Source organism: Gobio gobio (genome assembly GCF_949357685.1).
Source record: "Gobio gobio genome assembly, chromosome: 14".
Lineage (NCBI taxonomy): Eukaryota > Metazoa > Chordata > Actinopteri > Cypriniformes > Gobionidae > Gobio > Gobio gobio.
This window is the reverse complement of record NC_137107.1, coordinates 7,078,278-7,150,366: the sequence shown is the minus strand read 5'-3', so window position 1 is coordinate 7,150,366 and position 72,089 is coordinate 7,078,278.

Genomic DNA, 72,089 nt, shown 5'->3' with positions numbered 1-72,089 from the left:
TCTCCAAGCAGAGGATGGCCCACTGGATTGTGGATGCCATCGTCTTGGCGTATGAAACCCAAGACGTGCCCTGCCCGCTCGGGTTAAGAGCCCACTCCACTAGGGGTGTAGCTTCTTCCTGGGCGTTGGCTCGTGGCGCCTCGCTGACAGATATCTGTAGAGCTGTGGGCTGGGCGACACCCAACACGTTCACTTGGTTTTATAGCCTACGTGTAGAGCCGGTAGCTTCCCGTGTGCTCGCTTCCCATAGTCAGTAACACCGGAGTGCCCGTTCTAGCGTCGGCCTGCTGCGCCATTCCCTTCCCATGGAACGGATACGTGCGCTTATTTTGCTCCAGTCGAGTTCCCCTAGGGATAGGCGAACCCTGTCGAGTCCTCCGCAACCCGCGGCAGTCAGATGTGGCGGAGCATCCGACGCCAGGTCTAACACTCGTTTGCATTGGTGGAACTTGTGTTAGACTGGGTTCCATATGTTGTGACCCCCTCGGCGGTCCATATGTGTATTCTTCCACGATACAGCTCCCTACGGCGAGCTTGTGTCTTTCCCTCGGCAGAGCTCCTCTGCCGTCCCAGTACGGTGTTGTTCCCCCGCCGTAAACTTGGCCGGGGCCACCCCTGGGACTTCCATATGTTGCACTGCCCAAGGCCAGTCCATACGTGTATTCTCCACATGGTAACTCCCTCTGGGCATGATGTGGCTTCCGCAGCGGCCCTCCGGGCACGCTTTCCCAGCGTTATCCAATAAAGGTCTGCCGAATGGGTCTTGCGGAACAGCGTGACTCTCCCTGCGTGAGTTTTCCCGCCCGATACAGACGGGGTCTGAGGGGCTCTTCGCTGGGCGCTGGAAGTGGTAGTAACTTTGGCGTTTTCCAAAGGGTCCCAATTCGTCGGTTATGTCCGACGTACGTCGAACGACTGAAAGGGAATGTCTCAGTAACCCTCGTTCCCTGAAGGAGGTCCCGTACGTACGTCCCGTCGCCACAGTTGCTGTACCATCACTGCAGACCTGAGCCACTAAGTTCGGCTCCTCAGTGAAAAACAATAGTGCGCTGCTCTCGCTTCCTGTTTATACCCGCGGTGCGGGCGGAGCGCGAGATGCAAATCTCGCACGCCAATGGCCATTGGCCCATTCTCTTTATCTCAAAGCTGATAGGGGCTTCCTGAAGTGATCCCAATTCGTCGGTTACGTCCAACGTACGTCTCCGTTCCCTCCTTCAGGGAATGAGGGTTACCATACGTAACCGAGACGTTCTCACCGTCACATCCCTAACGGGTAAAAAAGGCGAATACATTTTCCACGATGTCAAACCAACACAGCTTTACCCAGAATGCAAGCTCAGGCATTTAAGCTTGTGCAGTTGTGCTCTAGACAGAGAATACTCAGTTGCAGGAACACTTAGGCTAAGAAGAAGCAAGTATATTTATTAAGTATAATGAGGTTGGGTTCCTATTCAACTGTCTATCCTATTATAAAAATGGCTAGGCTATAATATAATTGTAAAAAACAAGAGTATTATATTTCGCCAGATTTTATTGAGTAAAGCGCAAATGAGAACCAATTCTAGGGGGATGCCGGGTTTGCGAGAAAAAAACAACAATGAATATTCAAATTCCAAAATTGAAAACCGAATACCAACCCACTGAATAAATATTTGAATATTCGGGTCCAGCCCTAATTGCCGCCCAGTATGGCTGCACTGCCTGCACCGTTTGTAGTTACGCCCCTGTGGAGTGACAAGACATGCTTATTTGGTGAGACATGCTTACTTCCACGATCATAACGTTACGTCATTTGAAAGTTTAACTAATGGAAACTGGATCTCGGGTGAGGGGGGTGGGTGGGTAAAGTGGGCAGGGACGATGTGTAGAGAGCAATCGGACACTCTCTTAACGCTGGACGCTCTTGGATTGGGCTGATCTCCCTGACAGGTCTTGATTTACCGTGCTCCGTAGAATAGGAGAACATGCTGAAAATGTGCTGAAGAATCATCACTCATCGACCAGGATCTTATCACTTGTTACTTATTTTATGTAAAAAAAATTGTATTGTGACATTTACACATGTAAGTGGTTCTTATGTTCAGTAAAACACTCAGATCTCGTTTATAGAGGTTTTTGGACTTTTGGAAAAAGGCTATCTTGGTTCCAAATGCAATAACTTTTGATTGCTGTGAGATATCAACCCAAAATTTGGCTCAGATGTAGTTAACATGATTTTGCAAAGTCCAAACTTGATAAAGACTTTATACTAGTCAGAATGTCAATCAATAATAACCAAACAAATCAATAAATTGCATCACTTTTTCTGAGGGTTTCTCAGCAGTGATGTAACATAAGAACTTCCAAACATGATCAAAATATATATTTTTTCAAAATTTGAAAGGTTTTCTATCAAATGAGACCATGCACTTGTATATTTCTTGTTTTGTTTTTTTGTAGAGTTACAAGCCTTTACTTTTAAGCATGTCACATAGATGTGAAATTTAAAAAATGCCTTCAGGGGTGTAAGTGGTTAAACACTGTCCAATAAGGATCTGTAAAGCTGGATTTTACTAAATTATCTTTTAAATACAGTATCCTGAAAAGGGGATGTTTCTTTTTTGCTGAGTTTATCAGACTCAGTAGTAAACTGGATTTGTGCTAAATTGAAATTGAACCATTTTTCTTTTTGTTTCTCATTTGTTCCTCTTTTATTGAATATGTTGATTTCAGACCCGGTGGAAGTGAATGAAGACAAACAGCAGAAACCTCATCATCTCACAAATGAAGATGGAAACACAGTCGCTTCAAAGACTGAAGAGAATTTCACACAGAAACAAGCTGGAAAATCTGGAGTCGAAGGATCTTTCACCTGCTCTCAGTGTGGAACGAGTTTCAGACGTAAAGAAAACCTAAATGTGCACATGAGGATTCACACTGGAGAGAAACCGTTCACATGCTCTCAGTGTGGAAAGAGTTTCACTCACAAAAGCAATCTCGATGATCATCTGCGCCGTCACTCTGGAGTGAGATCATTCAGCTGTGATCAGTGTGAGAAAGCATTTGTTGTGGCATCAGATTTAACACAACACCTTACAGTTCATACTGATGTGAAGCCATACTTTTGCTCTGTTTGTGGAAAGAGTTTTTCACAACTGACCACTTTAAAAGTGCATGAGAGTATTCATACTGGTGTGAAACCTTATATGTGCTTTGACTGTGAGAAGACCTTCAGTACATCAAGCAATTTAAAAAGACACCAGAGAATTCACACTGGAGAGAAACCGTACAAGTGCTCTTCATGTGGGAAAAGTTTCAGCTGCTCCTCTAATCTACTGAGACATGAGAAAAAGTGTTGCCCAAAGGCTTCTAAGTGACCAAAGTTCATGTTCGGATAATTTTCATGTAAATAGTTTGATAGTCTGATAAATAAAAAGATGGAATTTATTGCAACTTAGCGACATCAGAGAATAAGTGTTAAGATGTGTTTTTATTATTAATGTCATTCATTATATCTATACTTGCATTGCATAGAGTCATTTTTTTTAATTAACAAAGTCATAAAAAGGTTTCAATAAGCAATATCACATGAGAAACGAGAATCACACGAGTGCGGTTTTGTCCTGAATAGCAAGAGTGCAAATGTGATATTGATTTTATACAACAGTTCAATAAATAAGAAGTTAATATTGTGTTATATTTTAGACAGTACTGTCTGTTTTTGCTCAGTTTTGCAAATGAAAATATTACCTATAAAGTCACAGCAGAACTGTTGTGCGTCTCAGAGCAACACACAGCGGTGTTTCTAGTTTTCTCATAGCGTTTTTGGAGTTGTGAGATCCTTCTGACGTTTGCCGCTGGCTCTGATGTCTCTGCAGTGGTTTAACACGAGATATGATTCGTCTTGTTTATATCTAACGGCCGTTCTTTGGTCTCGTGAATCTATAATTAGTTTCCTGCCATAAAATTTTGTCTGGGGGCAAAATTAAATTTCATAACTTTATTTTTTAGGCTATTTGAGCTATTTTTAAGCCATTGTAGCCTAGACTACTAGCGCTGACTTTGTTTGACTGAATTGTTTGCTTTATTTATTGTATAGCTTCTTATACCTTTTACTTATACTTTTATAATGGCTATTATTGATCACACATAAACTGACATTTACCAAAAAGAGACTGGGTTCTGTTTTATGTCATATTTAATTTTATTACATTGATAATCATATATATGCACACTTATTGTCTGAACCACATATTAATGTTTAATAATGGTTTTAATGTAAACGACAATAGGCAGGGTTGTGTTTTATATCTCGTTTTGTTATAAATATCCATGCAGTGAAAATAATCATTTTAGGCTATGCGTTGCCTGAACCACATTTGTGTGGCTATAATATGTTTAATATATATTTTTAATGAAAATGAAAAGAGGCAGAGTGGCTAAAAAACACACCAGAGAATTCACACTGGAGAGAAACCGTACAAATGCTAAAAAGGTGAAGTTTGATCATTTAAGGTCAAAATAATAGTTCAGAAATGGCAACAATTTATGAAAGGATGTGTTTTGTTTATTTTGAGGAGTTAATCTCATTAATTGTGCATATATGATGCATTAAGAACATGTTGAAAAGCATGAAATAAATCAGTTGTGATGTGAAGCCATCTGTGGGCATCACTGCCTGCTGCTGTGCCAGCTACATTAAACATGTTTTGTGTGCCCATTTGCTTAAACAGCAAAAGAAAAAACGCCACAATAGTGATTTCACAACTTTCAAAAAGAGGGAAAAATAGAGTGAGATTGATAACGGCAGTGAAAAGAGATAAATATGTAAATTTTTACCCTCCCATAGACACTATTAGAAACACCCTCACAGCAGCGGTAACTTGTTTTTGTAATTTGATACAAAGTATTAGTGTTATAAATGTACATAACAATTTTTTTTAAATTAAAATACAAAATACGTTGCAGGGTTTAATATTGATGGTGTCATCACAGTCTGTGAAAAGAGAAACACCCTCACAGCAGTATTTAACTATTTTTATTTTAAGATCATACAAAGTCTATTGCTATAAATATGCATAATGGCATTATTTTCACACAAATGAAAAATATAAAAAAAACTTTGCAATGCTGATAACCGTTAAAATGCGTCATCACAGTCCAGACTCTATAAGCTCCGCCCCTCACTTCAGCGGCGGGAGTTCTGCAGCGCCACAGATGTTCCTCTAGATGCCGCCATCCGACTGTGAGTACATTTATTTCAGTTTTTATCAGGAGAAATCTAAATCTGACAACTTATATCCTACATGCATTGAACTAGCTCGACAAGAACTGGAGTTTTTCGTTAAATCTTCATCTCTGATTTGCGACCGTTGTCTGTAATTTGCACACATTCACGCGTTTAATCGATGTCTGATTACAGCGATCAACCCTCATCAATATTCTCTCAGCTTCTCTCTGAACTGCTCTGAGAACTGATAGTTTAAAAGCTAATATGTAGAAATATAGAGCTCATTTCTGATAATAATACCACTATTGAGAAAATAAACACTTAATACCATGAAGAAATAACAGCTATAGTAGACAAACACTCGTTTGATGTTTGGCATTATTTAATCATATCACATCAACATTAAAGTTAGTAAAATCATAGAACTGGTTCTAAACTATGGTAATATGGGGTAAGATGAACCCCCGTCCTGACACAATATCTCAGCACTTTTGATGAATGGCTACACTATTTTTTAATTTAGTAATTTCACCATTTATGAGATTTAGTTGAAACAGTTTTGAAGTCACGTGATCTAATTTTGTGTCTCTGGAAAATAGTGATTTATTATGTTGATTATCAAAGTTGAATGAGGGATTTGTGGACACATTAATGTTCTTTTTATTCGTAGAGTAAAAGTTATAGCTTTTATTTTGAAGTAAAAAGATAAAAGTAGACCCTTGGGGTAAGATGAGCAACCCAGAATTAGCTTAGTAGACTAGACGCCAAGTGGCCTGTTGTTACTAGTGTTATTATTTTTAAATGTAAACAATATAATTAATGTTATCAGAGTTATTATTCAGTATTCCATGAATTAGATGTATATTTCAGACATCGTCACTTTCATTAAAACCTTTAGTTTAGTTGAGTGAAATTAGGGCTGCACGATTATGACAAAAATCATAATTGTCGATTATTCCCTTGAAATTGTACAATTATTAATTACGATTATATAGCATTAAGCCTCAAAAGTCAAATATACATACAAGTAAAAATGCATGGTATTATGATGTTTTACTAAAGATAAAAACAATAGGGAAAAAACTTGTGTTTTTTTTCTTTCTGCAGGTTATTTTAAGTACACAGAATAATATACAGTAAGTGGACTTTTTTTGTAATTGCGATTACATTTTATTGAGCGATTACATAACTGTGGCACCCGTAATTGTAATCACGATTACAAATTCGATTAATTGTGAAATTAAGAATTAAGTATCATTACATTTGATTTCACTGTGTAAATATTATGACATATCTTAAATTAAAATATGGTTTAAATAAACATGCATTACATAATTTTACCTTTCAGATGAAACTCTTTTACTGGGATTCTGCTTTGTCTGTCATCAGTTATTCAATTATTCAACTAAATTGTTTAAATAATATGTTAAAGGTCCCGTTTTTCGTGTTTTTTTGAAGCTTTGATTGTGTTTACAGTGTGCAATATAACATGTGTTCATGTTTCGCGTGTAAAAAAACACAGTATTTTTCACACAATGTACTTATCTGTATACTGCTGTTTTCACTGTCCTAAAAACGGCTTGATGATTTCCCTGTTCTATGAAGTCCCTCCTTCAGAAACACGTAACGAGTTCTGATTGGGCCAGCGGTTCCCGTGTTGTGATTCGACAGCAGTTTAGCTCACGCAGAGCGCACGTTACCGGAAAGGTCGCGCCTCTCACCATAACGGGGATGCATGCGCTCAATGATCTCTAAGTACAGCATCCCTGGGAAAGCCAAACAAAGGTGACTTGACTCCGGGATGAAAATAACAGCGTCTCGACGACATGGCAACAAACAAACTATACAAACGCAACCGAACGCAACACTTCCTCTTCTCCACGCGGGAGCAGCAAGACCACGCCCCCTTTTCCGCGTGTTCTTGTGGGCAGAGGTTAGTCGACATACTGCTCTACTGACGTCATTAAAGCAGGAAATACCAGGATGTAGTCCTAACCAGCCGTTCACTGTAGGCTTTGAAAGGGAACTTCTGTTAAATAAAATATCTCGCTTGGCATTGAACTTTGAGCTTTATAATTTTACAGGTATTATAAATGCTCTAACAGCAACATTACACACTAACTAAAGTTTGAAAAATGGGATCACGAAGAACAGGACCTTTAAATAGAACAGTTGATTTAGTATTTTACATTAATGATACTTTTAAATATATATAAATATTAAAATAATAATATCAAAAGTAATTGATAAATTCTGTAAAGTTTATTTGTGTGCTTCTGACACCAGGGGCCATCTTACCCTTTAATAATTAGACATTTTGTGCTATAACACCTTTATTAACAAATGTTTCTTATTTCCTATAATAACACATTGGCTGATGCATCATCATCCTGCACATGATACACTTATATCTGAATATGTTACGGTTTAAAAGTAAATCCACATTGTTCATGAGGGGGCATCTTCCCCTATGTTACCCTACTATTAGAGTAAAACATCTGCACCTGAGTAATATTATATTAATAATAATAACAATATATTCCCATCTTCCCACAGGAGAAGAAGAATCAAGCAGGAGGAATTACTCCAGGAGAAACTACAGACAGTAAAGATGGAGTTTGAGGAAGAATCACAAGGTTGGTGTATCACAATACATCTAAAACTAGATCCTAAACTCAGCAAAAAAAGAAACGTCCTCAAACTTTCAACTGCTTTTTTTCCAGCAAATTTCTAATTATGTGTAAATATCTGTATGAACATAAAACGATTCAACAACTGAGAACAAATTTCACAGACATTCGAGGAACAGAAATGTAATAATGAGTCCCTGAACAGAGCGGGGCTCAATATCAAAAGCAGCCGTCAGTAAGTAGCAGTCATTATGCTTTAAATGCTACAGTGCATCTCTTCTTAAAGGGATAGTTCACCCAAAAATGAAAATGATCCCATGATTTACTCACCCTCAAGCCATCCTAGATGTATAGGACGTTCTTCATCCAGACAAATACAATCGTAGTTCTATTAAAAAATGTTCTGGCTAATCCAAGCATTATAATGGCAATGAATGACCACCTTCCGTATTCAACTTACGCAGAAAGTGTAACGCCTCCCGCAGTTCAAAACACTTGCGTTAGGGCTGGACGATTAATCGAAAAGTAATCGAAACCGAAATGTATAACCTCTAACCGAACTTAATTTCCCCATGTTGGTTATTTCGGTTTTAGTCACGTGACTCCGCCCCGTCAGTCACATCAAGTGCAGTTTGCAGGCACACGGAAAAATTCAGGAGTATTTATCTTTGTTTATACAATCTGGATGCTCAGAATTACTATGGTAATTGTATGCTTTACACAGTTTATACAGATAAGTTAATAGTTGTTCTTATATGCGCTGATACACACACAGACGGCTGAAGCTGTGACATAGAGCCGAGGTGTGTCGAGTCTCTGACAGCACACACCCTGAGGCCAGATCACTTTCACTTGCGTCCTCACAAAACTTTGTCAATTGTATTTGTTTTAATGTCTGCCCGTTTGAACATTGAAGCGATTTTAGGCCATCGGATGCGTGTCATTATATTGAGCTATACTGTGCTGATATATTGTGACACACTCGACACTTAATAGAGACGCTAATTCACACACACAATCACATTCAAATAAATGTAGGCTAATGTAGGCCTACTGTGCTAATTGATCTATATGATGTAACACTTATAACAAACAGAAATCTGTAAGAAATGTTACGACCCATGGACAATAACTGCTGAAAGTGAGCTGTTTCCTTCAAGTATTTTAACCCTCTGGAGTCTGAGCTCTTTTGGGGCCCTTTAGAAGTTTTGACATGCTCTGACATTTGTGTTTTTTTTCAGTTGCTTATAAACACATTAATGGCAAAAGTGTAATTACACTGTATTCAGCACAAACTGGGCTACCAGAATATGTGAGCAACATCTGTGTACATGCTTGTATTTTTGAGAGAAAAATGTTTATGCACGGATTTTGAAAAAACAAAAACATTTGTTTTAAAATTAAGGCCTCAAAACACACAATAGATAGTGACTAACGAATGGGGGGTTTCGCTTAGAAGCCAATCATCTTCGAGAATTTAACAACGCCCAATGGCAGTGCCAATGCCATGGGCATGCGGAATTTGCATGCGTAACTCCGCCCCACCGTGTGGGTATATAAGGAAGTACGCTGGCAACATCGCATTATGTTTCTGCTTTGGAGCCAAGAGCATCTCTTCACTCCTACAAGCCTGAATTCTGAAGTTCTCTCTTCAGTCTTCGAGACGAGCGGTTCTCCAGGGTGTTGGCGTGACAGTGCCATCTCATCTCCGTGAGGAGAGAGAGTTCCCTCTGCCACACCCCAAACTACCGTCTCCGAGAGAGGTGGTACTTTGGCTGGTGGCCAGGGTGACCTGAGGACGGTGCCGTGGTATTAAGAACCCCGACAGTCATTCCTCGGGCCACGCCCCCCTCTCGCACATCGCCTTCCGCGAGTGCTGGACTGAAGCAGAGGGACTGTCTCTGACGCCCCGTTCGTTTCGTTCACACTCCAGATAGCAACGAGATGTCGATCGCCGCATCTCAAGGTGGGCTAGAGTCCTTTGGGGATGACGATTAGGCTGTGCTCCACCTTCGGGTGTGTCAGCGCTGCCGGATCCAACCTAGAGTTGACAGCCATGTTATCTCGGGCAGCTGCGAGCTTCGGGCTGGTGTGGAACTCCGCCCTGTCACGAGTGCTCGTGGTTGCGCTCGTGGTTTTTGGGGGCGGCCCCTGACAGCTGTTGGGCCCCGCCCCCAATGCCTTTTACTCCCGAGATGCATGAGGAGATCACGCGGTCCTGGAAGTCCCCGCCTACGGTGTCCACGGAGGGCTTCGACATGGCCCTTTGCACATGCACGAGGGTGGGGCCGACCCAGGGCTCTTCAATGAGCTGCGTACCGCCACTGATCCCGCCCCCCGGGCGGTGAAGGTGGTCACACGCTCCCTGGGTCAGGCGATTGTCCACAGCTGTGGTCCAGGAGATACACCTGGCCTTACCTGGTGATGTGGAGGACGTTGAGCTGGCCTCTTCGGCGGTGCGGCTGAGAACTGCGCCCAACGGTTCTCGGCTGCCCGAAGGCAGACTGAGGCTGTAACATGTACTGCCCCGGCAGCCATGTCCCTGTCTCTGAGGACCCAGAGACCGGTGATGGCAGTGTGCGCCGCCTCCGGGCCGCGCCGCTCTCGTCCCTCTCTCTCGCCAGCCTCCTCTCAGAGCAGACCCCAGTGGAGCGTGCGTCCTTCCCTGGTCTCCTCTGTCATGACGCAGCTGCTGACTGTTCCCCCACACCGGGACGCTACGCCTCCCACAGCTTTAAATTCCAGTTATTGTGCGTGTGATGCTAATTAATAGCCCTTGTGTTGTCACCCGGTAGCGAGTACAACATAGTTCAGAAACCGCTAGATTAACTCATTTTATGCAAACAGCCCTTTATCTACAGATCAAGTATTATAATGAATATATCATCTTGGAGAGAGTTTTACCGTGCTGTTGCTGACTGTTGTAACCAAACGTGACGGGCAGTTTGAATGCTGAACGGAGAATGATTGACAGCTACAGCAGAGGGAAGATGAGTTTCTGTGAACTTTAACATAACGATGTAAATATTATTCTGTTCCTCACATTCAGCTATGGAATGGCTTTAGATGACCTTGTACCAGCAAATCATAATATAATAATGATTGCTGAAGGATCATGTGACGATATATATTTCTGATGATTATTTAATTATCACGACAGGCCTAATCTGAGCAAGTGATTGCCTGTCTGAATTTTGTCGACAAACGGAGGCGGCACGAAATTTGACGGAGGCGGCCGCCTCATAATTCTCTATGCAGGAAAAACCCTGGCTACAGACTCGGCCGCACGAATTGAGATAGGCAGGTCATTCCACCAGGTGGGAACGGTCCAGGAAAAGGTCTGTGAGAGCGATTTCATGCCTCTTTGGAATGGGCCACGAGGCGTCGTTCACTGGCAGAACGTAAGTTCCTGGAGGGTGTGTAAGTCTGAACGAGCGAGTTTATTGGTGCAGAGCCAGTGGTTGCTTTGAAGGCGAGCACCAGTGCCTTGAATTTGATGTGAGCGGCTATTGGTAGCCAGTGCAGACTGATGAAGAGGGGCGTGACGTGCGCTCTCTTCGGCTCATTAAAGACCACCATCGCCGCTACATTCTGGATCAGTTGCAAGGGTTTGATAGTGCATGCCGGAAGGCCCACTAGAAGAGCATTACAGTAGTCCAGTCTGGAGAGAACAAGAGCTTGGACCAGGAGTTGTGTGGCCTGCTCTGATAGGAAGGGTCTAATCTTCCTAATGTTGTAAAAAGCAAATCTGCAGGACCGGGTTGTTGCAGTGATGTGGTCAGTGAATTTTAGCTGATCATCAATCACAACTCCAAGGTTCCTGGCTGTCCTGGACGGAGTTATGGTTGATGATCCTAGCTGAATGGAGAGATTGTGGTGAAGTGCTGGGTTGGCAGAGACCACAAGCAGTTCTCTCTTTGCAAGGTTGAGTTGCAGGTGATGTTCCTTCATCCAGGCAGAAATGTCTGTTAGACAGGCAGCGATACGCACACCAACCGTGGGATCATCTGGTTGAAATGAGAAGTAGAGTTGAGTGTCGTTGGCATAGCAGTGATAGGAAAAGTCATGTTTCTGAATGACAGATCCCAGTGATGACATGTAGATGGAGAAGAGGAGTGGTCCAAGCACTGAGCCCTGGGGAACTCCAGTGGCTAGATGATGTGACTTAGACACTTCACCGCTCCATGACACCCTGAAGGACCTACCTGAGAGGTTAGACTTGAACCACTGGAGAGCAGTTCCTGAGATGCCCATCTTCATGAGAGTTGACAGGAGGATCTGGTGATTAACTGTGTCAAAAGCAGCAGACAAATCCAGTAATAAGTACTGTGGATTTGGAAGCTGCTCTTGCCTGTCTCAGTGTCTCCGTAACCGAGAGCAGGGCAGTCTCCGTTGAGTGGCTGCTTTTGAAGCCGGATTGGTTGATGTCCAGGAGGTTGTTCTGTTCAAGAGACGTGGAGAGCTGGTTAAACACCACTCGCTCAAGTGTCTTTGCAATGAAAGGCAGAAGGGATACGGCCTGTAGTTTTCTAAAAGTGCTGGGTTCAGAGAGGGTTTCTTAAGCAGTGGGGTTACCCGAGCCTACTTAAATGCTGTGGGGAAGGTCCCGGTGTGAAGAGAGGTGTTGACAATGTGAGTGAGTGCAGGAGTAACAGAAGAAGAAATGGCCTGAAGGAGGTGAGTAAGGAAAGGATCAAGCCTGTAGGAAAGGATCAAGACTGTACCACCTGCGCCAGCTGAGGAAATTCAGGGTTTCACCAGCCATCCTGAAAACTTTCTATCGAGGGGCGATAGAAAGTGTCCTGACTCAGTGCATCACAGCGTGGTACGGGAACAGCACCGGTCACGACTGCAAAGCCCTGCAAAGAGTGGTGCGCTTATCCGAGCGCATCTCAGGCTCAGCTCTCCCGTCTCTGCAGGACATCTACACCAAACGCTGCAGAGGTAGAGCTACTAAAATCATCAGAGACATTAATCACCCTGCAAACTCTCACTTCACCCTGCTGCCATCTGGTAAGCGCTTCCGTAGCCTGATGGCAAAGACTGAAAGACTCAGGAGGAGTTTCTTCCCCCAGGCCATCAGACTCCTGAACTCAGTCACGTGACTCACTTCACCCCCGCACACACATAAACATCCAGTCTTTTAACATTAACATCCACATACTGCAATTGCACTGCACTTTACGTCCCTATTGTTACTGCGTAACAACCTGTAATAAACCTTGCACATTATACTTCTTTATATATACATATTATATATTTTATGTTAACCACTTATTTTTAAGTCTACAGTTTATCTCACTTATCATATCCACATATTTTTTATATTTTTACTTTTATCTTATTTCCTATTTTTATCTTTTACTTGATTTATTTATAATTCTACTTATGTTAATACTTTTTATTCTAATTTTATTCTATTTCTATTTAATTTCTTGTAACTGTTATTTGCACTGTCCATGGAGCGGACCTGTTTACATTTCACTGCCAGTTGTATATTGTGTATATAACTGTGTATGTGACAAATAAAACTCTTGAATCTTGAATCTTGAAGCCATTACACATGGCTTCAATGCCTCCTTCACTCTCTGTGCGCTTCTCCTAACAACTAACTGACCGACCTGAGCTTATATATGTTCTGTCCACCTTTGTAATTCGCCCAAACAATCAAGGCAACAGCCTGTCAATGGCTTAGCTCAAAAGCGATACTATCACTCACTAGTGCGAATATCCCGCAATAATAATTGAGTGCGGCCGGCAAAAACAGCACTGGTTATAATTCAAATACAACTATCTTAACCAGTAAAATTATAAATCGAAAAATAACTACAGAATCGAAATGTATCCACTTGATAGCGTGTAATACGCTGAGCAAATCCAGCAAACTGAGTAATTAGAAAAAAAACGTACACACGGCTTCAATGCCTCCTTCACTCTCTGCGCGCTTCTCCTAGCAACTAACTGACCGACCTGAGCTTATATATGTTCTGTCCACCTTTGTAATTCACCCAGACAATCAAGGCAACAGCCTGTCAATGGCTCAGCTCAAAAGCGAAACTATCACTCACACAATCGCGACAATATATGGCTTATCTGTGTTATTTATACCATGTTGGGTGTTTTCATAATAGATTATATTTATAATGCTCATAATATTTATAATAATATTTATTTATGTTCATATATGTATTATCATTTCTGCCAGAAAGACTCGGGAGAATAAATACTGTGACAATTATCCATTTATTAACAACCCAGCAAGCAATAAAGTATATTGGCATAGGCCCCGTCCGTAGCTCGCAATCTGAGGGTCCGGACTCTGCATATCCTGCCTGAAGACGAAGGCAGAGGCGCAGCCGACCCCCACGTGAGGTATGGAAGGGACCATCCTGGTGGTGGTGGGGTGGATGTAGGGAAGGATTTGACTTGGAGGTGGTGGGGAGGATGGCGGTGAATGGGAGCGTCAGCATCTGCGAACTCAGACATGAGTAAGTACCGATCTTTTATACCCAGGTATTTAGCATGTGATTGGATAGATAAAATTAAAGTGACATGACAATTAAGTCTTCCTGGCAGAACTTACGCTAAAGCTTCCATTTCTGCCAGAAAGACTCGGGAGAATAAATACTGTGACAATTATCCATTTATTAACAACCCAGCAAGCAATAAAGTATATTGGCATAGGCCCCGTCCGTAGCTCACAATCTGAGGGTCCGGACTCTGCATATCCTGCCTGAAGACGAAGGCAGAGGCGCAGCCGACCCCCAAGAATAAGTGGAAGAATACTTCCACCTGGACGGAGCCTATCCTACCCCCAAAAATGGTGAAAAATAAAAATAGACCCACCGGTCTTGTATCCTGGGATTCCTACAAAGAAGAAGAATAAGAGTTAACATGTTAAGCGTGAACATGGAACGCCAACTGCTGATGGCTAAAGGCCGCTTCATGATTAAACAGAACTTGAATTTATAGTTGTAGATGAGTACTACACGTGAGCAATTCATATCTGCTGCTGCATAAATGTACATTTGGCCATTTTTGTTTTATATAATATATATTTATATATAAAACATGTATAACCACAGAGACAAGGCCGCAGGGCCACGAAGACAAGGCCGCAGGGCCACAAAGACGAGGCCGCAGGGCCACAGAGACGAGGCCGCAGGGCCACACGGCCTATTAGACCACAGAGACGAGGCCGCCGGGCCACACGGTCTGTTAGACCACAGAGACAAGGCCGCAGGGCCACAGAGACAAGGCCGCAGGGCCACAAAGACGAGGCCGCAGGGCCACAGAGACGAGGCCGCCGGGCCACACGGTCTGTTAGACCACAGAGACAAGGCCGCAGGGCCACAGAGACAAGGCCGCAGGGCCGCACGGTCTGCTAGACCACAGAGACAAGGCCGCAGGGCCGCACGGACTGCTAGACCACAGAGACAAGGCCGTAGGGCCGCACGGACTGCTAGACCACAGAGACAAGGCCGCAGGCCGCACGGACTGCTAGACACAGAGACAAGGCCGCAGGGCCGCACGGTCTGCTGGACCACAGAGACAAGGCCGCAGGGCCGCACGGACTGCTGAACCACAGAGACAAGGCCGCAGGGCCACAGAGACAAGGCTGCAGGGCCACAGAGACAAGGCCGCCGGGCCACACGGCCTGTTAGACCACAGAGACAAGGCCGCCGGGCCACACGGCCTGTTAGACCACAGAGACAAGGCCGCCGGGCCACAAGGACAAGGCCGCAGGGCCACAGAGACAAGGCCGCTGGGCCACAGAGACAAGGCCGCTGGGCCACAGAGACAAGGCCGCCGGGCCACACGGCCTGATAGACCACAGAGACAAGGCCGCCGGGCCACGCGGCCTGATAGACCACAGAGACAAGGCCGCCGGGCCACACGGTCTGGTAGACCACAGAGACAAGGCCGCCGGGCCACACGGCCTGTTAGACCACAGAGACAAGGCCGCCGGGCCACACGGCCTGTTAGACCACAGAGACAAGGCCGCCGGGCCACAAGGACAAGGCCGCAGGGCCACAGAGACAAGGCCGCTGGGCCACAGAGACAAGGCCGCCGGGCCACACGGCCTGATAGACCACAGAGACAAGGCCGCCGGGCCACACGGCCTGATAGACCACAGAGACAAGGCCGCCGGGCCACACGGTCTGGTAGACCACAGAGACAAGGCCGCAGGGCCGCGCGGTCTGCTAGACCACAGAGACAAGGCCGCAGGGCCGCGCGGTCTGTTAGACCACAGAGACAAGGCCGCAGGGCCACAAGGACAAGGCCGCAGGGCCACAGAGACAAGGCCGCCGGGCCACAGAGACAAGGCCGCCGGGCCACACGGCCTGCTAGACCACAGAGACAAGGCCGCCGGGCCACACGGCCTGATAGACCACAGAGACAAGGCCGCTGGGCCACACGGTCTGGTAGACCACAGAGACAAGGCCGCAGGGCCACAAGGACAAGGCCGCAGGGCCACAAGGACAAGGCCGCAGGGCCACAAGGACAAGGCCGCCGGCCACACGGCCTGATAGACCACAGAGACAAGGCCGCCGGGCCACACGGTCTGGTAGACCACAGAGACAAGGCCGCAGGGCCGCGCGGTCTGCTAGACCACAGAGACAAGGCCGCAGGGCCACACGAAAAAAGGTAAATAAAATAGACCCACCGGTCTTGTGTCCTGGAGTTCCTACAAAGAAGAAGAATAAGAGTTAACATGTTAAGCGTGAACATGGAACGCCGCCTGCTGATGGCTAAAGGCCACTTCATGATTAAACAGAACTTGAAGTTATAATTTGTAGAGGAGTACTACACATGAGCAATTCATATCTGTTTTTTTTTTTTTTTTCTTTTTTTTTTTTTTTTTTTTTCTTTTTTTTTCTTTCTTTCTTTCCAGAGACAAGGCCGCAGGGCCACACAGTCTGCTAGACCACAGAGACAAGGCCGCAGGGCCACACGCCATCTTTGATATAGTAGAAAGACCATGCTATCATAACGTACCGAGCCGAATTGGCCGGAACACCACCACCAGTAGTTGCATAGGGATTTACCAGAACCATTACTGGAGAGCTTGCTGAGCTTCAAGGATGATTTTAGAATCTGTCTTATATAAGACTTGAATGCAGAAGAACATCATCTTCACGGTAGCTTAAATGCTGGCCTAGAATTTCCGCTGTCGTAGCTGTAGAAAGTCTGATATGAAGAGAAGGAGGTAAACTGCAGCTTTTAAGTCAGTATAAAAGTGGGTCTGAACCAGGCCTTAGAGAGAGGTGCTCCATTAGATAAAAATAGGGGGGAGTGGTCAGAAGTCTTAGGATGAACGTGAAGATATTTAACCTTAGAAGTGAAGGGACAGTAATTATTCTTCATCTTAGAAATTGTTCATGTGATACCAGAACCTTTAAAGTCATTCTAGAATGCTTAAGTAAAAGAGTAAAGAAATTGGGTGAGAAGTGACGATCAGAACAGGAAAGACCGAGAGTAGAATCAAACTGATTAGTTTCTAAAGTGATTTTCCCTGGACACATGAAGCCGAAAGGCTTATAAAACATGGCTTCTATCGGAATATCGGTGTAAGTGGAAGATCAACCTTAAAAGCTTTGAACGTACCTGATGTTTGTTAAGACAAGTAGGTAATCCTAGTTTTACCTTTGGAATTATGGGAGAGTTTAATGAACATGCCTGATGGTTTAAGCATTGCTGAAGAAACCATCTTGACCATCATGGAATCCTGCATTCAAATGCTTCTTGATAGGAGAGACCTTAGTAGAGGATGCCAACTCTGCGCGTTGAGCTATGTTCGTAGCAACACCAATCTGAAAGAATGGCCCATGCACAGGCGAGTTAGAGATCACACATCTTTCCATCTGCAGTTAGGAGGATTCTAAACCCCTGGGCGTAGCTCCCGCTCACATCTTGATAGAACACCATCTAACCGTCAACCTGCTGAGAGAACACCCAAAAGAAAATAAACCAGAACAGCATGACAAATACATAACATGCGCATGTGATTGAGAACACCGGACGATGCCCTTGCAAAAGGAAAAATTATGTTTTATATGTTTAAGCTTTACTAGCTAATAAAACCATAACTAGCTATATAGGAACCGACACCGCTACCGAACCTATGGAAGAGATCGAAGCGAAATCTTCATTTGATACCTAAGCCAGGATAATACTGTGTGATTTTAGCCACGTTTGGCAGTATGAGACAATATCGCAATCCTAAAAATTCCTAGAATAAAATCTGATGTCTTTAATAATTAGTTTGACATGTTCCCCAACGCCATGATAATTTAGTGAATTAGTTGATGTAAAACTCCAGACACGTCTTCGTGCGTCTGATTAACATACAGCCTGCTGTAAATGCACTGAGATCCCCCAGGGTGGCATCAGGATCGCAGTCTGAAAGCAACAAATCACAATGTCTATAAGCGCACCGTGTGTGCCAGCTTTAGTGAAGAGAAACTTACTGCGAGAGAACTCGCTGTTTGCGGCGCAGCCAGAAATCAATACGCATATGCAGACTGTGCAACAGTCAATGCTATATTTACTCCCCTGTATATTGTTTTAGTCACGATAGAATTCAGTGTGAGTGTAACTGATCACAGGCATGTCTTTTCTGTAGCTCAAACAGTAGAGCATGGCACCAGCAACGCCGAGCCGCGGGCCCGATTCCCAGGAAAAGCAAGACCCGAAAACGCCAAATGTGCACCCTGAATGCAACTCAAGGTGCCCGGACAAAAGCGTCCGCCAAATGCATAAATGTAATGTCCGTTGGGCACTCGAATACAATGCCCAATTGGAGGCGCTACACAAAACACACAATCAGGATTGAATGGTTCAGAGCTTATTCTAACCGCTAATTCTGCCTTCCAGTGCATACGTTTGACCAACGAATAGTAGAACATCCAATAGATCATGATTCGGTGTAGTCAGATTGACCACAGCAGTTTCCACTGAGTTTATCTGAACTGAAGCATCTGGCAGTTTCATGCGTTTATAAAGGAGTGCACTCTGCTCACTATATTCATAAAAGATTTGAATAATTGTATTCCCGTGCTGCCATTTAGATGCAATCTTATGTTAACAGGTCGGATTGAGTAAGGAATTAAATTAGTACTGCTATCGAATATCAAGTCAACCTTGTTTTGTATGCAAACCTTACCCAACATATGATGCTGAGAGTACAAGCGAGATACACATATGTTTTATTCATGAATGTAGCCATGGCGTCCTAGCACGGAAGACCAAGGGAGACATAACACCAAATTCTAAGTTTCTAGAAATATAAGGGTGATTCTTCAATTGGGGGCTATTTTGCCATCTTACATTTTGATGAATGAAATTTAGTTGAATTTTGTTAAAATTATGTCAAGACAATGTTTACATGCTTGATGTAAAGATATAAAAATGGCCACGACTGAGCTTAAATGTAATTTGAGTATTTTATATCCATTTGCCAACTGGCACTGCAAAACGTCATTACCATCACAACATCAAAAAGTATCATAATGCAAAGAATGTATCAAGGAGATAATTTAAACTCATTTATCTTGCAAACATTGTTAACCTTCAACAATACGTATAAAAAACGAAATGTTTCCATTCAGCGAATTACATATATTTTCTTGTTCTCACCATCAAAATGTGTTTTTCTGTGTTCATCAAAGCACACTTTTGTTTAATTTCTAGAAAATTAATTTGAGATGTTTTTTCTTTGAATAGGTGGATGAGTATTTCATTAGGCTTTCCATGTAGCACCTGAAGATTGAACATAAAACAGCACCTTTATATGAGCACAGAACGCTACAGATCTTCCTCATAGGGAAGGAAGCCATATCGAATCACGAAAGGAAGCCGGTCCAACGCTTGGTGCCCCGTATGTTTGAGCAAAATATGTACTCTGCTGGATGACAGCCAACACTTCAAGCTTGAAACTTTGTTGTGACAGTTAAATTGCATATGTGACGAACTCACAACACTTGGAAGATGAATCTAACGCCATTGAATCAGACCGGATCAAAGCACTGATGTCGGTGCTGTACCTAAATATGCTTATTTGCTCAGCATAGTTTTTAAATTCAATTTTAATGATCTGATAACACTGAACCCAATCGCGATTTCAGCTTAACTTCAGTTCAACATGAAGCCCCGATTAATTGGGTGCATGTTGCTTTAAAACCCGTGTTAATTTTCCTTGCATTCGTAGGGAGAATGATAGAGTCAAAATATGCTGTGCATATCTGTTCTGTTTCAGTTTTATAACAAAATACTATCTATAGCGGTAACCGGTGTCATGCGAATCATTTACGAGCACTATGGGCACAAACGAGTCACAACGAGAGATCACGTTGCACGAGCAGACCGGCAAACACCTGTGCGCGTCTCACACGATGCATGTGTGTGCTCTATACAGACATGCTTGCGACAAAGTTGAAAAAAAATAATATACTACACCCAATCGGCATCGGAATGCATAACCATATGCATATCACTGTAATAAATGCTGATGTAGTGATGTCGCCAGAATGGTGATGAAAACCACCGCCGTGTCTTTGATAACATGCCCAGATAGTCCTCATGAAGCGATTGATCTGAGTCTGACGTGAGACTTGCTCTTGTTAGTGAAGCACTCGCGTCTGTTACTGCGGTAACCCATTGAACAGATGAAAGGCTGACATGGACTTAGAACGCCACTGTAAACACATTATTAGTTATCGTAGGACCAGCGATCGACCACTACGGAACGCCCGGATCGTCAAGTGAATGGGAGCGTCAGCATCTGCGAACTCAGACATGAGTAAGTACCGATCTTTTATACCCAGGTATTTAGCATGTGATTGGATAGATAAAATTAAAGTGACATGACAATTAAGTCTTCCTGGCAGAACTTACGCTAAAGCTTCCATTTATGTTCATATATTCCTAGCTTTGGCAATATTGTATGATTTACATTCATGCCAATAAAGCAATTTTGAATTATAATGCAATGCAGAATATTGTAAAATATATTTTCTGTCAGATTTTTTGATCCAAAGCCAAATGAGATCACATAAGGTTATTTAAAACAATTGGTGTAATAAATCATAAATTATAGTTTAATAAATCATAAATTGTTGTGGCAGAGAATATAGATTGTTTTAAGTTATCTGGTCCACCTTTATGAAGCAACTCTGCACTGTGCCTAAGCAGAATTTCCCCTTGGGACAATAAAGTTAACTAACTAAGCAAAAACATTTTGATTTCCCCCCCGGAAATGTGTACTTATCTAGTAAATTAATCTTGATTTAAGAATTTTAAATATTTGGACTGGAAACAAGAAAAAATACCAAATAAGAAGAGCATTTTTTGCCGTGTAGTCAAATCTTCTGATCATTTAAAATATAATAGGCCTTTGTTGATTACATTCCAAATAAAATAAACTACAAAAAATATATATTTCCTTTGCTCTGTTGCTCTCTGTCACATAGGCCTACCTGAAGCTCATTTATTATGCAGCTCATTAATGCGAGTCCTTTGTTATCTCAGGTGTTATCTCATCATTATTCATTAGATATTACGCCTCCTCGCATATTGGCTTTGTGAAGAGAAACTGTCTTACAAATTTTAAATCAGTGTATTGTCTTATATGAATGAGTAGGCTCAATGATTCTCACATCAGTATAAAGAAAAAACTATATGCAAATAAAGACAGGAGTCAAAAATCTTGGGAACAGATATCTATTGTGTTTTGAGGCCTTAATTTTAAAATAATTTTTTTAGTTTTTTCAAAATCGGTGCATAAACATTTTTCTATCAAAAATACAAGCATGTACATACAAGTTGCTCACATATTCTGGTAGCCCAGTTTGTGCTGAATACAGTGTAATTACACTTTTGCCATTAATGTGTTTATAAGCAATTAATAAAAACACAAATGTCAGAGCATGTCAAAACTTCTAAAGGGCATCAAAACAGCTCAGACTCCAAGGGGTTAACCCAGAATGCAAGCACAGGCATTTAAGCTCATGCAGTTGTGCTCTAGTCAAGTCAAGTCAACTTTATTTATATAGCGCTTTTTACAATGCAGATTGTTTCAAATCAGCGTCACAGTGTTAAACAGGAAAATAATGCAACAGAATTGTATTCGGCCATACAGCCTATTAGTTTACTAATTAGATTTATTTGGATATTTAGTTGAAAATGTAGTGTCCCCAACTGAGCAAGCCAAGCCAAAGGCGACAGTGGTAAGGAAACCAAAACTCCATCAGGGGCATAATCGAGAAAAATAAACCTTGGGAGAAACCAGGCTCAGTCGGGGGGGCAGTTCCCTTTCGTTCAGTCACTACGACGTAACGTTAGTGACTAACGAATGGGGGGTTTCGCTTAGAAGCCTATCATCTTCGAGCTTAGAGAAAACGCCCAATGGCGTGCCAATGCCATGGGCATGCGGAATTTGCATACGTGACTCCGCCTCACTGCGTGAGTATATAAGGAAGTACGTGGCAATATCGCATTATGTTCTGCTTTCGGAGCCAAGGGTACCTACCTCTTCACTCCTACAGCCTTCTGAGACTCTGTCAGCTTCTTCGAGACGAGCAGCTTTCCAGTCGGTGTTGGTGTTACGGCGCGTTCCAGTGATCGCATACTTCCTGCCTGCTGATCTGCGCAGTGGTCCGTTTGACAGCTGGTGTGCGTTTCCCTGGGCGCTTCGGCATCGACTGCGAAGTTTCCTCTCACAAAAGAGCTTGCACGTGGCACGTCCTTTTCAGGATGTCTCGCCCGTGCACTTCTGGGTGCGGTAGATTTCTTTCGCCTTCTGATGGGCACGAGCGCTGTGTGACGTGTTTGGGCTTTCAGCACGCTCAGGCAGCGCTCGTGGATGATTCATGTTCTCACTGCGGGAACATGATCATCTCAGTGTTACGGTCGAGACTCTGTGACCTCCGCGCTGATGCCGGAGCGAGAGTCCCCTCTGCCCACACCCCCCTCTCATACACTTGACCCGCCCCGTGTTCAAGCGTCTCCTGCTGTCCCGACTGTGGCGTTTGGCGCGGCGGAAGACGAGGAAATGTCTATCGCCGCATCACAAGGTGGGCTGGAGTCATCTGAGGATGATGACTCGGCTGTGCTGCCACCTTCGGGTGCGCCAGCATTGCCCGAGTCGGACCCAGAATTGACAGCCATGCTCTCTCGGGCCGCCACGACGCTTGGGTTGGAGTGGAACCCTCCGCCCCGATCTGAGCGCTCGCGGCTGGATGATTGGTTTTTGGGGGCGGCGCGTCCGGACACCCGTCCGGCCACCCCTCCAATACCTTTCTTTCCCGAGGTGCATGAAGAGATCGCGCGGTCCTGGAAGAACCCGTTGTCTTCCCGCGACCGTTTGGCGAGCTCTTCCGCCTTCTCTGCCCTTGATGGAGCCGCGGCTAAAGGGTACACTGGGGTTCCCCCAGTCCAACGCTCTGTTGCGATGCAACTGTGTCCTCAGAGTGTTTCGACCTGGCGTGGTGACCCAAAGCACCCCTCCAAGGCCTGTAGGTTTTCGTCGTCCCTGGCGGCGAAGACCTATAGAGCTGCGGGGCAGGCCGCCGCTTCGCTGCATGCCATGGCAACCCTCCAGGCTTACCAAGCCCAGTTGCTGTGCGACATGCACGAGGGTAGAGCTGATCCAGGACTCAGCAATGAGTTGCGTGCCGCCACCGACCTCGCTCTCCAGGCGACGAAGGTGACCGCACGCTCCCTGGGTCAGGTGATGTCCACTACTGTGGTCCAGGAGAGACACCTATGGCTCACCCTGGCCGATATGCGGGACGGCGAGTGAACCCGGTTCCTCGACGCACCCATATCCCAGGATGGGCTATTCGGCGGGGCGGTCGAGAGCTTCGCCCAACAGTTCTCGGCCGCTCAGAAGCAGACTGAGGCGATAAAACATATCCTGCCCCGGCGGTCAGCTGCTGCCTCCACACGACCGCCCGCACAGGTGCCTCAGTCTGCTCGCCGCCAAGGGCGCCCTCCCGCGGCTCCCTCAACCTCTGCGCCACCCAAGCAGCAGCCTCCACCCGGGCCACGCAGAGGTAGCCGCAGGAAGGCGTCCCCGTCCGCTCCAGCCCCGCAGCCCGCGAAGAAACGCCAGGCTAAGCGGCGCTCCTGATGCGGACAGCTCAGGGATGGGCAGTTCTTTCCAGGAGACGGCAGCAGGGCCGCTCCTTCCCCCGGTGGAGGGCCGGGGGAGAATCTTTTGTTCAGCTGCTGGCCCCCGGGTCAGCAGCACCCTAATGTGGTTAAAGAAAGAACTGACAATCCCATCCCTGAGCACCCAGAGATCTGTGATGACAGTGCGCGCCACCCCCGGGTCCCGCCACTCGCATCCCTCTCTGTCGCCAGCCTCCTTTCAGAGCAGACCCCAGTGGAACGTGCGTCCTTCCCTGGTCTCCTCTGTCAGGACGCAGCCGTTAGCCGTGCCCCCACACCGGTTCCGGGCCGGTAACGCTGCCTCGCTGCCCCACCCTGGGTACGTCGACCGTCCGTATGACCCCGTTGGTGCAGTTTCTGGAAGCCTGGCTTCAGCTTCCGGACCTGCAGGCCCATGCCCCCGTCATGCGTGCGGAGATTGCCACCCTGCTGGCGAAGGGTGCGATCGAGCCTGTCCCTCCAGCCAAGATGGAGTCGGGGTTCTACAGCCCCTACTTCATTGTACCCAAGAAAACCGGTGGGTTACGGCCAATCCTGGACCTTCGCATCTTGAACCGATCCCTTCACCGGCTTCCGTTCAAGATGTTGACTGCGAAATGCCTTTTTGAATGCGTCCGTCCTCACGATTGGTTTGCAGCGATCGACCTGAAGGACGCCTACTTTCATGTCTCCATCCTTCCTCGACACAGACCGTTCCTACGGTTTGCTTTCGAGGGGAGGGCATATCAGTACGCGGTCCTCCCATTCGGGCTATCTCTGTCCCCTCGCGTCTTTACGAAGATTGCCGAGACAGCCCTTGCGCCCCTTCGGCAGCGCGGGGTTCGCATCCTGAACTATCTCGACGACTGGCTCATACTGGGCCACTCTCGGGAGCAGGTTTGTGGACACAGAGATCGGGTGCTCCAACACCTAGCCCGTCTGGGCGTTCGGGTCAACTGGGAGAAGAGCAAACTCTGCCCAGCACAGAGGATCTCTTTTCTCGGTATGGACATCGACTCGGTCGCCATGTACGCGCAGCTTTCGAGCGAGCCCGCGCAGTCTCTGCTGACTTGCCTCCGTCAAATCGAGAGCAAGTGTGCGGTTCCACTGAAACTATTTCAGAGGCTCCTGGGGCATATGGCTTCTGCAGCCGCGGTAACGCCGCTCGGATTGCTACATATGAGACCGCTTCAGCATTGGCTTCGCGATCGAGTCCCGAGATGTGCATGGCAGTCTGGCACGCTCCGGGTCCAAGTGACTCGGTCCTGCCTACAGACGCTCACCCCGTGGTCGAACCTCAGTTTTCTACGGGCAGGTGTCCCCTTAGAACTAGTTTCCAGGCATGTTGTCGTATCGACGGATGCCTCTGCCACGGGGTGGGGTGCCATGTGCAATGGACAAGCAGCCGCGGGCTCCTGGACAGGACCCCAGCGCCTCCTGCATGTCAATTGCCTCGAGTTGCTGGCAGTACGGTTCACCCTGCACCGCTTCCGAGCGTTGCTGAAGGGTCAACATGTGCTTGTCCGGTCAGACAACACGGCCGTAGTAGTGTACATCAACCACCAGGGCGGGCTACGCTCCCGCCGTATGTCTCAACTCGCCCGCCATCTTGTCCTATGGAGTCAGAAGCGCCTGAGGTCCCTTCGTGCTGCCCATATTCCAGGAGTCCTGATCCACGCAGCCAACGAGCTCTCGCGGTTTCAGCCTCTCCCGGGAGAATGGAGACTCCATCCCCAGACGGTCCAGCTGATTTGGGAACAGTTCGGCGACGCACAGGTAGATCTGTTTGCCTCCCACGACTCTTCCCACTGCAGCCTGTTTTATTCCCTGACCGAGGGCACGCTTGGCTCGGATACACTGGCGCACAGCTGGCCGCGGGGCCTACGCAAATATGCGTTCCCCCCAGTGAGCCTACTCGCACAGCTCCTGTGCAAGATCAGGGAGGACAAGGAGCAGGTCCTCTTGGTCGCCCCGTACTGGCACGGCCGGACCTGGTTCCCCGAACTCTTACTCCTTGCGACAGCCCCTCCCTGGCCTATTCCTCTGAGACCGAACCTCCTTACTCAGAGATGGGGCACCCTATGGCACCCGCGTCCCGACCTCTGGAACCTCCACGTGTGGCTCCTAGACCGGAAGCGGCAGGTTTGAGTGGCCTACCACCTACGGTGGTCGCCACCATCACTTCCGCTAGGGCAGAGTCCACTCGGCATGCCTATGCGTTGAAGTGGAACCTCTTCGTCACCTGGTGCTCTTCCCGCCAAGAAGACCCCTGGAAATGCCAGATCGGGTCCGTGCTTGAGTTCCTCCAAGAGGGGTTGGAGCGAAGGCTGTCTCCCTCCACCCTTAAAGTTTATGTGGCCGCTATTTCTGCCCACCACGATATCTTGGAGGACAAAAAGGTAAGTCAGCACGACCTGATCATCAGGTTCCTGAGGGGAGCCAGGAGACTGAATCCTCCTCGCTCTCCTCTCGTACCCTCTTGGGACCTCTCAGTAGTTCTAAGTGCTCTGCAGAGGCCTCCCTTTGAGCCTTTGCGGTCGGTTGATATTAAGTTCCTGTCGATGAAGACGGCTCTGCTGACCGCATTGGCCTCTCTTTAGAGGGTCGGGGACCTGCAGGCATTTTCGGTTGACGAAGCGTGCCTGGAGTTCGGGCCGGCTAACTCTCACGTGATCCTGAGACCCCGGCCTGGATATGTGCCCAAGGTTCCTACCACTCCCTTCAGAGACCAGGTAGTGAACCTGCAAGCGCTGCCTTTGGAGGAGGCAGACCCAGCCTTGGCTCTGTCCAGTACGCGCTCTCCGCGCCTATGTAGACATGACGCAGTGTTTCAGGACCTCAGACCAGCTCTTTGTCTGTCATGGTGGAGAGCGGAAGGGAAGTGCTCTCTCAAAGCAAAGGTTGTCTCACTGGATAGTGGACACCATTGTTTTGGCTTACCAGCAGCAAGGTCGACCATGTCCCCTTGGTGTGATGGCACACTCCACTCGGAGTGTTGCCTCCTCTTGGGCTTTAGCGCATGGCGCCTCGCTAACAGACATCTGCAGAGCTGCAGGCTGGGCGACACCTAACACATTCGCCAGATTCTATAATCTCCGAGTGGAGCCAGTGTCCGACTATGTACTCGCCCCCCCGAGGGGCCGGTAATGGACCAGGCTCTGGTGTCTTCGCTTGCTCGCCACTCCACTCCTCGGACTGGATACGTGCGATTTTTTCCCTCAGGTGAGCTCCCAGAGAGCCCTGAGTTCCTCCAGCACTGCCTACGCCGATACCTGTGTGTCTGCCCTCTAAGTGAGCCCAGACCCTCGTCTCCGGCCAGGTGCCCAGTGTGCATGGTTCCCCTCCGGCGACCCCCACACGTGTATTTCACCGTAAGCCTCCGCAGTGAGCGGGTTTCTTCCCTTGGCGTGTCCCCCGCCAACCCTAGGGTTAAAAATCCACCTTCGGCTGGTACCCTAGAGATCTCCATATGCAGCCCCTAATCGGGTCATATGTGTCTCTTAAGTCCTCCAATGCTTCCCAGTGTACCTTGGTAATCCTGTGTTAAGTGGGAGTCCTTCGTCCGTACTAGTCTTACGACAGGGTTCTCGCACTTACGCAGGGCACTGGAAGACAGCTGAGTGGCGTGATTTTATTGGGACCCCCATTCGTTAGTCACTAACGTTACGTCGTAGTGACTGAACGAAAGGGAACGTCTCGGTTACGGATGTAACCCTCGTTCCCTGAGGAGGGAACGGAGACGTAACGTCCCTTTGCCACGTCAGCTGTGCTACCTGGAACGCAGGAGTTCAGTTTGGCTCCTCAAGCAGGTAACATAATGCGATATTGCCACATACTTCCTTATATACTCACGCAGTGAGGCGGAGTCACGTATGCAAATTCCGCTTGCCCATGGCATTGGCACGCCATTGGGCGTTTTCTCTAAGCTCGAAGATGATAGGCTTCTAAGCGAAACCCCCCATTCGTTAGTCACTAACGTTACGTCTCCGTTCTCCTCTGGCCAATTTACAAACAGCATATGATTATTGTTCTGGCAACTTTACAGGTCAGGGGTCATATTAGATTGGAATATTCGAAAGATCTGAGTCATCACGCCGGAGACGAGAATACTCAGTTGCAGGAACACTTAGGCTAAGAAGAAGCAAATATATTTAAGTATAACCAGGGCTTAAAAACGGAAAAAAATATCAATCGGTTCACTCCGAGCAGAATCGATATTTTAGCGTTTCCGTTTTTGCGTTCCTCAATAAACATTACTGTTCCGAAAACGGTTTGATTTGAAAAAATACCGGTTAATAACGTTATTTTAATTTAGCCTATACTTTAAACAAATATGTATAAGTAAAGACTTATTTTCACTCAATAATAATATAACGCATGATAATTAAACTTGAATATTTATTTCATAACATTTTTAAAACCACAACAGAAATACATGCATTAATTACAAAGCATAAACAGCGGGACAAATATTGACCTGTTTTAATGGAGCGGAAAGTGGCCCTCTATATGCCTATTCTTTTCAGAAGAGTGATAACATTCTTTGTACATAACTTTTTTTCCAACACGACTTGTTTTAAAAATTGCATGAATAAAGAATAAATAAACTGGATAACCATTGCTCTTTTAATGCACTGTCAACTGGTAATTTCAAAGCAAACACTGCGCAACATGTCCTTGCATCACATAATCAAATTCAGTCAGCTAATAAAGCTTGATCATTTAATGCAATATAACATACCATTTAATACGAAGCATCAACCGTCTAATATAGAAAACATTGACCTGTCCTGTATTGGCAATCTGAAAGACTTTAGGAAAAATGTTTGATAGATGCTAGTAGCCTACTTGGATAGGCTTAAACGGAATCCATAAACTAGCCTAAATCAGACTATTCGAGCTTAAAGTCCGTACTTATTTAAACATACGAAAAGAATGTCCTCCAATACCTGCGCTTTCATTGTAGACCTCAGAAAGAAAGAAATGTACTTGAGGCATGAAAATGTGCGCTCTGGCTGACTTGCGTTACCGGTAGATTCATAGATGATGGTGCATTTCACTCACGCTTGATCCGTCAACGTCACATGCTGTACTACTCTATTCATTATTGGTCACTGCCAAATTAAAATATTAAAGAGAACGATAAAATAACGTTATTAACCGGTTAATGGTCTTTTCAAATTAACGTTTCTGTTCAGAACGATTCAAATTGATTTTGATTTCGTTTTCGTTTTTGCTCCTCTTAAAATTTAGTTTGTTTCCGGTTTTCATTTTCGTTCCTTTAACCGGTTCAGAGCCCTGAGTATAACGAGGTTGGGTTCCTATTCAACTGTCTATCCTAATAAAATGGTCAAATGTAAAGTGGGCAGGGACGATGTGTAGAGAACAATCGGACACTCTCTTAATGCTGGACGCTCTTGGATTGGGCTGATCTCCCTGACAGGTCTTGATTTACCGTGCACCGTAGAATAGGAGAACACGCTGAAAATGTGCTGAAGAATCATCACTCATCGACCAGGATCTTATCACTTGTTACTTATTTTATGTAATTATAAAAATAAAAAAAATACTGTGGCGTTTACACATGTAAGTAGTTCTTCTGTCCAGTTAAACACTCAGATCTCGTTTATAGAGGTTTTTGGACTTTTGGAAAAAGGCTACCTTGGTTCCAAATGCCATAACTTTTGATTGATGTGAGATATCAACCCAAAATTTGGCTCAGATGTAGTTAACATGATTTTGCAAAGTCCAAACTTGATAAAGACTTTATACTAGTCAACATGTCAATCAATAATAACCAAACAAATCAATAAATTGCATCACTTTCTGAGGGTTTCTCAGCAGTGATGTAACATAAGAACTTCCAAACATGATCAACATATATATTTTTTCAAAATTTGAAAGGTTTTCTATCAAATGAGACCATGCACTTGTATATTTCTTGTTTTGTTTTTTGTAGAGCTACAAGCCTTTACTTTTAAGCATGTCACTTAGATGTGAAATTTAAAAAATGCCTTCAGGGGTGTAAGTGGTTAAACACTGTCCAATAAGGATCTGTAAAGCTGGATTTTACAAAATTATCTTTTAAATACAGTATCCTGAAAAGGGGATGTTTCTTTTTTGCTGAGTTTATCAGACTCAGAAGTAAACTGGATTTGTGCTAAATTGAGATTGAACCATATTTCTTTTTGTTTCTCATTTATTCCTCTTTTATTGAATATGTTGATTTTAGACCCGGTGGAAGTGAATGAAGACAAACAGCAGAAACCTCATCATCTCACAAATGAAGATGGAAACACAGTCGCTTCAAAGACTGAAGAGAATTTCTCACAGAAACAAGCTGGAAAATCTGGAGTCGAAGGATCTTTCACCTGCTCTCAGTGTGGAACGAGTTGCAGACGTAAAGATCACCTAAATGTGCACATGAGGATTCACACTGGAGAGAAACCGTTCACATGCTCTCAGTGTGGAAAGAGTTTCAGACGTAAAGATCACCTAAATGTGCACATGAGGATTCACACTGGAGAGAAACCGTTCACCTGCTCTCAGTGTGGAAAGAGTTTCAGTCTCAAAAGCAATCTCGATGATCATCTGCACCGTCACTCTGGAGTGAGATCATTCAGCTGTGATCAGTGTGAGAAAGCATTTGTTGTGGCATCAGACTTAAGTAAACACCTTAAAGTTCATACTGATGTGAAGCCATACTTTTGTTCTTTTTGTGGAAAGAGTTTTTCACAACTGAAGACTTTAAAAGTGCATGAGCGCATTCATACTGGTGCGAGACCTTATATGTGCTTTGACTGTGAGAAGACCTTCAGAACATCAGGCAATTTAAAATCACACCAGAGAGTTCACACTGGAGAGAAGCCGTACAAGTGCTCTTCTTGTGGGAAGAGTTTCAGCTGCTCCTCTAATCTACTGAGACATGAGAAAAAGTGTTGCCCAAAGGCTTCTAAGTGATCAAAGTTCATGTTCGGATCATTGTCATGTAAATAGTTTGATATTCTGATCAATCAAAAGATGTTATTTATTATAACTTAGCGACATCATCAGAGAATAAGTGTTAAGATGTGTTTTTATTATTAATGTCATTCATTATATTGCATTGCATAGAGTTTGTTACAAGAATAAAGAAACAAAACTTTGAGTGGCTTAAGTCATGAGTCATTTTTTTAAAAAATTAAGTAATATCACATGAGCAACGAGAATCACACGAGTGTGGTTTTGTCCTGAATAGCAAGACTGCAAACGTGATATTGATTTTATACAATAGTTCAATAAATAAGAAGTTAATATTGTGTTATATTTTAGACACAGAAGTGTCTTTTTGCTCAGTTTTGCCAATGAAAATATTACCTATAAAGTCACAGCAGAACTGTTGTGCGTCTCAGAGCAACACACAGCGGTGTTTCATTTCTGAATGAATCCGCATTTTGAGTGAATCTTTCAGGTGAACTAACCATTGAGCTCTGATGACGCGTGTATTCGCGCATATATGCGTGCAATCAGGGCAACAAATGAACTTCATGCGACGCACATACAGTAAACCCAAGAGTCGTTTACTCAGCTGCGCATAATAGCACCAAATTAATAAAAACACAATATATTTATGGCAGTGTGTTTTCTATCATCCGCAGTGCACATTTTTGATGACGTAAGATGAACAAGTGCACCAGGGTTCGATAGAATCAAGTTGAGTGTGAAACCAGACCAGAGCTGCGGGGGACGCCGGGAACAATCGCGTTTGGACATGACCACAGCAAACGTGCTCAGTGTTAAAGCCCCCTTAATGTGCATTAGAAAAAAGCAACAACCTCTTTCCAAACTTGTAATGAAAAGCGTTTACAAACCTGTTGTCCAACAAAAGAGAACATTTAATCGAGTGTTTGAAATAAGCTACTTTTGTAATCTGACAGGCTTCACATCACAGAATGAGATTATTTATATTATTTATATTGGATTATAAATTATATTGGGGGGGGGGGGTATTTTAACTGTTCAAGAGGGAAATGGCCTGTGGGAAGAAACTGTTCCTGTGCCTAGATGTTCTAGTGGCCAGTGATCGGAGTCGCCGTCCTGATGGTAAACAGGCGGTGTCCATGGTGAGCGGAGTCTGTGATGATTTTCCCTGCTCTCTTCCTCACTCTGGAAGAGTACAGGTCCTGGAGGGTTGGCAGGGAGGCACCAATAATCCTCTCCGCAGTCTGGATTGTGCGTTGTAGTCTCCTGATGTCAGATTTGGTAACTGAACCAAACCCGACAGTGATGGAAGTGCATAAAACAGACTCAATGACAGCCGAGTAGAACTGAATCAGAAGCTCCTGTGGGAGTTTGAACTTCCTCAGCTGACGAAGGAAGTACAGTCTCTGCTGGGCCTTTTTCACAATGGAGTCAATGCGATTGTCCCACTTCAGGTCCTGAGAGATGGTGGTGCCCAGGAACCTGAATGACTCCACTGCTTCCACAGTGCTGTTCATGATGGTGAGTGGGGGGAGAGCTGGTCTGTTCCTCCTGATGTCCACTATCATCTCCACCGTTTTGAGCGTGGGTCTTTAGAAGTGCAGTCATTGGTGTACAGGGAGAAGAGCAGTGGGGAGAGAACGCACCCCTGGGGGACGCCAGTGATGGTAGTGTGAGTTTCCCCAGTCTCACGAGCTGTTGTCGGTCTGTCAGGAAGCTGGAGATCCACTGACAGATTGAAGATGGCATGGAGAGCTGGGTCAGTTTAGCTGAGAGAAGATCAGGCATGATGGTATTGAAGGCCGAACTGAAGTCCACAAATAAGATCCTTGTCCCAGGTCTGTCGAGATGTTGCAGGATATAATGCAGTCCCATGTTGACTGCATCATCCACAGACCTGTTTGCTCTGTAGGCAAATTGAAGAGGATCCAGCAAGGGTCCAGTGATGTCCTTCAGGTGGGCCAGAACCAGTCTTTCAAACGACTTCATGAGTGACCACAGACGTGAGAGCGACAGGTCTGTAGTCATTAAGTCCAGTGATTTGGGTTTTTTGGGGACGGAAATGATAGTGGAGCGTTTGAAGCAACAGGGAACTTCACACTGCTCCAATGATCTGTTGAAGATCTGCGTAAAGACTGGGGCCAGTTGGTCAGCGCAGGCTTTCAAACAGGCAGATGAGATGCTGTCTGGGCCTGAAGCTTTCCTAGTTTCCACACAGACCTTATGCTCAGATTGGATGGCGGTTGCAGGAGGTGATGGGGGACGTGTGAAGTGCAGATCAGAGCGGGTGTGTGGTGTGAGACTGGGCTTTTCAAACCTGCAGTAGAATGCATTCAGATCCTCAGCCAGTTGTTGATTCTCTACAGATCGGGGGGATGGTGACTTGTGTTCCTCAGGCCTGTCCAGACTGAGGCAGGGTCGTTGGCTGAAAACTGGTTTCTGAGCTTTTCAGAGTAGCTGAAATCTCCTTTGTCAGTCTGTTTCTGGCCGGGTTATACAAGACTTTGTCCCTACTTCTGTAAGCATCCTCTTTGGCATGACGGAGCTGTTTGAGTTTCCCAGTAAACCATAGTTTATCATTAGTGAATGATAAGAATGTCCTGGTAGGAATGCATACAGAAACTGATGTATGATGTTACAGTATCTGTGAGCTCGTCCAGATCAGTGGTAGCAGCTTCAAAAACAGTCCAATCAGTGCAATCGAAGCAGGCTTGCAAGTCCAGCTCTGCTTCAATAGTCCATCTTTTTACAGTCCTTATTACCGGTTTAGCTGATTTCAGTTTCTGCCTGTAGGTCGGTATAAGATGAACCACACAGTGATCAGAGAGCCCCAAAGCTGCCTGTGGGATGGAGTGATATGCATTCTTTATTGTTGTGTAACAGTGGTCCAGTATATTACTGTCTCTGGTGGGACATGTTACGTGCTGTCTGTATTTCGTCAGTTCACAGGAGAGATTTGCTCTGTTAAAATCCCCAAGAATGATTAAAAGAGAGTCTGGATACCTTTGTTCAGTTTCAGCTATTTGTTCAGCCAGCTGTTGTAGCGCCACGTTCACACACGCTTCTGGAGGGATGTAAACATTCACGAGAATGAACGAGGAGAATGAACGAGGAAAACTCCCGCGGCGAGTTGAAAGATTTGCAGTTTATGAAGTGCGCCTCTAGATTAGGAGAGCACATCTTCTTCAGCGTTGTTACATCTGAACACCATCTTTCGTTAATGTAGAAACACAATCCACCACCTCTCGTTTTCCCTGTTAGTTCCGCGATGCGATCCACTTGGAACACCTGGAAGCCCAGCAGATATAGTGCGTTGTCCGGTATGGCTTCACTCAGCCAGGTTTCAGTGAAGCACAGTGCAGCAGAGTTTGAAAAAACTAAAAGACGTCCCATTTCACATTTATTTAGAGCCGCCAGATAACTGGTCCACTAACACAGTGTTTATAGATGCCATATCACAGTTTTTATTGATGAAAACACCTCTACTGTACTGGGCACACTCAACCGAACGTAGTCATCTAACTTTCAAGTGATTTGGCGCCTTCTGCTCCGAACGGCCGCTGGAAACACAAAGACGTCCCATTTCACATTTATTTAGACCCGCCAGATAACTGGTCCACGGACACAGTGCTTATAGATGATATTTCACATTTATTATACATTAAAACACCTCTACTGTACTGTACTGAACACATTCGTTTAACTTTCAAGTCCTTTGAGCAGATTTGCGGTGGATTACTGGTTCCGGGAGAGTGAGAGGGTCTGGGACTCAGCCCACCATCAGCTTCAACGGGCCCTCTGCAGACGCAGGATGACAGCCGACCTTCGCCGCTCAGAAGCACCTACTTTCCAGGTTGGGCAGAAGGTCTGGCTGTCTACCCGGGACATCAGACTGCGTCTGCAGTGCAAGAAGTTGAGTCTCAGATTCATTGGCCCCTTCACCATCCTGCAGCAGATCAATCCGGTCACGTATAAACTCCAGTTACCTCCTCAGTACCGGATTCACCCCACTTTCCACGTGTCTCTCCTGAAACCTCACTTCCCTTCTGTTTCTGTTTCCTCAGAGCCTGGCGTTACCCCTGAGCCTCCTCATCTCCTCGTTGACGACGGCGCATCATACCAGGTCCAGGACATCTTGGACTCCCGGCGTCGTGGTGGTCAACTCCAATACCTAGTGGATTGGGAGGGGTACGGCCCAGAGGAATGATCTTGGGTACCCAGGCATGACATCTTTGACCCGAACCTACTGGAGACATGGCCTCTGTTATCCGTGTCACCTCTGTTTGTAACATGCATAGAGTCATTTTTTTTAATTAACAAAGTCATAAAAAGGTTTCAATAAGCAATATCACATGAGAAACGAGAATCACACGAGTGCGGTTTTGTCCTGAATAGCAAGAGTGCAAATGTGATATTGATTTTATACAACAGTTCAATAAATAAGAAGTTAATATTGTGTTATATTTTAGACAGTACTGTCTGTTTTTGCTCAGTTTTGCAAATGAAAATATTACCTATAAAGTCACAGCAGAACTGTTGTGCGTCTCAGAGCAACACACAGCGGTGTTTCTAGTTTTCTCATAGCGTTTTTGGAGGTGTGAGATCCTTCTGACGTTTGCCGCTGGCTCTGATGTCTCTGCAGTGGTTAAACACGAGATATGATTCGTCTTGTTTATATCTAACGGCCGTTCTTTGGTCTCGTGAATCTATAATTTGTTTCCTGACAAAAAAATTTGTCTGGGGGCAAAATAAAATTTCATAACTTTATTTTTTAGGCTATTTGAGCTATTTTTAAGCCATTGTAGCCTAGCCTACTAGCGCTGACTTTTTTTGACTGAATTGTTTGCTTTATTTATTGTATGGCTTCTTATACCTTTTACTTATACTTTTATAATGGCTATTATTGATCACACATAAACTGACATTTACCAAAAAGAGACTGAGTTCTGTTTTATGTCATATTTAATTTTATTACATTGATAATCATATATATGCACACTTATTGTCTGAACCACATATTAATGTTTAATAATTGTTTTAATGTAAACGAAAATAGGCAGGGTTGTGTTTTATATCTCGTTTTGTTATAAATATCCATGCAGTGAAAATAATCATTGTAGGCTATGCGTTGCCTGAACCACATTTGTGTGGCTATAATATGTTTAATATATATTTTTAATGAAAATGAATAGCCAGAGTGGCTAAAAAACACACCAGAGAATTCTCACTGGAGAGAAACCGTACAAATGCTAAAAAGGTGAAGTCTGATAATTTAAGGTCAAAATAATAGTTCAGAAATGGCAACAATTTATGAAAGGATGTGTTTTGTTTATTTTGAGGAGTTAATCTCATTAATTGTGCATATATGATGCATCAAGAACATGTTGAAAAGCATGAAATCAATCAGTTGTGATGTGAAGCCATTTGTGGCCATCACTGCCTGCTGCTGTGCCAGCTACATTCAATATTTTTTGTATGCCCATTTGCTTAAATAGCAAAAGAAAAACGCCACAATAGTGATTTCACAACTTTCAAAAAGAGGGAAAAAATAGAGTGAGATTGATAACGGGAGTGAAAAGAGAGAAATATGTCAATTTTTACCCTCACTCCCATAGACACTATTAGAAACACCCTCACAGCAGTGGTAACTTGTTTTTGTAATTTGATACAAAGTATTAGTGTTATAAATGTACATAATTTTTTAAAAATGAAAATACAAAATACGTTGCAGAGTTTACAATATTGATGACCTTAAACGTGTCATCACAGTCTGTGAAAAGGGAAACACCCTCACAGCAGTATTTAACTATTCTATTTTTTTTATTTTAAGATCATACAAAGTCTATTGCTATAAATTTGCATAACGAAATTATTTTCACACAAATTAAAAATATAAAAAAAACTTTGCAATGCTGATAACCGTTAAAACGCGTCATCACAGTCCAGACTCTATAAGCTTTTACCTCGTGAAGTTTCATCGTGTCTCCATCACAACTGTAAATCTGGTTTATCCGTCTGTGAGTACATTTATTTCAGTTTTTATCAGGAGAAATCTAAATCTGACAACTTATATCCTACATGCATTGAACTAGCTCGACAAGAACTGGACTTTTTCGTTAAATCTTCATCTCTGATTTGCGACCGTTGTCTGTAATTTGCACACATTCACGCGTTTAATCGATGTCTGATTACAGCGATCAACCCTCATCAATATTCTCTCAGCTTCTCTCTGAACTGCTCTGAGAACTGATAGTTTAATAGCTAATATGTAGAAATATAGAGCTCATTTCTGATAATAACACCACTATTGAGAAAATAAACACTTAATACCATGAAGAAATAACAGCTATAGTAGACAAACTATAGTGGCCTGTTGTTACTTGTGTTATTATTTTTAAATGTAAACAATATAATTAATGTTATTAGAGTTATTATTCAGTATTCCATGAATTAGATGTATATTTCAGACATCGTCACTTTCATTAAAACCTTTAGGTTAGTTGAGTGAAATTAGGGCTGCACGATTATGACAAAAATCATAATTGTCGATTATTCCCATGAAATTGTACAATTATTAATTACGATTATATAGCATTAAGCCTCAAAAGTCAAATATACATACAAGTAAAAATGCATGGTATTATGATGTTTTACTAAAGATAAAAACAATAGGGAAAAAACTAGTGTTTTTTTTTCTTTCTACAGGTTATTTTAAGCACACAGAATAATATACAGTAAGTGGACTTTTTATGTAATTGCGATTACATTTTATTAAATGATTACATAACTGTGGCACCCGTAATTGTAATCACGTTTACAAATTCAATGAATTGTGAAATTAAGAATTAAGTATCATTACATTTGATTTCACTGTGTAAATATTATGACATATCTTAAATTAAAATATGGATTAAATAAACATGCATTACATAATTTTACCTTTCAGATGAAACTCTTTTACTGGGATTCTGCTTTGTCTGTCATCAGTTATTCAATTATTCAACTAAATTGTTTAAATAATATGTTAAATAGAACAGTTGATTTAGTATTTTACATTAATGATGCTTTTAAATATATATAAATATTACAATAATTATATCAAAAGTAATTGATAAATTCTGTAAAGTTTATTTGTGTGCTTCTGACACCAGGGGCCATCTTACCCTTTAATAATTAGACATTTTGTGCTATAACACCTTTATTAATTTTTTTTTCTTATTTCCTATAATAACACATTGGCTAATGCATCATCATCCTGCACATGATACACTTATATCTGAATACGTTACGGTTTAAAAGTAAATCCACATTGTTCATGAGGGGGCATCTTCCCCTATGTTCCCCTACCATTAGAGTAAAACATCTGCACCTGAGTAATATTATATTAATAATAATAACAATATATTCCCATCTTCCCACAGGAGAAGAAGAATCAAGCAGGAGGAATTACTCCAGGAGAAACTACAGACAGTAAAGATGGAGTTTGAGGAAGAATCACAAGTTTGGTGTACAACAATACATCTAAAACTAGATCCTAAACTCAGCAAAAAAAGAAATGTCCTCAAACTTTCAACTGCTTTTTTTCCAGCAAATTTCTAATTATGTGTAAATATCTGTATGAACATAAAACGATTCAACAACTGAGAACAAATTTCACAGACATTCGAGGAACAGAAATGTAATAATGAGTCCCTGAACAGAGCGGGGCTCAATATCAAAAGCAGCCGTCAGTAAGTAGCAGTCATTATGCTTTAAATGCTACAGTGCATCTCTTCTTAAAGGGATAGTTCACCCAAAAATGAAAATGATCCCATGATTTACTCACCCTCATATCCATCCTAGATGTATATGACGTTCTTCTTCCAGACAAATACAATCTGAGTTATATAAAAAATGTTCTGGCTAATCCAAGCATTATAATGGCAATGAATGACCACCTTCCGTATTCAACTTACGCAGAAAGTGTTACGCCTCCCCCAGTTCAAAACACTTGCGTTAGGGCTGGACGATTAATCGTGCCACAAAATGGAGAAAATTTTCAAAGGGTGCCATGACCGAAAAAAGGTTGGGAAACACTGCTCTAACCGACGTAATTTCCCCATGTCGGTTATTTCGGTTTTAGTCACGTGACTCCGCCCCGTCAGTCACATCAAGTGCAGTTTGCAGGCACACAGAAAAATTCAGGAGTATTTATCTTTGTTTATACAATCTGGATGCTCAGAATTACTATGGTAATTGTATGCTTTACACATACAGATAAGTTAATAGTTGTTCTTATATGCGCTGATACACACACACAGACGGCTGAAGCTGTGATACAGAGCCGAGGTGTGTCGAGTCTCTGACAGCACACACCCTGAGGCCAGATCACTTTCACTTGCGTCCTCACAAAACTTTGTCAATTGTATGTGTTTTAATGCCTGCCCGTTTGAAAATTGAAGCGATTTTAGGCCATCGGATGTGTGTCATTATATTGAGCTATACTGTGCTGATATATTGTGACACACTCGACACTTAATAGAGACGGTAATTCACACACACAATCACATTCAAATAAATGTAGGCTAATGTAGGCCTACTGTGCTAATTTATCTATCTGATGTAACAGTTATAACAAACAGAAATCTGTAAGAAATGTTACGACCCATGGACAATAACTGCTGAAAGTGAGCTGTTTCCTTCAAGTATTTTAACCCTCTGGAGTCTGAGCTCTTTTGGGGCCCTTTAGAAGTTTTGACATGCTCTGACATTTGTGTTTTTTTCAGTTGCTTATAATCACAATGGCAAAAGTGTAATTACACTGTATTCAGCACAAACAGCTGTGGTCCGGGAGATACACCTGGCCTTACCTGGTGATGTGGAGGACGTTGAGCGGGCCCGCCTCCTCAACTCGCCCATATCCCAGGCTGGCCTCTTCGGCGGTGCGGCTGAGAACTGCGCACAAGGTTCTCGGCCGCCCGAAAGCAGACTGAGGCTGTAACAAGTACTGCCCCGGCGGCCAGCTGCTGCACCAGCCGCCGGCTCAGTCGCCTCAGCCCGCTCACCACCGGGGGGCGCCCTCCCTCCTCCCGCCCGGCCCCAGCAGCAGCCTTCACCTGGGCCGCGCCGTGGAGGTGGTTGCAGGATGACGCCCAGTCCGCTCCACAGCCTGACCAAACGCCAGGCTGGAGGTGGACAACTCAGAGATGGGTTCCAGTTCTTCCCAGGGGATGGTAGCAGGGCCGGGGGAAAATCCTTCCGCTGCTGGCCCCCAGGCTAGCAGCGCTTGGGAAGAACTCATGTCCCTGTCTCTGAGGACCCAGAGACCGGTGATGGCAGTGTGCGCTGCCTCTGGGCCGCGCCGCTCTCGTCCCTCTCTCTCGCCAGCCTCCTCTCAGAGCAGACCCCAGTGGAGCGTGCGTCCTTCCCTGGTCTCCTCTGTCATGACGCAGCTGCTGACTGTTCCCCCACACCGGGACGCTACGCCTCCCACAGCTTTAAATTCCAGTTATTGTGCTTGTGATGCTAATTAATAGCCCTTGTGTTGTCACCCGGTAGCGAGTACAACATAGTTCAGAAACCGCTAGATTAACTCCAGCAAGATAAAGTCATTTTATGCAAACAGCCCTTTATCTACAGATCAACTATTATAATGAATATATCATCTTGGAGAGAGTTTTACCGTGCTGTTGCTGACTGTTGTAACCGAACGCGACGGGCATTTTGAAAGCTGAATGGAGAATGATTGACAGCTACAGCACAGGGAAGATGATTTTCCGTGAACTTTAACAAAACGATATAAATATTATTCTGTTCCTCACATTCAGCTATGGAATGGCTTTAGATTAGCCTGGCTCCGCCCTCCTACGTACTTCCGCTCAATTTTCATTTTCCTTCAGTACTACGTCTGGGACTGCGGTGTATGCTTAGGTTTTCCCCCGAACAATTTTTTACCGGTCCAATCAGCGAACAGAGGGAGTGGCTGAGAGCGATGACGTTGATGTCGGGCGCTAGTTTGAGTTGTAGTTCAGTAATGGCGGCGGTGAAAGATGCGAGTGTGTGGCAGCGCTGACGAATGTCCAGAAGTTAAAACCGGAGTGTGGCGAGGTGGACGAGCGAGTGACACCGGTGTACGTGATTGAGACACACCGGTCTCGAGTCCTCTCATGAGGGAGCACGGAGGCATATAAGGACGAGCGACACCGGTGAAGGACGAGAGAGGACCAGGCCTGGATTTTAAGTTGTGTTTTGTTATGTTTGTGCGCGGCAGTCGTCCGTGAGGGGCTGCCGCTTTTACTTTCATTTTGTGTTTATTATTTGATTAAAAGTTGTTAAACGTTCGCCGGTTCCCGCCTCCTTCTTCTCTGAACAAACGAACTCCCTTTACACGGAGCAAGAACAATCACTGCTGTACTGCTGATGTTTTGGTCCGGGAAATGTATTAAGTTCGCTCCGTTAGTGGTGAAGGAGTTGCTGAAGCCGTCCGTCTCCCACCACCCGCGAGAAAAACCCCAGGCTGAATTATCGACTGCTTTTGACAAACACCAAGGTCGTGTGGTTATGTAATTGCTGTCCGAATCCACATCTCTGAGTTTTCAAGAATATATCACTTCAAAACTCACTGTTTATATCCTTTATAGACCCCTGCAGAGCACTGTGCGGTTGCGTGAGCTGTAATTTGCATTTCTAGACTTGTATTTCAAAATAAAAGAAGAAAAGCACGTAAACATTTGAATTGGGCTGTTATTCACGGCACGGCAGCATTTATTCTTATCATACCAAGCATATGACATTTTATTGACAGCATATACAATCATGTTATGATTGCACGAGATATGCACCACTAGAGCAGCGCGTTCCGAACACAAAATTCTCCTCTCCACCGTGAATAAATAACAATCCGAATGCACGAGGTTTTATCACTGACACTGAGGTGGTGTGCTCAGTTAATGTGAGAAAGAATCAAAGGCGAACGGCGCGTGACATACGTCACGACCAAACGTTAGTGATTGGTTAGGCAGATCCAGAGTGACTCTTGGCAGATCCAATAGTTTTAAACTTCAACAGAGAACCCGCCTTCAAGGAAGTAAACGCTTGTCAATGGAGAGTGGCCAGACTCTATGTACAAATGAAATGTACGAGAGTCTGGTAAAACCAGGCTAGCTTTAGATGACCTTGTACCAGCAAATCATAATATAATAATGATTGCTGAAGGATCATGTGACGATATATATTTCTGATGATTATTTAATTATCACGACAGGCCTAATCTGAGCAAGTGATTGCCTGTCTGAATTTTGTCAACAAACGGAGGCGGCACGAAATTTGACGGAGGCGGCCGCCTCATAATTCTCTATGCAGGAAAAACCCTGGCTACAGACTCGGCCGCACAAATTGAGATAGGCAGGTCATTCCACCAATTGGGAACGGTCTGGGAAAAGGTCTGTGAGAGCGATTTCATGTCTCTTTGGAATGGCACCACGAGGCGTCGTTCACTGGCAGAACGTAAGTTCCTGGAGGGTGTGTAAGTCTGAACGAGCGAGATTAGGTATATTGGTGCAGAGTCAGTGGTTGCTTTGAAGGCGAGCACCTGTGCCTTGAATTTGATGCGAGCGGCTATTGGTAGCCAGTGCAGACTGATGAAGAGGGGCGTGACGTGCGCTCTCTTCGGCTCATTAAAGACCACCATCGCCGCTGCATTCTGGATCAGTTGCAAGGGTTTGATAGTGCATGCCGGAAGGCCCACTAGAAGAGCATTACAGTAGTCCAGTCTGGAGAGAACAAGAGCTTGGACCAGGAGTTGTGTGGCCTGCTCTGATAGGAAGGGTCTAATCTTCCTAATGTTGTAAAAAGCAAATCTGCAGGACCGGGTTGTTGCAATGATGTGGTCAGTGAATTTTAGCTGATCATAAATTACAACTCCAAGGTTCCTGGCTGTCCTGGACGGAGTTATGGTTGATGATCCTAGCTGAATGGAGAGATTGTGGTGAAGTGCTGGGTTGGCAGAGACCACAAGCAGTTCTGTCTTTGCAAGGTTGAGTTGCAGGTGATGCTCCTTCATCCAGGCAGAAATGTCTGTTAGACAGGCAGCGAAACGCACACCAACCGTGGGATCATCTGGTTGAAATGAGAAGTAGAGTTGAGTGTCGTCGGCATAGCAGTGATAGGAAAAGTCATGTTTCTGAATGACAGATCCCAGTGATGACATGTAGATGGAGAAGAGGAGTGGTCCAAGCACTGAGCCCTGGGGAACTCCAGTGGCTAGATGATGTGACTTAGACACTTCACCGCTCCATGACACCCTGAAGGACCTACCTGAGAGGTAAGACTTGAACCACTGGAGAGCAGTTCCTGAGATGCCCATCTTCATGAGAGTTGACAGGAGGATCTGGTGATTAACTGTGTCAAAAGCAGCAGACAAATCCAGTAATAAGTACTGTGGATTTGGAAGCTGCTCTTGCCTGTCTCAGTGTCTCCGTAACCGAGAGCAGGGCAGTCTCCGTTGAGTGGCTGCTTTTGAAGCCGGATTGGTTGATGTCCAGGAGGTTGTTCTGTTCAAGAAACGTGGAGAGCTGGTTAAACACCACTCGCTCAAGTGTCTTTGCAATGAAAGGCAGAAGGGATACGGCCTGTAGTTTTCTAAAAGTGCTGGGTTCAGAGAGGGTTTCTTAAGCAGTGGGGTTACCCGAGCCTGCTTAAAAGCTGTGGGGAAGGTCCCGATGTGAAGAGAGGTGTTGACAATGTGAGTGAGTGCAGGAGTAACAGAAGAAGAAATGGCCTGAAGGAGGTGAGTAAGGAAAGGATCAAGCCATTACACATGGCTTCAATGCCTCCTTCACTCTCTGTGCGCTTCTCCTAACAACTAACTGACCGACCTGAGCTTATATATGTTCTGTCCACCTTTGTAATTCGCCCAAACAATCAAGGCAACAGCCTGTCAATGGCTCAGCTCAAAAGCGAAACTATCACTCACACAATCGCGACAATATATGGCTTATCTGTGTTATTTATACCATGTTGGGTGTTTTCATAATAGATTATATTTATAATGCTCATAATATTTATAATAATATTTATTTATGTTCATATATGTATTATCATTCACTCTCTGCGCGCTTCTCCTAACAACTAACTGACCGACCTGAGCTTATATATGTTCTGTCCACCTTTGTAATTCGCCCAAACAATCAAGGCAACAGCCTGTCAATGGCTTAGCTCAAAAGCGATACTATCACTCACTAGTGCGAATATCCCGCAATAATAATTGAGTGCGGCCGGCAAAAACAGCACTGGTTATAATTCAAATACAACTATCTTAACCAGTAAAATTATAAATCGAAAAATAACTACAGAATTTAAATGTATCCACTTGATAGCGTGTAATACGCTGAGCAAATCCAGCAAACTGAGTAATTAGAAAAAAAACTTACACACGGCTTCAATGCCTCCTTCACTCTCTGCGCGCTTCTCCTAGCAACTAACTGACCGACCTGAGCTTATATATGTTCTGTCCACCTTTGTAATTCGCCCAGACAATCAAGGCAACAGCCTGTCAATGGCTCAGCTCAAAAGCGAAACTATCACTCACACAATCGCGACAATATATGGCTTATCTGTGTTATTTATACCATGTTGGGTGTTTTCATAATAGATTATATTTATAATGCTCATAATATTTATAATAATATTTATTTATGTTCATATATGTATTATCATTTATGTTCATATATTCCTAGCTTTGGCAATATTGTATGATTTACATTCATGCCAATAAAGCAATTTTGAATTATAATGCAATGCAGAATATTGTAAAATATATTTTCTGTCAGATTTTTTGATCCAAAGCCAAATGAGATCACATAAGGTTATTTAAAACAATTGGTGTAATAAATCATAAATTATAGTTTAATAAATCATAAATTGTTGTGGCAGAGAATATAGATTGTTTTAAGTTATCTGGTCCACCTTTATGAAGCAACTCTGCACTGTGCCTAAGCAGAATTTCCCCTTGGGACAATAAAGTTAACTAACTAAGCAAAAACATTTTGATTTTCCCCCCAGAAATGTGTACTTATCTAGTAAATTAATCTTGATTTAAGAATTTTAAATATTTGGACTGGAAACAAGAAAAAATACCAAATAAGAAGAGCATTTTTTGCCGTGTAGTCAAATCTTCTGATCATTTAAAATATAATAGGCCTTTGTTGATTACATTCCAAATAAAATAAACTACAAAAAATATATATTTCCTTTGCTCTGTTGCTCTCTGTCACATAGGCCTACCTGAAGCTCATTTATTATGCAGCTCATTAATGCGAGTCCTTTGTTATCTCAGGTGTTATCTCATCATTATTCATTAGATATCACGCCTCCTCGCATATTGGCTTTGTGAAGAGAAACTGTCTTACAAATTTTAAATCAGTGTATTGTTTTATATGAATGAGTAGGCTCAATGATTCTCACATCAGTATAAAGAAAAAACTATATGCAAATAAAGACAGGAGTCAAAAATCTTGGGAACAGATATCTATTGTGTTTTGAGGCCTTAATTTTAAAATAATTTTTTTAGTTTTTTCAAAATCGGTGCATAAACATTTTTCTCTCAAAAATACAAGCATGTACATACAAGTTGCTCACATATTCTGGTAGCCCAGTTTGTGCTGAATACAGTGTAATTACACTTTTGCCATTAATGTGTTTATAAGCAACTGAAAAAAAACACAAATGTCAGAGCATGTCAAAACTTCTAAAGGGCATCAAAACAGCTCAGACTCCAAGGGGTTAACCCAGAATGCAAGCACAGGCATTTAAGCTCATGCAGTTGTGCTCTAGTCAAGTCAAGTCAACTTTATTTATATAGCGCTTTTTACAATGCAGATTGTTTCAAATCAGCGTCACAGTGTTAAACAGGAAAATAATGCAACAGAATTGTATTCGGCCATACAGCCTAATAGTTTACTAATTAGATTTATTTGGATATTTAGTTGAAAATGTAGTGTCCCCAACTGAGCAAGCCAAGCCAAAGGCGACAGTGGCAAGGAAACCAAAACTCCATCAGGGGCATAATGGAGAAAAATAAACCTTGGGAGAAACCAGGCTCAGTCGGGGGGGCAGTTCCCTTTCGTTCAGTCACTACGACGTAACGTTAGTGACTAACGAATGGGGGGTTTCGCTTAGAAGCCTATCATCTTCGAGCTTAGAGAAAACGCCCAATGGCGTGCCAATGCCATGGGCATGCGGAATTTGCATACGTGACTCCGCCTCACTGCGTGAGTATATAAGGAAGTACGTGGCAATATCGCATTATGTTCTGCTTTCGGAGCCAAGGGTACCTACCTCTTCACTCCTACAGCCTTCTGAGACTCTGTCAGCTTCTTCGAGACGAGCAGCTTTCCAGTCGGTGTTGGTGTTACGGCGCGTTCCAGTGATCGCATACTTCCTGCCTGCTGATCTGCGCAGTGGTCCGTTTGACAGCTGGTGTGCGTTTCCCTGGGCGCTTCGGCATCGACTGCGAAGTTTCCTCTCACAAAAGAGCTTGCACGTGGCATGTCCTTTTCAGGATGTCTCGCCCGTGCACTTCTGGGTGCGGTAGATTTCTCTCGCCTTCTGATGGGCATGGTGTGGCTCCTCGTGGATGATTCATGTTCTCACTGCGGGAACATGATCATCTCAGTGTTACGGTCGAGACTCCGTGACCTCCGCGCTGATGCCGGAGCGAGAGTCCCCTCTGCCACACCCCAATCTGCGGTCTCCACCGGAGGCGGCACTTTGGCTGGTGGCCAGGGTGACCTGAGGGTGACGGTGTCGAATAAAGCTCCGACGCTCGTGCCTCGGCCCACACCCCCCTCTCATACACTTGACCCGCCCCGTGTTCAAGCGTCTACATCGGGGCCAGCTCCTGCTGTCCCGACTGTGGCGTTTGGCGCGGCGGAAGACGAGGAAATGTCTATCGCCGCATCACAAGGTGGGCTGGAGTCATCTGAGGATGATGACTCGGCTGTGCTGCCACCTTCGGGTGCGCCAGCATTGCCCGAGTCGGACCCAGAATTGACAGCCATGCTCTCTCGGGCCGCCACGACGCTTGGGTTGGAGTGGAACCCTCCGCCCCGACCTGAGCGCTCGCGGCTGGATGATTGGTTTTTGGGGGCGGCGCGTCCGGACACCCGTCCGGCCACCCCTCCAATACCTTTCTTTCCCGAGGTGCATGAAGAGATCGCGTGGTCCTGGAAGAACCCGTTGTCTTCCCGCGACCGTTTGGCGAGCTCTTCCGCCTTCTCTGCCCTTGATGGAGCCGCGGCTAAAGGGTACACTGGGGTTCCCCCAGTCCAACGCTCTGTAGCGATGCAACTGTGTCCTCAGAGTGTTTCGACCTGGCGTGGTGACCCAAAGCACCCCTCCAAGGCCTGTAGGTTTTCGTCGTCCCTGGCGGCGAAGACCTATAGAGCTGCGGGGCAGGCCGCCGCTTCGCTGCATGCCTTGGCAACCCTCCAGGCTTACCAAGCCCAGTTGCTGTGCGACATGCACGAGGGTAGAGCTGATCCAGGACTCAGCAATGAGTTGCGTGCCGCCACCGACCTCGCTCTCCAGGCGACGAAGGTGACCGCACGCTCCCTGGGTCAGGTGATGTCCACTACTGTGGTCCAGGAGAGACACCTATGGCTCACCCTGGCCGATATGCGGGACTGCGAGCGAACCCGGTTCCTCGACGCACCCATTTCCCAGGATGGGCTATTCGGCGGGGCGGTCGAGAGCTTCGCCCAACAGTTCTCGGCCGCTCAGAAGCAGACTGAGGCGATAAAACATATCCTGCCCCGGCCCTCCCGCGGCTCCCTCAACCTCTGCGCCACCCAAGCAGCAGCCTCCACCCGGGCCACGCAGAGGTAGCCGCAGGAAGGCGTCCCCGTCCGCTCCAGCCCCGCAGCCCGCGAAGAAACGCCAGGCTAAGCGGCGCTCCTGATGCGGACAGCTCAGGGATGGGCAGTTCTTTCCAGGAGACGGCAGCAGGGCCGCTCCTTCCCCCGGTGGAGGGCCGGGGGAGAATCTTTTGTTCAGCTGCTGGCTCTTGGGTCAGCAGCACCCTAATGTGGTTAAAGAAAGAACTGACAATCCCATCCCTGAGCACCCAGAGATCGGTGATGACAGTGCGCGCCACCCCCGGGTCCCGCCACTCGCATCCCTCTCTGTCGCCAGCCTCCTTTCAGAGCAGACCCCAGTGGAACGTGCGTCCTTCCCTGGTCTCCTCTGTCAGGACGCAGCCGTTAACCGTGCCCCCACACCGGTTCCGGGCCGGTAACGCTGCCTCGCTGCCCCACCCTGGGTACGTCGACCGTCCGTATGACCCCGTTGGTGCAGTTTCTGGAAGCCTGGCTTCAGCTTCCGGACCTGCAGGCCCATGCCCCCGTCATGCGTGCGGAGATTGCCACCCTGCTGGCGAAGGGTGCGATCGAGCCTGTCCCTCCAGCCAAGATGGAGTCGGGGTTCTACAGCCCCTACTTCATTGTACCCAAGAAAACCGGTGGGTTACGGCCAATCCTGGACCTTCGCATCTTGAACCGATCCCTTCACCGGCTTCCGTTCAAGATGTTGACTGCGAAATGCCTTTTTGAATGCGTTCGTCCTCACGATTGGTTTGCAGCGATCGACCTGAAGGATGCCTACTTTCATGTCTCCATCCTTCCTCGACACAGACCGTTCCTACGGTTTGCTTTCGAGGGGAGAGCATATCAGTACGCGGTCCTCCCATTCGGGCTATCTCTGTCCCCCGCGTCTTTACGAAGATTGCCGAGGCAGCCCTTGCGCCCCTTCGGCAGCACGGGGTTCGCATCCTGAACTATCTCGACGACTGGCTCATACTGGGCCACTCTCGGGAGCAGGTTTGCGGACACAGAGATCGGGTGCTCCAACACCTAGCCCGTCTGGGCCTTCGGGTCAACTGGGAGAAGAGCAAACTCTGCCCAGCGCAGAGGATCTCTTTTCTCGGTATGGACATCGACTCGGTCGCCATGTACGCGCAGCTTTCGAGCGAGCGCGCGCAGTCTCTGCTGACTTGCCTCCGTCAAATCGAGAGCAAGTGTGCGGTTCCACTGAAACTATTTCAGAGGCTCCTGGGGCATATGGCTTCTGCAGCCGCGGTAACGCCGCTCGGATTGCTACATATGAGACCGCTTCAGCATTGGCTTCGCGATCGAGTCCCGAGATGGGCAAGGCAGTCTGGCACGCTCCGGGTCCAAGTGACTCGGCCCTGCCTACAGACGCTCACCCCGTGGTCGAACCTCAGTTTTCTACGGGCAGGTGTCCCCTTAGAACGAGTTTCCAGGCATGTTGTCGTATCGACGGATGCCTCTGCCACGGGGTGGGGTGCCATGTGCAATGGACAAGCAGCCGCGGGCTCCTGGACAGGACCCCAGCGCCTCCTGCATGTCAATTGCCTCGAGTTGCTGGCAGTACGGTTCACCCTGCACCGCTTCCGAGCGTTGCTGAAGGGTCAACATGTGCTTGTCCGGTCAGACAACACGGCCGTAGTAGTGTACATCAACCACCAGGGCGGTCTACGCTCCCGCCGTATGTCTCAACTCGCCCGCCATCTTGTCCTATGGAGTCAGAAGCGCCTGAGGTCCCTTCGTGCTGCCCATATTCCAGGAGTCCTGAACCACGCAGCCGACGAGCTCTCGCGGTTTCAGCCTCTCCCGGGAGAATGGAGACTCCATCCCCAGACGGTCCAGCTGATTTGGGAACAGTTCGGCGACGCACAGGTAGATCTGTTTGCCTCCCACGACTCTTCCCACTGCAGCCTGTTTTATTCCCTGACCGAGGGCACGCTCGGCTCGGATGCACTGGCGCACAGCTGGCCGCGGGGCCTACGCAAATATGCGTTCCCCCCAGTGAGCCTACTCGCACAGCTCCTGTGCAAGATCAGGGAGGACAAGGAGCAGGTCCTCTTGGTCGCCCCGTACTGGCACGGCCGGACCTGGTTCCCCGAACTCTTACTCCTTGCGACAGCCCCTCCCTGGCCTATTCCTCTGAGACCGGACCTCCTTACTCAGAGATGGGGCACCCTATGGCACCCGCGTCCCGACCTCTGGAACCTCCACGTGTGGCTCCTAGACGGGAAGCGTCATATGTGTCTCTTAAGTCCTCCCCACGGGTAGGCATCTTGGCATTCCCTCACTGGGATATGCTTCCCAGTGTACCTTGGTAATCCTGTGTTAAGTATCCTTCGTCCGTACTAGTCTTACGACAGGGTTCTCGCACTTACGCAGGGCACTGGAAGACAGCTGAGTGGCGTGATTTTATTGGGACCCCCATTCGTTAGTCACTAACGTTACGTCGTAGTGACTGAACGAAAGGGAACGTCTCGGTTACGGATGTAACCCTCGTTCCCTGAGGAGGGAACGGAGACGTAACGTCCCTTTGCCACGTCAGCTGTGCTACCTGGAACGCGGAGTTCAGTTCGGCTCCTCAAGCAGGTAACATAATGCGATATTGCCACATACTTCCTTATATACTCACGCAGTGAGGCGGAGTCACGTATGCAAATTCCGCTTGCCCATGGCATTGGCACGCCATTGGGCGTTTTCTCTAAGCTCGAAGATGATAGGCTTCTAAGCGAAACCCCCCATTCGTTAGTCACTAACGTTACGTCTCCGTTCTCCTCTGGCCAATTTACAAACAGCATATGATTATTGTTCTGGCAACTTTACAGGTCAGGGGTCATATTAGATTGGAATATTCGAAAGATCTGAGTCATCACGCCGGAGACGAGAATACTCAGTTGCAGGAACACTTAGGCTAAGAAGAAACAAATATATTTAAGTATAACCAGGGCTTAAAAACGGAAAAAAATATCAATCGGTTCACTCCGAGCAGAATCGATATTTTAGCGTTTCCGTTTTTGCGTCCCTCAATAAACATTACTGTTCCGAAAACGGTTTGATTTGAAAAAATACCGGTTAATAACGTTATTTTAATTTAGCCTATACTTTAAACAAATATGTATAAGTAAAGACTTATTTTCACTCAATAATAATATAACGCATGATAATTAAACTTGAATATTTATTTCATAACATTTTTACAACCACAACAGAAATACATGCATTAATTACAAAGCATAAACAGCGGGACAAATATTGACCTGTTTTAATGGAGCGGAAAGTGGCCCTCTATATGCCTATTCTTTTCAGAAGAGTGATAACATTCTTTGTACACAACTTTTTTTCCAACACGACTTGTTTTAAAAATTGCATGAATAAAGAATAAATAAACTGGATAACCATTGCTCTTTTAATGCACTGTCAACTGGTAATTTCAAAGCAAACACTGCGCAACATGTCCTTGCATCACATAATCAAATTCAGTCAGCTAATAAAGCTTGATCATTTAATGCAATATAACATACCATTTAATACGAAGCATCAACCGTCTATATAGAAAACATTGACCTGTCCTGTATTGGCAATCTGAAAGACTATAGGAAAAATGTTTGATAGATGCTAGTAGCCTACTTGGATAGGCTTAAACGGAATCCATAAACTAGCCTAAATCAGACTATTTGAGCTTAAAGTCCGTACTTATTTAAACATACGAAAAGAATGTCCTCCAATACCTGCGCTTTCATTGTAGACCTCAGAAAGAAAGAAATGTACTTGAGGCATGAAAATGCGCGCTCTGGCTGACTTGCGTTACCGGTAGATTCATAGATGATGGTGCATTTCACTCACGCTTGATCCGTCAACGTCACATGCTGTACTACTCTATTCATTATTGGTCACTGCCAAATTAAAATATTAAAGAGAACGAAAAAATAACGTTATTAACCGGTTAATGGTCTTTTCAAATTAACGTTTCTGTTCAGAACGATTCAAATTGATTTTGATTTCGTTTTCGTTTTTGCTCCTCTTAAAATTTAGTTTGTTTCCGGTTTTCATTTTCGTTCCTTTAACCGGTTCAGAGCCCTGAGTATAACGAGGTTGGGTTCCTGTTCAACTGTCTATCCTATTAAAATGGTCAAATGTAAAGTGGGCAGGGACGATGTGTAGAGAGCAATCGGACACTCTCTTAACGCTGGACGCTCTTGGATTGGGCTGATCTCCCTGACAGGTCTTGATTTACCGTGCAACGTAGAATAGGAGAACACGCTGAAAATGTGCTGAAGAATCATCACTCATCGACCAGGATCTTATCACTTGTTACTTATTTGATGTAATTATAAATAAATAAAAAATTATTGTGGCGTTTACACATGTAAGTGGTTCTTCTGTTCAGTAAAACACTCAGATCTCGTTTATAGAGGTTTTTGGACTTTTGAAAAAAGGCTACCTTGGTTCCAAATGCCATAACTTTTTATTGCTGTGAGATATCAACCCAAAATTTGGCTCAGATGTAGTTAACATGATTTTGCAAAGTCCAAACTTGATAAAGACTTTATACTAGTCAGCATGTCAATCAATAATAACCAAACAAATCAATAAACTGCATCACTTTTTCTGAGGGTTTCTCAGCAGTGATGTAACATAAGAACTTCCAAACATGATCAAAATTATCTTTTAAATACAGTATCCTGAAAAGGGGATGTTTCTTTTTTGCTGAGTTTATCAGACTCAGTAGTAAACTGGATTTGTGCTAAATTGAAATTGAACCATATTTCTTTTTGTTTCTCATTTGTTCCTCTTTTATTGAATATGTTGATTTTAGACCCGGTGGAAGTGAATGAAGACAAACAGCAGAAACCTCATCATCTCACAAATGAAGATGGAAACACAGTCGCTTCAAAGACTGAAGAGAATTTCACACAGAAACAAGCTGGAAAATCTGGAGTCAAAGGATCTTTCACCTGCTCTCAGTGTGGAACGAGTTTCAGACGTAAAGAAAACCTAAATGTGCACATGAGGATTCACACTGGAGAGAAACCGTTCACATGCTCTCAGTGTGGAAAGAGTTTCATAGAAAAATCAACCCTTAAGACACACATGAGGATTCACACTGGAGAGAAACCGTTCACATGCTCTCAGTGTGGAAAGAGTTTCACTCACAAAAGCAATCTCGATGATCATCTGCGCCGTCACTCTGGAGTGAGATCGTTCAGCTGTGATCAGTGTGAGAAAGCATTTGTTGGGGCATCAGATTTAAGACAACACCTTAAAGTTCATACTGGTGTGAAGCCTCACGTTTGCTCTTTTTGTGGAAAGAGTTTTTCACAACTGACCACTTTAAAAGTGCATGAGCGCATTCATACTGGTGTGAGACCTTATATGTGCTTTGACTGTGAGAAGACCTTCAGAACATCAGGCAACTTAAAAAGACACCAGAGAGTTCACACTGGAGAGAAGCCGTACAAGTGCTCTTCATGTGGGAAGAGTTTCAGCTGCTCCTCTAGTCTACTGACTCATGAGAAAAAGTGTTGCCCAAAGTTTCCTAAGTGATCAAAGTTCATGTTCAGATCACTTTCATGTAAATAGTTTGATATTCTGATAAATCAAAAGATGGAATTTATGTGTTTTTATTATTAATGGCGTTCATTATATCTATACTTGCATTGCATGTAGAATTTGTTACAAGAATAAAGAAACAAAACGTTGAGTGGCTTAAGTCATGCGCACCTTTATTAATTAACAGTCTGTAAGCCCACAGGTCCAATACCGGTCTCCAATAGCTCAGGGAAGGTGTATCTGCGTGTCACTGTCTTTCCTTTTACACAACAAAACAGGATTTAAATACATTTCTTTGTATGCATTTACCTCTTTGTTTCATCGGACTCCATTAATGAAAAATGTTTTAAATGATTTTGTTAATCATTAACTTTAGATTCATATTTTATCTTTCAATTTAAATCGTTTATATTGTGTTATACTCAGTAATCAAGATTCCGATAACATTTAGAGTCTCGCACCGGCCGGGTTTACGATCTCTTTCACAAACTGGTCAGTCTTGGTAAAATCTGACAGAGGTGATTAACTGATATTCTGGACCAGGGCCGTGCAGAGAGTTCTTCAGAGGCAGAGGCTCAAATGTAAAAAAGGGCCAATATGTAAATATATATATATATATATATATATATATATATATATATATATATATATATATATATATATATATATATATATATATATATATATATATATATATATATATATATATATATATATATAAAATATACATATTAATCAAAGAATCTTGAAATAGTATCACAGTTTCCATCATTGACATTAAATCCTCATATTAGAATGATTTCTGAATGATCATGTGACACTGAAGAGTGGAGTAATGATGCTGAAAATCCAGCTGTGATCACAGGCATAAATTATATTTTAAAATACAAAACCATTATTTTAATAATATTTTACAATATTGCTGTTTTTTATCAAATAAATGCAGGCTTGATGAACATAAGAGACTTTCATAATGCTGCATAATATTCAAAAATGGTAATATAATAAAGTCCTTTCACGTAACCATTTCGCCAGCCTACACTTCACATAATAGGCCTGTAGGTGCCGGTGGCACTTGGGTTTTGTTAACTTTGATAGTTTCATGAAATAGTAAACGGTGTATCAATATACATAAATACAAGTGAATTTAACCATAGGCGTCGATTTCGGGGGGGACGGGGGGGGACGCGTACCCACCAGATTTCGTCATGAGTCATGAGTTTTTGGTTTTTTTTTAAACCTCGAGTTCAATTTTGCGGTGAAGCATTGCTGACACACACATATTATTTTTTCCACTCAATTGTGTCGTAATAACGATATCTTATGTCGTTTTAACTACATCTTTTCTCATAATAACAAAATCTTACGTCGTTTTAACGACATCTTTTGTTGTAAAAACGTTTGAAAAGCAGAAGCAAGCTCCGTAAAATAGGCTCTTCCGCTGCCTTTATCAGTGGCAGTGCCCATAACACGAAATTGTTGTAATGGATTGATGTAGCCTATACAGTTCTTAACAGCCATGGGTAGCAGGTGCCATGGACCGCTCATGATTTAGCGTAATGACGGACCCCGGTGCAGCCACAAATATCATAATTATCTATAGGCTAGGCCTACTGTAATTGAGACATTCAAGAAATGTATTAAAAAGAAAGACGCTTTCAGCCTTACTCAAAGTAGAGCCCTACATTTCTGCCCGAGCCCGACGGGCCCCGACTTTTTTACGCCCTAGGGCCGGGCTTCGGGCCAATTTTCCAGTCATAGCCTACCTCAGACGCGGGCCGGGCTTCGGGCTTTTTTAGGCTATAGGACGGCGCTATGCAACACGCATCGCCGCAAATGAGTAAAGCAAGCCAACACGCAAACTGCCACAAGTGAAACTGAAAATAAGCTAAGTTTTAGATGCTCAAAAGCACAATCATCTTCATTAAAATTAATGAGACTAAATGCTCTTACCAGTGTTTAGGTCGCTCGTTCTCATAATGCGGTCTTTGATGTTGAAAAGAGCTGATGAATAAAATACTCATATCGGTTGATTTCGTTGACATGAACTCCGTTAAATGTGCATATAGCACGGGAATTGAAGATCGGATATATATTCATTTCGCGGAGAGGTGTAGCCTAAGGTAAGACAACCAGCATGTTTTTTATTTTTAATTATTTGTTTAGATTGTGTAGCCCGTTTTGTTTGCGCGCGCCGTTGCGATCTGCCTGCCTCATCTTGTCAAAAATGCCTTTTTACTGTGATGGTGGTGATAATAGGCTAAATGTTTAAACGATGCTTTAAGTGTTTTTTATGGATTTAATAAGCAAGACAAGTCAAGTGTTGATTTCAGAGGCTAAAGTGTTGGGTTAACTCACTGTCGGCCGCTGGCCGCTTGGTCGTCACTTTAAAAAGCAAAAACTTTAGTTTAACAAACATTAAATGCTTTAAACATTTTTCTAAATTAACTTAATAAAGAAACAAAACGAAATATATCTACTTTGACATTAAAAACAAAACTGAACTATTTTAATGGCTGTAACTAATGTGTAATAGGGAGGATAAAAAAAACACGGGCTCCAGTGGGACTCTGATAATGAAGTGGTAAAAAAAATTGCAAAAATGAAAAATATTACAGAATTCGCGGGGCGCTTTCGTCGGCATGAGTAAGATAGGCTATAAGACCCGCAATATGTCTCTCATCTGACATTTTTATTTATTTACATTAGTAAGCTGCAGGACATAGTCTTTCAAAACATGACCTGCGCGAAAGAGAAAAAAAAATGTACCCAGCACTTCTGAAAATGCACTTCTGAATGCGTCTCTGTCCCCAGCACATTTCAAACCAAACTGACGCCCATGAATTTAACACTTACCATTAATGCGACTTTTGCTGCTGCTGCATGGTTTTGTGCAGGGATTTGTTTGTTAAAATCCATTTTGTCAGTGATGCAATTTATAAAATGAGACAAACCGCAGGAAATCGTTCCACAAACGTTAGTTCGTCTGTCCATGTAATTTTCAACCTTTATGAATAAGAACAGAAAATTACCTCCACTTCACATGCCCAATGGAATTTGAACTTGCTTTGCCAGATCACGATTGGTTGGTGTAGCCTATATACATGACAAACTGGCATTGGTGAATTGTGTAATACTTTAAAATATATAATATATAGATTTGTAATTAAATCAACACATTAGCTCTGATTATGGATGAAAAAAAAATATTGGTTTACTTTTTTCCCGTGAGGCCACACACTCTCTGAAAGGACCATATTTGGCTCGAGAGCCGTTTCCGAGCAGAGGAAAATCAGCAGTCAATCAAAACGCACGCAACCCATAGCAACGCGTTATGGCAACGCCTCAACAGAAATTGTCCGACTTTTGAGCCGTTCGTTACTATTGTATACATTGTCTTTGTCATGTTATAATAATCACATTTATTTAGTTTTATTGACCACGATATTATCATTGATATTTGTCTGAGAGGGGCACTTTTGATTCATTTTGAAAAAGGGCAGGGGCTCGAGCACCCAAAGCAAATCTGCATCATCCCTTTGACAAATTCTTTCAGCAACTCCTCCTCCTCCTTCCGCCTCCAAAGAAAACCTCAGAAAAAGTGATGCAATTTATTGATTTGTTTGGTTATTATTGATTGACATGCTGAACCACATATTGCTATCAGCATGTTTCGTGATGCTTCGTGAGTTCACGTCAAAGGCCCAGGCGGAGGACAAAACCTTGTTGAATAAAGTCGCTATTTTGATTTTTTGTTGACTACCAATGGAGGCCTTTCTGAGCCATCGGATTTCAACAAAAATATCTTAATTTGTGTTCCTTAATTTGTGTCCCAGTCACTATTCGGGAAACTTCACCGGATGCCACCAGGGAGGCCTGACCTGGTGCCGCTTCCATGGGACACTTCGGCTTGGCCACCCCTGTCTGTTTGAGAACAGAGCCTCCAGACTAAGGTCCTGCGGACTGGCAGTGTCCTCCTCAGGCCGGATCTCAGAGACGGGTATCCTGGAGAGCAAGACTCAGCGTAGTTTAGCATCAACTGAGCGAACGAACAAACGCGCCCAAAGTTAAGTGTTTCTTAAAGGGGCAGTACACTTCATTACAACATATATAAACTCCAAAAATATACAGACCAGCATAATTAAATCAAAAGACAATACAATGAAAATCAAAACAATATATTAAAAATAAGAGAATCAGAGTTTTTAATAATAAAGAAAAGATTTTGAGTGAAAATAATAATGTTGATTTTACACTCGTTACAAGTGCATATTTTAATGTAATGTGTTCTCACATGGCGATTTAAAATGGTAGTCCATGTATATAGCAAATAACTTTCATAAAACATCAGATTTATATTTAAATCAGGTTTATGTTTTTGCAAGCAAAAATAATCAGTGGTGAAAATTGTGAGTTACTTGATTCTGATTTCTGAAGTGTATTCTTTTTACAGAGAAAACATCCAATGAAATTAAAGCAGTACAATGGATGCGTCTTGAAAAGAAAGAACTCTGCTTTTTTAACGTAAAATTGTTAATGTACAACACTTTGAACCTTTTTTAATTAACCGCAAGGAAACATCTACAGAATGGTTCTCATAAATGTTACCAGATTATTGGTTGCTTTCTGTAATGAAGGATTAAGTTGCTAGTTTAAAGTTATGATCACTGTGGGGCATCTGTTAGAATGCACGAGTCTTTGTTCTCCATTTGTATTCTTTTATTCCAGCTTGCTTCTTTCAAGTTACAGGTGGATAGAAATGTGGTTCTACATAAGGAAATAATAATAAATAATAGATTTTCTTAGTACAGTCACAACAAAGATTATTCAGTAACAAAATACAGCAAATAGTTATTAGATTATCTTAATAGAAATGTTCAATAGGCAATAATATGCTCTTAAGGAAAAAACTAGATACAAACAATCTGACTGAGCATCAAACTGTACCACACATCCTCACTTAAACAGTAAATAGTCCTCCTTCTAGAGTAAACAACGATTACTAAACAATACACAACACAAATGTTAATATTAACTGTATGCATCGCAAACCGGCGGTAAACAGAAAATGCTGCGTCATTCAGTCATCCAATGGTGAACAGTAAATGTCCTGAATGCACGATAAAGTTGCTACTCCTCACGATACATAAACATGGAATGTATAAATATAATGATACTTACAGTTTTCTACACGCACAAATCCACCAAAACAAGATTTAACTGTATGAACAACGAGCTGGTTTCTTTCTGCCTGCCGCTCCACTACAAACTAAAAACAACTTCCGTCTGAGAACGTGAATAAATCAGTCAGTTGTACAATAATACAGTCTGTTAGCGCCCTCTGCTGGGCAGTCTTGCACTTTGCTTTCCAACAGCCGCCCCCAAATTTGCTCCACAAATTTGCGGTTATTGGGGCAACCCTTTGTCCTGATCATCTAAAACAGCGGGAAGGCGGATCAGACGGCTAACAGGTCTGATATAGGTTCGATCGTTCACCTTAACTTCTACTGTACGTATCCGCCCATCTGCTCCTGTAAACACTTTGGTTACCGGTCCGATTGGCCATAATGCTCTGGGCAACTGAGGGTCTACTATGAGCACCACTGTGCTTGGTTTGAGGGGATCTGTGTCGTTCCGCCATTTCTCCCGTATTTGCAATGCTGGTAGGTAGTTTTTTAGGAATTGTGCCCAGAATCTATCAGCAAGGACTTGACAGGCCCTCCAGCGCCGCCGACTGAGTAGATTGGAATCATGGTATATGGTTTGTGGCAATGATGGATCTAGCCGCCCCATCAAAAGGAGATTCGGGGTAACTGGGTCTGGGTCAGCCACATCGGAGGAAACATAACCTAGGGGCTTGGAATTTAGAATTCCTTCGATTTCGATGAGAATGGTGTTGAGCATTTCCTCAGTCACGGTCTGGGCATTGAGCGTGGCATTTAAGGCTGTCTTTATAGAACGGATTTCCCTTTCCCAGGTACCTCCAAAGTGCGGTGCATTAGGGGGGTTGAAGAGAAACTTGATCTGGTGCTCAGCCAGTTGAGCTTGCAATGAAGGGTGCATGGCTTTGAAAGTGTCATTGAGTTCTCGCTCACCTCCTTTAAAATTAGTCCCTTGGTCGGACAGTAATTCAGCAGGTTTGTCCCTGCGAGAAACGAACCTCCTCAGAGCCATTAGAAAGGAGTCTGTATCTAGGCTAGTCAAGACTTCAATGTGCACTGCTCTTGTAGTTAAACATTTAAATAGGATCCCCCATCTCTTTTCGTTGCGGCGACCTATTTTGACTAAGAAGGGGCCAAAGTAGTCCACTCCAGTAGAGAAGAATGCAGGGCACTGCAGGCGGAGGCGGGCAGGAGGTAGATCTGCCATCTGAGGAATAACTGGGTGGGCTCTCCATCTCTGACATTCCAGACAGGCACGCTGCTCTTTCCGAACAGCTTCGCGGCCCCGAAGTATCCAGTACTTGCGCCGTAATTCCCCAAAAAGTCGTTCAGAACCAGGGTGTTTTAAGTTATTGTCAACATGCCGAATGAGCATCCTAGTAACTGAGTGCTTTGGGTCCAGAACAATTGGATGAATTATTTCTGGTTCTAGCTGGTTACATCTACGTAATCTTCCACCGACACGAATGATGTACACTTCTTTATCAAGTTCAGGTGCCAGCAGTGCTAGGCGACTCGATGATGGTACTGGTTTACAAGCAGTAAGACACTGAATCTCTTCAGGGAAACTCTCTTTTTGTGCAGCTTTTAAGATCTCTAATTCTGCTTTCTGATAAGTTTCAGCTGTGGGCCCTTGTGAATCAGATGAGGTTGCTTTGTGTAGGTATTCTGCAGTGGCCTTCACTAAGTCTGTAAAACACTGGAACTCTTTGGGGTCAGGAGGGGAGGGGCAGGTGTCTGTGACAATATTAAGGCAAGAAAGAGGTTTTCGCATTTCTTCTGAATCATCCTTTCTGGGGATAGTTGGGGTCTTTGGCCAGTCTTTAGGTGAGAGCCACAAAAAGGAAGGTCCTTTCGTCCATCTATTTTCACTTGCCAGTTCCAGTAGGATCTTCCCTCTTGTGATGTCATCAGCTGGGTTGTTCAAAGAGTCAACATAACGCCAGTCTTCGTTATTAGTCAGCTCCTGAATTTCAGCAACCCGTGTCCCTACGAATACCTTGAAGCGGCAGGTATCAGACTGGAGCCAGTTAAGAACAGTAGTTGAGTCTGTCCACAGAATAACTTGAGTGATGTTCAATGTTAATTCCCTCTGCAACACTTGGGCAAGTTGAGCACCAGTGAGAGCGGCACACAGCTCCAACCTGGGCACCGATAGCTGTTTCTTGGGAGCTACTCGCGATCGGGCAGTCATGAATGACACTTCAACTTGACCATGTGGATGCTCCGTCCGTAAATATCCAACACACCCATAGGCCCGCTCTGAAGCATCACAGAAGATGTGTACTTCTTGGGTGCAACTGGGGTGGTCTAATTTGAAGCTTACATAACAACGAGGCAAACTGAGCTTTTCAAGATGTTGAAGTTCGCTCTCCCATACTTTCCAAGCTTCAAGAATATCACCAGGGAGCAGGGGGTCATCCCATTCTCTCTTATTATTCCACAGCAGTTGAACAAGAATCTTGGCCCTAGTTGTGAAGGGAGTGATGAACCCAAGTGGGTCATACTGGCTGGCCAGCACCCTGTAAATATTCCTCATTGTTGTAGGGCTTGCTTCCTGCAGATGGGACTTGTATGTCAATGTGTCAGATCCACACCTCCAGCGTAGTCCCAGAGCAGGTTCTTGCGGATCCATTTGACTCTGGTTGAGCCACTGGTCACTATCTTGAGACAGTATTTCTGGGGGAAGGTGCCTTATGACATCTGGGACGTTACTTGCCCATTGCCTTAATTCGAAGCCTCCACTAGCCAGTAGCTCCCTCAACTTGTTGACTGATGCTTTAGCTGCTTCAGAGGAAGAGAAGCTCTGGAGCCAATTGTCCACATAAAAGTGTCTTTCGACAGCATTACGCACCTCATCTCCTTCTTGACTGTGATCAGTGATGTGCCGCTGCAGTGCATATGTTGCACAGCATGGGGAGCAAGTTGTCCCAAATGGCAAGACTTGCCATTCATACACACTAGGAGAGTTGTCTCTCTGCATATCACGCCACAGGAACCGTAGGAGTGGTCTGTCCTCAGGGAGTAGCCTCACCTGTTGAAACATACCTTTAATGTCACTGCTGACGGCTGTGGAATGTTCTCTAAATCGCAGCAAGACACCTAGCAGTGAAGCGCTCAAATTGGGACCAGGCAGGAGCAGTTCGTTCAAATTATTTCCCTGATGTGTGAAGGAGCAGTTGAACACAATTCTGTTCTTCTCATTGTGAGTCACCATGTGATGTGGGATGAACCATGACTCTCTAGATGACTCCAACATTTCCTGACTCACTTTTGTGGCATATCCTGCCTGTTCAAGTTTCTGAATTTCTGAGATGTATGCTGTGGCACGGTCTGGATCCCGAATGAGGCGCTTTTCTGTACCCCTTAGGTTAGCAAGGACTGAAGTTGGTGAAGCAGACAAAGTGGGCATGGACTTCACCCTTAGTAAAGGTGTGGCATATCGCTGTACTCCACTTATGTTCACTCGAACTGTCTTCGTCTGCAAAAGTTCTATTGCAGTCTGATCCTGTCTAGATCTGGTCACCAACTTCTCATTCTTGTATGGCAAGTGGTCGAGCTGCCAAAGCTTTTCCACATTATGGTGCAGTTCATCTGATGGAGATAGTGTTGCAGTAAACAAGCATGTCTGTGTTCCATTTCGCAGTGGTAAGCACTTAGCAGGGCCTTGAAGTGTCCAGCCAAGTCTGGTCTTTACCGCCACGGGCCCTCCAGGTGGTCCTAATCTTACTGGTTGGATTGGAGTTATCAAGTGTGGAAAGTCTGATCCAATGAGAAGGAGAGGTTGGGCACCTTTGATCTCTGGCAAGGGCAATTTTCTCAGGTATCTGTATTTGCGCTGCAATCGCTCAACCGGATATGTATGCTCCGCTAGACCCAATTGAGATGCAGTGAAAGCTCCCCCGATCTTATAGACCCTCTCAGGTTGGCTGGCTGGTGAGATAGTGAAGGACACAGATGAACCTTGTATCACTCGTAGGTCTTGTCACACTGTTCTTAGTGTGAGGCGCTCTGAAGGACCCTGGAGTCTCAACTCCACTGCTGCCTCCTGGAGAAGAATGGTTCGCTCTGATCCATCATCTAGGATAGCGTACGTTTCGAGGGTATGACTGCCGTTACGCAGGAGAACTTTGCTGACTTTGAGAAGGACTTGGTTGCATCCAGCCTTTCTGTCCAGATAAAGAATGTCAGTGGAGGAATTCACAAGTCCACAAAGTGTTTCAGCACTTGATTTCTCCCCTTTTGTCTGTTCTCCTGTTCTGGTGTTTACATCATGAAGAGCTCTCAGATGTTTGCCTTTGCAGGTGCTACAGCTGACCCTCAGATGACACTGTACTGCTTGGTGGCTGCGACCACATCTCCAACAGCGGTTGTTGCTTATCACCCACTGTTTCTGCTGCTGCTTAGTAAGATGAGAGAAGTTAGAACAGTCATCAAGATTGTGCAGATTATTACAGCAGTAAGGGCAGTACAATCTGGACTTCTCAGGCAACTGCAAAGGGGGCTTCGCTTCAGAAGATGCTTCTGATGTAGCTTGAGTAGAACCCAAGAGCACGGTCATTGGTCTGTTTCTTCCTTTACCATCTTTCCTGTGGTCTCTTTGCCTTTTAGCTGCCTCTTTGTTAGCCTCTATCTGATCAAGTGTATCTCCACCTTCTTGGATCTGTAACTCATACTCCAACCACTCTGCAAAGTCTAAAAGAGAGGGAACTCCTCTCTTTAGTGGATGAAGGTATCGCCTAAAGTTAGCTCTGAGCTCCTGGGGCAACTTACTGCTTAATCTGGCCACATGTGATCCACACTGAAGTTCAATGAGTCCTTCTTGTTTTAGCTGTTCTAGCATTCCAACCAGCGCCCTAACTCTCAGTGCAAATTTACGGAATCCCATTGAATCTCCTGGCCTGATAGTGGGCCCATCCATCAACTCTGCGATTCTCCTTAAAGCCAGTTGGTGAGGCTGGCCATATTGCTGAATGAGAGAGGCCATGGTGTCTGAGTAAGGGTACAGAGAATTACTGTAAGAGTCAGCGATTAACAGAGCTTCTTCAAATTTAAGGTGGTCCAGCAGAATTTGGTATTTGAACCTCTCAGTTGCATCAGGAGGGAGAATATTCTCCAAAGATATTCGCAGTCTTGCAAATTCTCTGGGGTCATCACACGTGAAGTCTGGGATTGAAGGCTTGGGGCCTCTATACGATCTCTCCTGGCTACGTGGTAGTGCATCAGTGAAGCTGTAATCTCTCTGAGGTGGCAATGGAGGGGTAGCAGTATTACTAGGATTTGACCATGACTCTGACTGCCCTGTGTCATCAACTGGCTGTTGATAGTTTGGTGTGGATGGAGTAGATGATCGCTTCAATTCTAGTTTGGAAAGGCGTTCCTTTAGCTCCTCCAGGACATCTATGACTCTGTGTTCAGGATTGGGCTGTTTTGGTCCCTTATCTGATGTCACAGGGGGAGGTGGTGGTGGCCAGTCTTCCTCCTCTTCTTCAATAGCTGATTGATTGACATACTGAGGTACAGCTACAGTTTGCTTCATTCTGACACTGGGAGAATGTTCTGGTTCTAATTGCAGAGAATGATGAAGTGACAAAGCATTACTCTTGTCCATTCGACGTTGCATATCCAACACAGTCTGGTGTAACCTCCTGTTATCCTCCTGCAACTGCTGAAGAACTTCTAGCATGCGCGGGGTATTCTGGGATTGTGTTGGAGTGCTCTCATAGAGGGGAACATATGAAGTTGAGGGCATTCTTTCCATGTCTTCTCTGCTCCAGTTGTGGGGAATGGTGCTCTTGGGGAGAGGCGTCATCTCGGCGGATCTCTCATAATATCTTCCACTATCTTTCATTCCCAAATAATGTTGACTGGGTTGGTCAAATACTACTGGACGTGGAAAATCAACCTCATATTCCTTTAGCCAGCCAGGAGGATTCCTTTGGCGGCGGGGACGAACATCATCTGGTCTGAAGTCTCTGTCTAATGGAGCACGAGCCATCTTCATCCACAGTAATCACAAATCCGGCTCGAAGGACCAATTTGTAATGAAGGATTAAGTTGCTAGTTTAAAGTTATGATCACTGTGGGGCATCTGTTAGAATGCACGAGTCTTTGTTCTCCATTTGTATTCTTTTATTCCAGCTTGCTTCTTTCAAGTTACAGGTGGATAGAAATGTGGTTCTACATAAGGAAATAATAATAAATAATAAATTTTCTTAGTACAGTCACAACAAAGATTATTCAGTAACAAAATACAGCAAATAGTTATTAGATTATCTTAATAGAAATGTTCAATAGGCAATAATATGCTCTTAAGGAAAAAACTAGATACAAACAATCTGACTGAGCATCAAACTGTACCACACATCCTCACTTAAACAGTAAATAGTCCTCCTTCTAGAGTAAACAACGATTACTAAACAATACACAACACAAATGTTAATATTAACTGTATGCATCGCAAACCGGCGGTAAACAGAAAATGCTGCGTCATTCAGTCATCCAATGGTGAACAGTGTCCTGAATGCACGATAAAGTTGCTACTCCTCACGATACATAAACATGGAATGTATAAATATAATGATACTTACAGTTTTCTACACGCACAAATCCACCAAAACAAGATTTAACTGTATGAACAACGAGCTGGTTTCTTTCTGCCTGCCGCTCCACTACAAACTAAAAACAACTTCCGTCTGAGAACGTGAATAAATCAGTCAGTTGTACAATAATACAGTCTGTTAGCGCCCTCTGCTGGGCAGTCTTGCACTTTGCTTTCCAACACTTTCTCTAATATTACATGGCTATATTTTTAATGCTAGTAGTCAAAAATAAAACTGAATTCTGAAATACTGTTGATCTCAGGTTTTTTTGATCTTAATGAGAATCATCCATTTAAAGTAAGCTACATTTTTAATTTGCAGGGTATATAAAGTGGAATAACATTCACAGCATAATACTCACTACTCTTGAGTGCTTTTAAAAGGGCTACTTTTTACTCCTACTTTGAGTAGTATTTAGGACAGGTACTTTTACTCTACTTGCACTACATTTTTTGACAAGAAACAGTACTTTTACTTGAGTATGCTTTTTCAGTACTCTCTCCACCACTGGGAAAATGTAAAATTCATGTGTTTTTTCTGTAAGGGTATAACATTGTTCTCAACATTGACCAAGTGTTTAAAGGGGTGGTAAACCACGATTTCACTATTCTAACTTTAGCTAGCGTGTAATGTTGCTGCTTGAGCATAAACAACATCTGCAAAGTTACAACGTTCAAAGTTTAAAGCAAAGGGAGATATTTGCTTTTAAAGAAATCAGTTTCTAAGGACTACAGCAAACGGCCGCTAGGGACTACTACACATTCACCCGGGTTTTGCTGACATCACCAGGCCCAATATTTACATAAACCCCTCCTCCGGGGAATATGAAATAAGGGAGGGTGAGGCCATTTTGTATCGCGGCGCTGTTGTGGTATAGTAGGCTGGAGTGTTGTTGCCGCGATGCCAAGGAAACGCTGTTATTTTCATCCGGATTGCAGGTCTGGGGTACTTGCTCTGTTCAGCCTTCATTGGGACAGGGGTGCGTTGCAGAGCGTTTAACACACAGCATGTTATATGCACGTGTGTTTGAGTCAGCTGGGAATCAGGCGCGCGCAGGGCTCCCTGCAGAGGAGATCTAACATCTAAGCACATCCACGGAGGAGAACATCCACCGTCTTCGCGATTTCAATGCCAGATTTGCACAACGTCAGCTGCGTGAAAAAAACACTGCCGGTGCGTGGATGCATGACGCGCGCGCTGCACATTTCACGGAGGACAACACAAACTTCCACAAACTTCGCGAGTTCAATACAGGATATGCACAACGGCTTGTCCTGAAAGCTGGATTTACAAACAGAAGCTGTTCACGGGCCACAACCTGTAAGTCTGATTTATTTTTCATCGATGTGTTTTCCTGTAATAGGTTATAGCAAGGAAGTAAACAGATGACAACACTGTTCTACAAACCAGTCTGTTAAATGCTCATTCATACTTAACGTTATCCGACGAACACCTAACTTACAAACACTAACGTTAAAATCTCAACAGCGAACCTGGCATTAGTGTAAATGATTCTTTGATTAGAGCTTTTATGTATTGTTTATCTACAGGCATGCTAAACATGGTTCTGTGTGTGATTTGGCTAACTTACTAGTTAAAGCCAGTGCTTAGTGTTTGTTTTGGGTTAGTTCTTGTGACAGATATTTGGCTATAATCGTTCTAAAAATACAAAAGTAACAGTGCCATTCAGTAGCGATCATTATAGACCCGCAGTCTTTACTCTTGAGGACTGAACAGGTTCTGCTCGATCATCTTCACTCAAATGTTCTGGGTCTGATTCGGGCTCAGATTGGTGTGGTTTTATTGACGCCGTTGTTTCTAACACTGACCAAAGCACAGCCTCCGATAAAGGTAAGGGGCGTGACGTTTCCGACATACGTGCACTAGGCGGTTAGCGAATCACAACACACTGGGCCAGCTAACCAATCAGAGCCCACTGCGTATTTTTGAGGGACTGGCTTCATACAACCCGGAAAGCATCAGACCGTTTTACAAGGAGGGACAGAGCAGTGTAGAATAAAGGTCAAATATATGAAAAATAAGGCAATTTTTTTTAAAACGAAGCATGAACACATGTTACAGTGCACCCCACAAACACAGTCAAGCCTTCAAAAGAATGTGTTTTACCACCCCTTTAAGTGCAGACTACACAAAACAGTGTCATTTGTTCAGTTTTGTTTGTTTGTTTTGCTCTCTTATAATCACTGTATTAAAGGACTGTTCATCATTTATACTGATGTCATATTTTTAATAATAGGACTGCCCAGAATACATTTAAGGGGTGTAACGATATTGATTTTAAAATCAGTTGTTAACTCAGGGATGTGTTCAGTACAACAGTGGAAAAAACAACATCAAATGGACAAAATTAATACATTTAAACTTGGATCCATAATTTTTATTCAGGTTATCTTATGCATGTATGAATAAAGTGACCTTGTTTAAAAGTATTGTTGTTTTTATATCAATCCAAACAAAACTCCATTATGAAAACAGCTCATATAAAATAAAATGATTGTAGCAAAAGAAAAACTTCACAATAGTGCTCTCACAACTTTCAAAAGGAGTAAAAAACAGAGAGAGATTGATAACAGCAGTCAGAAGAGATAAAGATAGCATTTTTACAGGTGGACTAGAAACACCCTCACAGAACCTTAACAATTTTTTTAAAGGTAATATTATACAAATTGTATTATTATAAATGTGCATACATTAAAAAAAAAAAGAAAATATAAAAAGCTTAGCAGGATTCATGATGGTGATGACCGTTAAAACACGTCATAGTCCAGACTCTATAAGCTCCGCCCCTCACTTCAGCGGCGGGAGTTCTGCAGCGCCACAGATGTTCCTCTAGATGTCGCCATTTGCTTTTCACTTCGAGAAGTTTCATCGTGTCTCCATCATAACTGTAAATCTGGTTTATCCGACTGTGAGTATATTTATTTCAGTTTTTATCAGGAGAAATCTAAATCTGACAACTTATATCCTACATGCATTGAACTAGCTCGACAAGAACTGGAGTTTTTCGTTAAATCTTCATCTCTGATTTGCGATCGTTGTCTGTAATTTGCACACATTCACGCGTTTAATCAATGTCTGATTACAGCGATCAACCCTCATCAATATTCTCTCAGCTTCTCTCTGAACTGCTCTGAGAACTGATAGTTTAATAGCTAATGTAGAAATATAGAGCTCATTTCTGATAATAACACCACTATTGAGAAAATAAACACTTAATACCATGAAGAAATAACAGCTCTAGAAGACAAACACAACACTCGTTTGATGTTTGGCATTATTTAATCATATCACCTCAACATTAAAGTTAGTTAAATCACAGAACTGGTTCTAAACTATGGTAATATGGGGTAAGATGAACCCCCGTCCTGACACACAATCTCAGCACTTTTGATGAATGGCTACACTATTTTTTTAATGTTGTAATTTCACCATTTATGAGATTTAGTTAAAACAGTTTTGAAGTCTAATTTTGTGTCTCTGAAAAAATAGTGATTTATTACATTTTATTATGTTGAAATATAGGTTAGTTGAGTGAGATCATTACATTTGATTTCACTGTGTTTCTATTATGACACATCTTCAATTAAAATATGGGCAGTTAAATATGTAAATATTCATAATCCTGTAAATAATTTTACCTTTCAGATGAATCTCTTTTACTGGGATTCTGCTTTGTCGGTCATCCGTTATTCAATTATTCAACTAAATTGTCAAAATAAAAAGTTAAATAGAAGAGTTGATTTAGTATTTTGCATGAATGGTGCTTTAAAATATATATAAATATTAAAATAATCATATTAAAAGTATGTTATAAATTCTGTAAAAGTTTATTTGTGTGCTTCTGAAACCAGGGGCCATCTTACCCTTTAAAAATTAGACATTTTGTGTATAACACTTTTATTAACAAATGTTTCTGTTTATTTCCTATAATAACACATTGGCTGATGCATCATCATCCTGCACATGATACACTTATATCTGAATATGTTATAGTTATAATCCACATCATTCATAAGGGGGGCATCTTCCCCCATGTTACCCTACTATTAGAGTAGATCATTTGCACCTGAGTAATATTATATTAATAATAATAACGATATATCCCCATCTTCCCACAGGAGAAGAAGAATCAAGCAGGAGGAATTACTCCAGGAGAAACTACAGACAGTAAAGATGGAGTTTGAGGAAGAATCACAAGGTTGGTGTACAACAATACATCTAAAACTAGATCCTAAACTCAGCAAAAAAAGAAACATCCCCCAACTTTCTACTGCTTTTCCCCAGCAAATTTCTAATTATGTGTAAATATCTGTATGAACACAGTGTTTCCCACAAATATCGATTTCGATATATACAAATATTGGGCACAAATATCGATTAAGATCTTGATTCAGTATCAATTCATATGTATATAGCCTACTGTACAATTATTGCACAAATAGTAGGCCTATTTAGTACCAAAAAAATATCCTCGAAATATTCAATAAATATTATTAAACTAAAATATAGAACATTTATTTAATTGAAAAAGGGTTAAGGTGTATGGTCACATTTGACCACCAATGAGTAAGTGTGACCAATTAGTAAGGAATACCTGAGGGCTTAATACAAGAAAAACATTAACAATGTTAACAATGTTGCATCTCCATCACTCTCCATAATAAAATTATGCTGTAAATAAGGTTGACGTAATAAAAAGTTGCTGCAAATACCTGTATAGTGAAGCTGCTGTGTATCCGCTTAAGCCACTCAAACGTATTGACAGAGCTGGTTTGTGTGGAACTATTGAGAGCTCTGTGAACCACGTGACCGCGCGCCACCGGGATTGTTTGAATTTCGTATTCAATTTTAAAAGCTTAGACTTTCATATCAAAAGCAGGTTTGGCAGTTTGATTTAAAAAAGTTAATGAATAACGACACGCAATATGTGGCGGCCGGTGTTGATTCTGTGGCACACCTGGGGGGCGGGGGGTGGGGGGGTGATGTGATGATGTTCGTCTGTTATAGGACAACTTAGTTTGAATAAACGAGCAGACACTGATTAGCTACTTGCTATAAGTTTATTTATATACACACAGTAAATAAATCCTTAACAAAAGAAAAACCTTTGCAATGAACATGCTTTGTTTTAAATAAATCACACACAGTAAAACTAATCCTTTAAAACAAGTAGGCTACTTAAATTCTATAAGAGCTGCATAAAAATGAATGAGTAGCCTAGGCCTAAATTACAAATGATAAAATCTACATACCTTTATCAAAGAAAAAGAAAAAAGTCGAACAACGACTGTTGTGATAATACCTTAATTAAACTAACTAAATACAGGAAACAAAAAAAGTGCAATGACATTTTAAATTCCTAATCTTTTTCGACTCCCAAGTTCCGTGACAGGAATACCAACATGTTCACTTTACTCGGTTTTAGTGACGATCTGACAGGGGTAGCTATGTTACCCGCAGTGCTAAAAACTCGCTCTGATGCTGTGCTTGTAGCACAAACATGTATTTGTATTTACATGTATTTACGTGCCAATTTTGCTAAGAGCGGATAGTGTGTTTCATTGTCTCTCCACCATGCTAGTGGATTAGCCGTAGAGTCAATTGGTTGTTCTTGGAGATAGCGGGTTAACTCTGTGTCAGCGCGCGCTCTGATCGGTAAAGGGGCAGAGATTTCAGACCTCCGTTTATTAAGGAGATCTCCAAGATTTCTCTTCTTGGTAGGTGGTGGTGCACAGACCTCTCCCGAATCATGTCCAGCAGTAGCAGCCTCCGAAGCACCACTAACTCTGCCTCCGTTTCCCTCGTCAGCTGATACAATTTCCCCCCGGAGTGCATCTCTAGAATATATATATAGCGCAACTTATGATCCTATCTAAAAAATGTTTTTTTTTTTTTTTTTTTATGTTTGTAAAAAATATTTTAATAACACGGTTTTGGCGGTTATAGAGTTCTAATGACGTGTTTAACTATAACCGTCGGTCTCACGGTTATATACTAACCGTCACACCCCTAGGCACACCGCCACAAATTAATCTATGTGTGGGAAACACTGAACATAAAACGATCAATATCAAAAGCAGCCGTCAGTAAGTAGCAGTCATTATGCTTTAAATGCTACTGTGCATCTCTTCTTAAAGGGATAGTTCAGCCAAAAATTAAAACGATCCCATGATTTACTCACCCTCAAGCCATCCTAGATGTATATGATGTTCTTCTTCCAGACAAATACAATCAGAGTTATATTAAACACGCTAGACGTAGGCAGAAGTACCGCACCGTGTTTACAAAGCACTCGTGTGAAGACTAAAGCCCTATTCGCACGGGATTAGTCTTATCTGGGGACCTCTGGTGATTTGTAATAATTGCAGAGAATGTCTGTGATCTTAATCCCGTGCGAATCGGCCATGTCTGTAATTTGTAAAGTAAAAATTCCCCCGCAAATGACCTACCATATTTCGCCAAACACCGAGGTCCTGTGATAATATTAGTCCCGTGCGAATCGGCATCTCTGTGATTTGGCCAGGATTAGGCGGATCATATTTAATTTTTGCAAAGTTTTTGTTTCCTGTGCGCATTTCTATCTTTGTCCGTTATGAATTATTATACTTTCACTTTAGAATGAGCACCAATTTGGGAGTAAATTGCTTGAATGGTGTGTTTAATATTATTCTTAATGAAAAACACAAAAACAGAACAGTACAATGACAAACTCGCTTAAATGGGCGCTTTTACATTTAGCTTTGAAACTGAATCTTCCGCCGTATATTGCTCAGTTCAGTTTTTAATTGTAGCGTCTGTTCTCTAACTGAACTAAATTATTTCTATTACTATAAAACAATCAAAATGATATCGATACGACTGTTTATAATTTCATACAGCTATATCTATAACGAAAAAACATTTACAAGTCTTGACATCATATCCGGGAGATAAGTCAGTAAATTCAA